The sequence below is a fragment of the Phyllostomus discolor genome, chromosome 9, assembly GCF_004126475.2.
Source record: "Phyllostomus discolor isolate MPI-MPIP mPhyDis1 chromosome 9, mPhyDis1.pri.v3, whole genome shotgun sequence".
In the NCBI taxonomy this organism is placed as follows: Eukaryota; Metazoa; Chordata; class Mammalia; order Chiroptera; family Phyllostomidae; genus Phyllostomus; species Phyllostomus discolor.
Window position 1 is genome coordinate 34,718,961 of NC_040911.2, and position 72,089 is coordinate 34,791,049.

Genomic DNA, 72,089 nt, shown 5'->3' on the forward strand with positions numbered 1-72,089 from the left:
GAAAGGTGAAGAATTTAGACTAAAAGTATGGACTATTCTTTTAAGAATTTTGGTTACATAAAAGGAAATATAAGATGATAGCTATAGGGTTTTATTTTATTTTAACATAGGAGAGACAAGCATGTGTATGCGTAAGGAGAAATAACCAGAAATGAAGGGGCTGAAGACATAGGGGGAAAAAGAATAATTAATAGAAGGAAGTCCTTGAGGAGGCAGAAGCTGAGGAGACAAAAGACAATTGGAATGATTAGCCTTCACTGACATATAAATCTTTTATAGAGTAAGGAAGGAGGAATGTTTGGATTCAGAAAAATTGTAGTGTATAAGAGGTAATCTATTTTTAGGTTACTAATTTTAAATTATTAATATCATAAATAAAGAATTATCGCTACTAACCCCCTAGACATAAAAAAAATAATAAAGGAATACTACAGACTACTCTGTGACCAAAAACTTGATAATTTAGATGAAATGGACCACTTTTTTTTTGAAAGGCACAAACTACCAAAGCTCATAGAAAAAGAAATAATCTGAATCACCCTATAACTAAATTGAATCAGTAACTAAGAATCTTTCAAAAAGAAAGCACCAGGTCCAAATGGTTTCACTGGTGAATTCTACCAAACATTTAAGGAAGAAATGATATAATTCTCTATGATCACTTCTAGAAAGTAGATGGAAAACTTCCAAATTCATTTATGAGGCAGCATTATCAAATCCAAATAAATATACCAAAAGAAAGAAGACTGACAGGCATATATTTCTCATAAATACACATGTAAAAATCTTCACAAAAATTACCATATCTAAGCAATCAAACAAGCCTCAATAAGTCTTAAAAAATTAAAACCAGAGTATATTCCCTAATGACAATGAAAATAAATCAGAAATCAATAAAAATAAGATATCGAAGGAAACTCCATGTATTTGGAATTTAATTGACACATTTCTGAATAATCCACTGGCAAAGAAGAAATTACAGGAGAAATGTGAGAATATTGAATACAGAATGCTAATAAAAGTAACATATATCCAAATTCAATGAATGCAGCTAAGGCAATGCTTAGATTCCTCTTTAAATTATTTTATCAGGATATATAAAAGGTCTAAAATCAATTATATAAAATTTCACTTAAAAAGCTAGAAATGGAAGAGCAAAGTAAATTCTTTAAAAGTTGAAAGAAAGAAATGCAAGAGCAAAAATCAATACAGTAAAAGCTAAACCATAAAGAAAATAAAGTCAAAACTTTTATTCTTTGAAAAAATCAACAAAATCGATCAATCTTTTGCTAGACTGATCAATAAAAAGAGAGGAAGCCCAAATTACCATTGTCAGCAATGAAAGACTTTATAGATACTAAAAGGATGATAGGAGGATATTATGAACAACGTTATGCCCCCAAAATTGACAACTTAGATAAAATATATAAATTCCTTGAAAAATACGACTTACCAAAACTGATACAAGATGAAACAGAAAATCTAAACAACACTTTGTTAACTGAAGAAATTGAAATTATCATTTAAAAGAGAAAACTTCCCCATAAAGGAAATTTGAGGCCCAAGTGGTTTTACTATTAGCTTCATTCAGCATTTAAAAAAATTATTTCCAATTTTACATACAATTTTTCAGAAAATAAAGGAGGAGGACCACATTTCAGTTTGTCTTATAAAACTAGCAAGCCTAAATCCAGCACTATATAAAATGGAAAATACACATTATGAAGCAAAGGTTAGCTGAGGATGTAATGTTGGTTTAACATTCCAAAATCAATCAATGTAAATCAATTAATATTAATAAAATAAAAGAGATAAACCGTATGATCATTTCAAGAGTATTTGATAAAATTCAGCAGTCCAAACTCAGACAACTGGAAAAAGAAGGTTGCTGTAGAAAACTGATGAAGACAATGTACCAAATGCCCTCCTCCAAAGATGGGGAAGGAAGTGCAGATGCTCACTCTCACAGCGAGCTGAGCAGCAGCAAGAGAAAGGCAGTTCTGAAAAACTGAGCATTTACTAGTCCAGCTCAGCCAGAAGAAACTAGTTAAACTAGCCTTGATAGGGACTTTAACCTGGAAAGGCTCAAATACTGAAACAGAAAGCAAGTATTCTTAAGATTGAAATAGAGTTCATCATTCAGCAGCGTTTCTTATCAGGATAGGATCTAATAAGGACTATAGAATATGTATAAAGAGCAGTCACTATATAAATAAGTTTATAAGACTGAAAGGAAGTATGTTCAAGGGACTTGTTTAAGAAAAAGAAGATCAAAACTATGAACATTAAAATGGCAATAAATTCACAACTATCAACAACTGAATCTAAAAAGCAAACTAAGCGAACAAGCACAGCAGAAACAGAACCGTAGATATGGAGAGCATTTCTATGGGAAGTTTCCCTTCAAGGGTGCAGGGATTGAGAAGTTCAAGGGTGCAGGGATTGAGAAGTACAAGGTGGCAGGTACAGAACAGATGGGGGGATGTTAAGAAGAGTATAGGAAATGGAGTAAATAACTCACATTCCTGACCCATGGACATAACTAAGGGCAGTAGATTGCCAGAGGGCATGGGGGGTACTGAGTAGAGGGGAGGAAAGGGGAAAAATTTGGGACAACTGTAATAGCATAATCAATAAAATATATTTGTTTTTTTTAAAGAAGTATGTTCGGTGTTACCATGGCTTATCTCTGGGTCATTGGAATTATGAATGTTTTCTCTTATCTCATCAGGCTTATCTGAATGTCTTTAATGTTTTATTATAAAGAATCATTATTTCAATAATCAGAAAATATGGGATGATGTCATATAACCTGAATGATAATGTTCACATTTCTGTGTCTGGCAGAAAAATGTCTCTCCTGCTGACTCTGCTTTACCTCCCCATCTTTTTCTCCCAGCTCTGAATCCCACCCACAAGGGACCCCATAGCCCCACAGGCCAAGCTTGCTCAGGGTTTTTAAAAGTTGTAGCAAAGTATACACAGTCCATCTTGAATGGAGAGACAGAGCCCTACAGCCAAGGGCAGGTCAAAGCCCACAAAGTGTTTGTATTACTGCTAAAACATCTCTACAGGAAAAGGGTAACACCAGTTGCTTTCAGAAGCTCTGATTAGCTAATATTTGAAATAATAAAATTACAGCATAATAAAAATAAATGTTTAGCAACTTCTTAGAGCTGTACTGTTTAATACAGTAGGCACTTAGCTACATGTTGGCTATTGAGTAACTGAAATGGGGCTAGTAAAACTAAAAAATTAACTTTTCAATTTTACTTAATTTTAATTAGTTTAAAATTAAAAACTGTCACTTAGTCCAGTTATTGAAAATTGTTAAAATGTCTGTGAATCTACTCTTTTAACCATAAGTTTTATGACATCTAAACTGCAATCAAGTTTTTCCAGTGGAAATGTGATGTCCAAATAGAGAGAGACTGTAAGTTTAAAATACTTACAGAATTCAAACACTTGATAAAAAAATTTTGTAAAGTGTTTTATTACTAATTTCTATAGGATTTCTAGTGCAGTGATAATATTTTACATACATTGGCTTAAATAAAATAAAGTATTATAATTACGTTTAACTTTGTTTTTACTTTTTAATGTAGCTAGGTTAGAAAATTTTAATTATGAGGGAGACCCCCCAAAAAGAGAGAATTATCTTCTGGATGGCAGGCCCCTTGTAGTACAGGCTTCTCCTGCTAGGTGAGTGTTCTAGGAACCCATCTGTATCAGTGTGCCAGTTGGCATTGTTGTGAGAGGCTGTGTTTGGCTTGAGTGAATATTTTTTGAAGACTCAGCAGTGTTTGCCCATTTTGTGATGGATGGGTAATTTAGGAGCACACCTGCCCACACAGCACTTAGTGTTCAGCAGTTTTTGACCAAAAAGAGCATGACCCCCTTGCCCCACCCTCCCTGTTCACCTGATCTCTCCCTGATGATCCCTGGGTAGAAAATGTCCTCAGAGGGAAACGTTTTGCCGATGTGGAAGAAATGAGACAGAAAACAGCAGAAGCACTAAAAGGCATCAAAATCAACAAATTCAAAAACTGCTTTGAGCCATGGAAAAAAAAATGTCTTGATAGGTGTATTGCACCAAATGGGGAGTACTTTGAAGGTGACTGAAGTTTAAACATGTAAGAGTAAATGCATGATTTTTTATAAATAAATTTGCACTTCTGGGGTCCCCTCTTGTATATATATGTGGCTTGCATTATATTTCTACTGGACAGTGCAACCTTTGAGCTTGAAGAAGAATGAGACCTAAAATAATTTTATGTGCCATAGCAAGCTTTTTCTCCTCTTTAAATTTTTGCTTTCAATTACAGTTGACATTCAACATTATTTTATATTCGTTTCAGGTGTGCAGCATAGTGGTTAAACAATCATATATTTTACAAAGCAATCCCCTTGATATTATAAGTACCCACCTGGCACCATCCATAGTTATTACAGAGAGGTTTTTTCTGTTTTTTTTTTGTTGTTGTTTACTTTGACTGCTACTATTGTTGTACTTAAAATCCTTTCAAATCAACTAGAAGGAGCAGTATTCTTTTTCTGGAAGATTGCCTTTCATCCGCAGTATGAACTCCATGCTTCCTAACCAATATTTGCAGTGTGTGAGAGGACTGGATACCTGTGATGAGTATGTGCTTAAAAGGGACATCGTTATGTTATTGCAATGTTTTTGTTACTGTATCTCTTTAAACCTAGAAAGTTCTGTGTTTCTTTCAGAAACACTAGCCAAAAAGCTCCAGACATTGGGTACTTTTGTATGAAAGCTAACAGTACTTTTATTTTCTATTTGCCATTATGACTTGATCCCCTTTGTCTGGGCTTTGTGACAAAGGACCAAACAATTAAAATTTCCCAGAGGTCCCTTCTCTTAACTTTTAACAAAGCCTTAGCCAGTGCTTCTGTCCCTTATTCATAGCAGTTGCTTTCGCCTTTCAGTGAAAAAGTAAAACTGGGAATAGTTTCCAGAGCTTTCAGAACTTTTTCTATTGAAATGCAAACAATCCACTGGCGCCTCTGAAAATTCTGAGAAATTGTTGGGTTTTAGTGATGTTTCCAGAAAATCTGGCATTCTTCTCCTGTTCAGGGCTGCTTTAAGCTCTTCTCTTTCCAAGTACATTCAAGTAAAGTCAGCAATTGACTGTCTCTTGCAGGGCAAAGCCCCAACTTGAACACTGACCAAAAGAGTAACTTTTTCCTTCCAGACCTGGGATTGTGACCAGTAATTCTCAGAACCTACCTTGTCACAGCTCCTCTCCAAATGCAAAATTGCTGCTGACAGACGCCCTTCTCTGTGACCCCATCTGTGAACCAGCACACCCTGTGGGCGGCATCCGCAGTGACCAGGCACAGCCGAGCAAAAGATCACTTGTGTGCTATTAAGATGATGACGGGCATTGTCTTTGGATTTGCTAAAGCAGTCATCCAAACTGGTGTAGAAAGTGTCCACAATTTTTATTATGCCACACAGCCCATGCTCTTTTTCCCAAAGTACTCAGCATGGTGTGAAGCCACCGGTCTTTCCTGTCTTCCTCAGCATGATAAGAAATCTGAGTGGGTAAATCAACAAAGCGACTGTCAAGTGTTCAACTGGCACATCACGAGATTCTGGTCTTAGATAAAACCAACTCGCAGGTGTCCCCATTCCGTGCTACCTACGCTATACAATCTGGCCCCTGTTATGGCATCATACTATAATAACTTGAAAGGTGATGCGATATTCATTTTTCACATGTATTTCTCTCATTTCATGAGTAGGAATCATGTCTTATTTTTCTTTTGTGGCACATACATTAAGCTCAGTGGATACTTATTTAATGAAGACAGCTTAAGAAAGAATTTATCTAATAGTTCCTGACATGTTGGAGGAGCAAATGGGGAAAAAAAAACTCATGCTCAGGTAGAAAAATAAAAAGCTCTCATCTGGGATGAAGCTAAAGGTGGCTAATGTATGTGGAAACCAAGTGAGAAAAACTGTTACAGAACAAACAAGGGGGGCCTGGGACGATATACTATTACTGAAAGAAACCCCCCAGGTCCATTACATCCGCCGTCTATAGGAAAGATGTCTCTCAATGCCAGAGATTCATGAAAAGGAAAGGAAATGTTTATTTAATGTTGTACAACTTAAAGTAGGGACCTAACGTCTTCACCAAAAGTCCTAAAGTCCCTAAAAGCACCCACAAACAGACACAGTCCTTCCTTCCTTCCCCCTTTGCCCAGTCTGGGGTACCGTATCTCAGGAAAGGAAATAGAAGTCCATGGCTCAGGCAGCCCCCAGTTCTTCCCAGTGATCCATCTTGACTGGGAGACCTCCCTAGGTTTCCAGCACCCTCAGTTGTGTCACCAGGGTCTCTGCTCCAGCCGCGTGGTCCTCTCTCTCTCAGGGCCATGGGACTCGCCACTCAGCCAAAACCAAGTGCTTCTCCCTTCAATTGCTGCCATGTCTGGGTTTAAATCCCCGCGCCAATCTTCCTCTGCAGCCCCATTTCCAACTCCTCCCACACTTGGCCACACTTGCCCTCAATCTGCTGCCCTTTCCAGCTTTTCTGGTCACCATCGTGGGTCAGGGCAGGTATGTCATGTCATGACATTGGCTCCATGTCATGGAGCCAATCTTCTCCGAGCTCCCACGCAGGCTCTGTAACTCGGGGGGCCTGTCCCCCAGTCACATCTTGGGGGGTCCCTTTCCATCCCCCTGGCTCAGAGCATGGCCATAGCTATTAGCATATCTAAGTGACCAGCCAAAGGCTATAGGTATGCTAAATGACCATGCCATGGATTAGCTGCAAAGCTGCCCTGCATGTTCTTGCTCTGTGTGCCCCTTCCCCCAACTCACACCTGTGGGGGAAGGGGTGGAGACATCTTAAAATCTCCTGGACACCCTGAGCTCTTGACCCCATTTCAAATGCTCATTTGGGATCCCCCTTCTTGGCTGCACCCTGTAACGAAACTAAGTAGGAATAAGCTCTTTGCTGTTAGGTGCTGTGTACCCTTTCAATCTCCATGCTCACCAAGTATCAGACACTTAAATATCATAAAGAACCCCAAATTAAAATTTTTATGAAAAATTCTGCTATAAAATATAGTTGAAAACACAATTCTTCACACTTATTTGTGAATCTCTCTGGGACTTTGTTTCATCTTCTGCAAAGCGAGGGAATCTGTATGTAAATTCTAGTGATTCCGTAAATCTGAGGCATGGACCTGTACCTACTGCAGCCCTAAATAAAGCTTTGCAAGCCTGTGACCCAAAATGAAATTTAAAAATCAGTATTAACTTTTAATCTTCACACAAGGACATTTTTCATTGTTTTTTGTTTGTTTGTTTGTTTGTTTGTTTTTTTAGAGATAGAGGCAGGGAGAAGAGAAAGAGAGAGAGAAGCATCAATGTGAGAGAAAAACATCGATCGATTGCCTCCTGCAAATGCCCGTACTGCTCCACCAACTGAGCCACACTGGCCAGGGTGTTAAAAAAAATCAATAGTAATTTTAATGACAAAATTAACATATGCAGATAATAGTGATTTTCTTGAAAATGCAAACTGTTTTTAGAAAGCAAGTGGCAGAAAGGATTGAAATGCGAAACAACTTTTAGCCATTAATCTATCACTATAGTTCACACTCAGACACTGTGAGGGCTCAGACACAGTGCCAAGCACATAGGATATGTTCAAGAAATTTTTCTCAAGGATTGTGTGAATAAATCCCCCAGCACTCTCTGACAACCAAGGCAGAAGTTCTGGAGAACAACTGGCCAGTCAGCACATCTCCTGGATATTATGTGAACAAGGAGGAAGCGGCATCACCTCCAAGCGCCCCACCGACCCTGCCTGTGGTCAGGAGAAGCCCCCCTCTAGACTCTCCTCCCAACCACCCCAGCCTCACAACTCCCTGTTCTGCTCCGTGGCTGGTCAGGAAAGATTTTTGAGCATCTTTCATACACTTTTGTAGGCTCAGGGATACAGCTTTATTGGAATTCAAACTTGAGGCTATAATGAGAGTTCTAATATTAACAACAAAGTTCCAAAATATCCATTGTAAATGGCAATAAATTTAAGGATCCAAAGTATTTTAAAACTATCACTGGCAAAGCAAAATTTGTTGTTCATAAACTAGCCATGCATCTCAGTGGATTTCCCTTCTATTTCACACACATGTGTATGCATATACACACACACAGAATATTTCCCTATTAAGCTAATATTCCAGACGAGAGGACTGGGGAAATGCGTAGAGGCTATCAATAATCAATGCTGTGTTATGAAAAATGTAGTAAACTTAGTATTGATCACTAGGTGGAAAAAACATTTTTCTTACAGTTGAGAGATTATGGATAGAGGTATAACATATTAGTTAGAGAATGATTTAAACAGGGGAATAAAATTTTAAGTAAGTGACCTACATATGTGGAAAATGCAAATTCTTTAAAAACCGTCTGCTCAAGCTTGCAACCTGCCAAGCAACCAAACAGACAAAGGAACCATCGAGTCAGGACCATTACTGGGGAAGGAATCTCTCCAGTTATATCATAGATTCTTTCCATTGTTCACTCTGCCACACATCACATGCTTAGAAAGCCAGCTCGGGGATCCACCATACAACACAGAACAGTACAGAGAACCACAGGATCCTGGGTTGAAAAGGTACAGGGATATATTCAGAGCACCAAACTGTTTGAAATCAGTTCGTCCATTACACAGCAAGCAGAATGATGTGTCAATTTTCAAAAAATAAAAATAAAAAAGAAAGAAAGAAAAATTGCTTTCAAAGGCCTCAGAATGGTCTCTGCTTTGAGGCATTGGAAAAAATTGATTTCAGTAATTGAAAGCGAGTTTTGCTGTGCATGAACAATTGGCTTCACAGAAAAGTCTGCCTATATAGCCCTCTAACTTCTGTGAAATCTGAATCATAATTGGACTCTACCCACAAACAAGCAAACAACCCAGGTGGGCTAAAATGTGTATCTCTTTTTCCAGGTGCCTCTTAACATAAGTGTTAGATATTACATTTTCTAATTAAGATCTTCTGGAAATGATTACAGATTTCTGCCCTAGTATGGCCACATTACCAAATCTTAACTGAATGGAAGACTAATCCAATCTGGATTGAATATTTTTCACTTGATAAAAGAAACATTGATTGCCACACGTAGCCAATTCTCAACTACAGCTTAAGGAGTCAAATTATTTTGTCTGAGAATCTGTCTTCTCAATTCTAAATAATGAGATTAAACCCTCATTTTTTTCTATTAGTAGAAATCAAAATCAAAACAAAATAAAAAATACCAGGCTTAATTTCACATCCCTCAATGTAGAAAGGGATTTTTAGTTGGTCTGCTTGTTTATAACCCTGCTTCTAAAAAGGCTACATCTAAAATATTTTAAAACAGTCCAAAAAATCCTTCTAATTTTTCTATAACCTTCAGAGAAGATGCTATACTCGACCTCAATTCATTCTGGAACTGTCAGGTCTTTAGATTCTTCATACTGAAATTCCATTTGCCACCAGTGTGAGTTGAAGCACCTGAACACAACTCTCTGGAACCATCAACAATCCCCGGAATGGCTCAGTCTTTCCGTCTTCCCCAACTCGCTAAACCTCTCGAGGTCACATGACTCCTGCCCAGCCCAAGGAGGATGCATTTAAGGACTTAAGGACTAGAACTGGCATATAGTAAGAGCTCATTTTAAAAAGTTAGTGATTGTATGCATGGTGTCTTGTGGGTACTAAATTTATCTGAGTGATCACTTCATAAGTCATACAAATGTCTAATCACTACACGTACACCTAACACTAATATAATATTGTATGTAAACTGTAATTTAATTTTTTTTAATTTTTAAAGCTAGTGATTATGATGATGACAGTTAGCTCAGATGGCATGGCCAGCCACTACAGAGCTGCTCTCTCTCTCTCACAAGACACTGAATTTTTTCAAGTACGTACTATGCCAAGCTGACCTAACCCCCCATTCATTTTTCCCGTTCCTTCGGACTGCAGAGCATTGCTAAAGAAAATTATAGGTTTTACTGCTCTCCCTACAAATTCATGCTAACTTCAAATGTACTCCTACCTGACCAAAACCCTATTATTTATTTCACTTGCCTCCATTCAGTAGCATGCTCCCTAAACAAATTACTCCAACTCTATCTTAAATTTTCTCAACCTAAGGCAGCTCCTCCCACCTGATCGCCTCAGAAACTGACTTCCAGGCTGTTTTGTGCACACCAGCACCTTGCATACTGTCTGAAAGATGGAGTTTGTTCAATACATGTGTATCTGACTGAAACAAACAAAAACCATTGAATGTACTTTCTATGAAAACTTTTCTTTTCCCCAAAGAATTGGGGGAAATCTTAGCCAAATGTAGGTGGAGGGCATTTCCGTGTTCATCCCACCCAGGCCTCTTCGTGTTGTTCTGTTCCACTGGTTTCACTGTTCTTCTGTGTCCAATGGGTCTGAATCAAAGTGGCCGTAGTGGTGACTTCCACGGCTCTGGTCTTTGGTCCTAATTGCACACAGAGCCCCATCTCTTGGTCTGCAGTTGTTCAGGGCTCCCATTTTAAAAAGAAGCTTCTTCTCAATATTTGCACAACTGTGGCTAATTTGATTCCTGCTAGGAACTGACAAATATGTACAAATGAGGGACTTGCTGTGCCTGTCCCCTTGGAACCATCCCTCCTGGTACCCGGGAATCTACCTTTCTCTCTCTAGTTCAGTTCTCTATGGGGTAATCAAATCCACTCCTCCGTTTTCCCCATTTCAGCTCCATGCTGGTCCACAAGGAGCCTTACATGAATGAGTATGAATGCCCCAGTCCGACTTCCATACGCACGCACCTGCTAACAGCACTTTGTTGGCCAAGGCTGGGACTGAAGTTTGCCCACATCAGCAGTGTGGTTCAGGTGGGGAAGCGAACATGGAGGGGGCCATCTGATCCCTGAAAGCAGAGAAAGAGTTCCAGTTATGGGATGTGTGGTCTAGAGGGACTGTGGTGTGTCCAAGAAGGGCAAAGCTCCAGAGGATGGGCAGAGCCTTCTAAAGCAGGGTCCTGGGCAAGGCCCCATTGCCTGGGTCCTAGGACGGTACTGCTGCCGTTTAAATCATTCTCCGATTTGCATAAGAGTTACCAATGGACATCAGAACTCAAGCCTTTCATTTGAAAAACGCAAATCCTTTATTCCAAAGTAATTTATTCTGTAATGATTTCTGTGCTGCTCTAACCAACATTCCTTGATCTGTGTAGCCTAAAGAGCTAACCATTTTTTACCACCTTCAAATGAGATACACAGAAATCCTCATTTCCCTCCCTTCTTCATTCACTCTTGACACAAGGCATTTCCTTCTGAATACCTCTCTTCCTTTCCTCCATTGCCAGAGTGCCATCCCTCACTGTGGAGGCAGATGCACAGAGACGGTGTGCACGGCGACTTCAGGCGGTGCACAGAGAGCTCTTTTCTAAAAGTTGTATACTGAATTTAATATGCATTATAAAAATCTAAATATCTAAATATGCATGATAAAATGATAAATAAAATCAAAATTTTTTCATTGCACTTGGTGGAAGTCTATCTGAAGTATAGCCTATAACATATGGGCCTTGGATAATAAAAGGACCTTCAAAAATAAAATAAAATAAAGCCCTGGCTGGTTAACTCAGTTTGTTAGGGCATCATCCTGATATGCCAAGTTGTATGAAAGTTGTGGGTTCAGTCCCCGGTCAGGGAACATACAGGAATCAAGCAATAAATGCGTAAATAATTGGAACAACAAATTGATTTCCTCTCTTCTTCTCTCTCTCTCTAAAAATCAATAAATAAAATTTTTTAAATCATAAAATCACAGCACACTTCTATCCTTCTGCCTTTTTTAGTTTTTTACAATAATCCCTCCCATAACACAATTAATAAATTATACATTAAAAATAAAAATCTAACCAGCATATCAAATTTGTGATATTGTTGCATAGATTGATGCTATAAAAAGTATGAATTGGTTTTAAATATATGATTTATAAAATAATAGGAGCAGTTGACTTAGATATAATAAAAATGGCAATGGTGGAACAGAGATGATAGAAATTTGGTGAATGCTGTGTGTGGGAGAGCTCTCTAAAAAAAGATACACATTCTTTGTCTTGGGTCTTCCACTTCTCAACTGTGCAAACCTAACTCCTGTAAAACTGGTTTTGTCATCTGCCTATGGATAGAGGCATTGAGAAGATGAAATGGAGAAATACACGGAAAATGTATGATGAGGTTCTCTCCAAGGCTGGCCTTTTCTCTGTAATCCCAGTCCTCACACTTTCTAGATTCTGGCTCCCTCAACTGTGCTGCTCTTTTCAGTAATTTCTATTTTTTTCCTATTTATTGCTATTGGTTCATTCTCTCCATCTTACTTGGTTGGATTTCCAGTGTTCTAGAAATTAAGTCCCCTACTTTATTAGTCTAGGGCTGCCATAACAAAATACCACAACTAGGTGGTTTAAACAACAGACACTTTCTCACACTTCTGGAAGGCCAAGATCAAGGTGTCAGCAAGGTTAGTTTCTGCTGAGAACTCTCTTCGGAGCTTGCAGATCGCCACCAGTCCTATGAGGACACCAGTCCTATCAAATTAGGGCCCCACTCTTATGACCTAAATTAACTATAATTACCTCTTTAAAGGCCCTATCTCTGAATATAATTACATTGGGGATTAGGACTTCAACATGTAAATTTGGGAGGGCACGATTCTGTTCATCACACTTACTATTTTCTTCTTCCTGTACAAGCCAAACTAAATGAAGTGATTGATATAAGCCAATGATTTCAATCAGAAGTTGAATCAGCTGTAGTGGTTTTTTTTTTTTGTAATCACAGAATCCCAAGCCCCATTCCAGGTCTACTGAACCAGAAAACTTGTGACCAGGGAGTTGTAACTTTTACATCTATACAGCTAAATCTGATGTCACACCTGGTTGACAACCACTGATCTATATCCCGTGCCTTCATCCTCAATGAACACTTCCTCACTAAAAACTATTACAACAGTATTATAAATTACACTGCATACATCTATAAAACTTAAACTCTTCACCCCGTGTGACAGTAGTTGTACCGACTACTCTCAGATGTCAATGGGAATCACAGTTCATGTCAGTCCATTACTGGTTCACTAAACTGTTTTTTGAAAAGACCCTCCCATTTCAGATGAAAATGTTATTTTTGAAAAAGATTATCTAGCTTGTTAGATAGAATTCTGTGTTTTTTTAAAAAGTTTATCAAATAATTCCAAAATTGGACAATTTTCCTACAAACTATTCTGTTTTCAAAAGAAAATCAAAGCACAAACTCCCTTTTAAGTTTCTTAGATAAATGGGATCATACGGGAAAAGTTACACTTGTAACCTGAAAGAATTTATGGACTTAAAAAGCAGCAACAACCCCATTGTAGACAGAAAATGTATTCATACAGTGTATATAATGTAATACAATGAATCTGGTTTGATTAACCTCTGACCTTAAACTCTCCATTAACTCAGATTGAAACCAGAGAAGCTCTTGTTCACCTCATTAACATATTGAAAAATGTTTGAAACCACTTTTGTAAAATTCTCATTCATTTATATATTCATTCAACCAACCAAAATGTATAGATCACCTTCGATTTTCCATGATTGCATAAACAACTAACACACAATCTCTGCCCTAAGGACTTTATTTATTGAGTTAGAGATAACGATGGAAACCATTCACTACCAAGCAGTATAATTATGGCTAATGCAACTGTATTTGGAAACCACACGCACAATTAATTTCTAGTATAATTGTCAAGTGCCGGTTCTAAGGCATTTGGTTTTGTTGCCTGCTTATTGGAGAAACCCATTTCTTTTGGGGAAGAAAATGGAGGGACTTTGGCATTTACATGCCAAAATTGGGGAGGTACAAATCTGTTTTAGCAGGTGCTATGACAGAAAAGAGAAACTGCATCTTAATAAAGTTAGAGGAACAGGGAAGGTTTTACAAAAGTGACACAAATTAAATTTTAAACAACAAAGTATGAGTTATCTAGGTGGGAACTTCTGGCCTGTGAGAAAATAAACTTCTGTTGTTTAAGCCACCCACTCCATGGCATTTTGTTATATCAGCCCTAGCAGAATGAAGCAGTTCCTGTGGCTAGAAAGAAGAAAGGGTGTCGGGGACGGGGATGAGGATTAAAAGAGTCCCTATGAAAGGGTTGGCGGTCTACATCATTACTGCTCGCCCACAGCAGTGCGGCCTTGGTGGCAGGAAAGTTCCCGCAGACTCTCTCCCTCTGTGGAAGCCACCCCTCTCCCTGCCATGATAGTGGACGCTCACTCCTGGGACTTCACGTTTTGAGGCAGTGATGCGAGAAGAGGAGGAATGCTCAAAACCACCCATCCAGCAGCGAGGAGTAGGTCCTGCCCCAGCTTCTGGAAGCTGCCTGGAGCGTTGCGGCTTGCAAGCTGGTTCTCCAGCCTCCCTTCAACTGTTTGAGCCTCAACACCCTCTCAGGAAAGTCTACTTTGTTTAGGAAAGCCAGAGCCATTTTCTGTTTCAGCTGAAGTCCCAGCTGCAAACAATTTTCATCTCTTTCTTGACCGGAAAATGACAAAAACAGAGGGGTCTGGACCTTTAGGATTGCTGGAGGACATTGAGGAGCAAGTGTCCCTCAGGAATGATACATTAGTAAAATTATCACTCCTCAATGGTGTTACTTTTCCCAGCAGTACTGAGTAGCCTGAGTGGAAATCTGAGAGTCATAAATGTCATTTATTATTATCTCCAAAGTGTTACCTAGCCAATGAGGAGATGACATACAAGTCTGTTTCTTATTTTTAAATAAAATTTGCCAAGACATTTTGGGTTGATCCCTAAGAGAAATTTTTGTAAAATATTACTTTTGTCTTAACCTCCAAAATGTGGCCTTGGAATTCTGTATGTTCGTTCAAGTTTACAAAATTTTAGTATTAATGTTAATAATTTGCAGCCACCCCCCTCTTCATTTCCAAATGTATACATACATGAACAACTTAATTGTTTCAAAGTTCTTACCTAAGCTAGAAAAGGTATCATTTCATTCTGTAAATGGGGAAATAAAATTAAAGCTACATGACTTTTTTGAGGTTTTCCATGGATACGTTTCTTGACTTATAATCAAATTCCCTGTTTATCATAAACATCAGCACTATCATTATTTACATTTATTAATTCTGTTTGCAAAATACTCCAGCTAATATGACCTATTTGAGCCTCACTCGTTTATTTATCCATAACATTTTTTTGTATTTAAAATGTGCCTTGGATCTATGTTAGGTACTGAGAATATGGCAATTAATTACTAAATCCAATGAATTACTACTATTAAGACTCATTAATTCCTACAATGACTGCTCTTACTTCAATTACAGACTAGCAATAGAGTTAGACAAGTAAGCAGTGGCTTCAGCATGCTGGGAACAGTTCTGCGATGAGATCTGGGGGGCTACAGTGTTATAGAAGTGCATACAATGTGGTCCAAATCCAGAATGGAGTGAGGAGGGCATCTGGACTTACTATAATTTTGAAAAAGAGGGACTTCCGGCAAGATGGAGGAATAGGTGGACGCACCGTACCTCCTCGTACAACCAAGATTAGAAAACCAATAATTTACAACAATAATTTACTATCAGAATAACACCCAGATCCGGCAGAGGATTTATCTGAATGGAAGTCGGGCAGCCAAGAAGTTGAAGTAGACGCGTTCATCCAGACAGGTAGGAGAAGACGAGCCGGGCGGGCGCGGGGCTGGCTCGGGTCGGCAGCGCGCGGAGGTCGGGGGAAGGTTTGGCGCAAAATCGGCGCAAAAGCCATCAGCGCGCAAGAACGCAGCAGTGATCCCTGAGTACGCAGGCTGCGGCTGGCAGACCCAGCGGGGTAGCAATTGTGGACCAGGGCAGAACTCGCGGCCCAGAAGCCCAGACAAGGGTCTGAGTCCAGGGGAACGGAACTACCGCCATTGTTTTCTCCCGCCCCGCTCCCGCCCCTGCCCCCACGTATAACGTCACAATCTAGCGACTGGGGTGCCCAGCCCCGGTGAGCACCTAAGGCTCCACCCCCCACCGTAACAAGAGCAACCAGACCGGAAAAAAAAAAGGAGAGACAGGGGAAAAAAAAATATGTTTTCAACAGAGCAAATCAGTGCCCCAAGACTCATCCTTTTGAGCGACCAAGAATTAGCCAATCTATCAGATGCGTGGTTCAAAACACTGGTGATCAGAAAGCTCACGGAACTGGTTGATTTTGGACGGAATTTAGATGAAAGAATGCAGATTACCATAAAACAGATGCAGGAAGACACGCGGAGGAGAGCCAATAGTGAAAGGAAGGAATATGAGTCTCAAAACAATACAGTGGACCAGAAGGAAGATAGAATCAACCAAGCAGGAAAGCATGATGAAATAAGAATTCAAAAAATTGAGGAAAAGATTAAGAGCATCCAAGACACCTTTAAACGTTCCAATATCCGAATTATAGGGGTACCAGAATCGGAAGGGGAAAAGCAACAGATTGAGCACGTATTTGAACAAATAATAAAGGAGAACTTCCCCAATCTGGCAAAGGGAACAGTCTTCCAAGAAATCCAAGAAGCTCAGAGAGCCCCAAAGAAGTTGGACCCAAGAAGAAACACACCAAGGCACATTATAATTACATTAGCCAAGGTAAAAACGAAGGAGAGAATCCTAGAAGCAGCAAGAGGTAAGGGGACAGTAACCTACAAAGGAGTTCCCATCAGACTGTCAGCTGATTTCTCAAAGGAGACCTTGCAGGCAAGAAGGGGCTGGAAAGAAATATTCCAAGTCATGAAAGACAAGGACCTACATCCCAGATTGCTCTATCCAGCAAAGCTCTCATTTAGAATGGAAGGGCAGATAAAGTGCTTCTCAGATAAGGTCAAGTTAAAGGAGTTCATCATCACCAAGCCCTTATTTTATGAAATGCTAAAGGGACTTATTTAAGAAAAGAAGATAAAGAAAAGACATGTATAGTAAAAGGACAGCAAACTCACAAATATTAACAATCACACCTAAAGCAAAACCAAAAGAAACTAAGTAAACAATTAGAACAGGAACAGAACCACAGAAATGGAGGACACATGGAGGGTTAGCAGCAGAGGGGTGGGAGGAGGAGAGAGGGGGAAAAGGTATAGAGAATAAGTAGCATAGAATGTAGGTTGAAAATAGACAGGAGGAGGGCAAGAATAGTACTGGAAATGTAGAAACTAAAGAACTCATAAGTATGACACATGGACATGAACTAAAGGGGGAAATGTGGGTAGGAGGGGAGTACAGGGTGGAGGGGAGAGAAGAGGGGAAATGGGACAACTGTAATAGCATAATCAATAAAATATATTTAAAAAAAAAATTTTGAAAAAGAGAGGACAGAGGTAACACTCCATTCGATTTCACAAAAAAGCAAACCAGGCTCAGGAAGGTCAATGGCCAACAGGCATTAACAGTTAAGTGATGCAGTCAAACTGACAGTAACCAGGGGGGAGGGGGTAGAGGGATAATGTGGGGAAATAGGGGAAGGCCCACTGAGGAACATGTATAAAGGACACATGGACAAAGCCACAGGGGGTAGGTTTGAGGGTGGGGGGCAGGGATGGGTGGGACAGGGGACCGAGGTCGGGTGAAAATGGAGACAACTGTACTTGAACAACAGTAAAAAAAAAATAAAGGAAAAATCAAATTAAATAAAAAGACTGCAATCTCTTACCTTTTCTCCTTCCACTGCAAAATGGTATTCTGTCAGTGAAATCATGACCGTCACTTTATCATCATCATCATCATCATTACTATAAGAAATGTAAAAGGACACATGTAGTCCACAACTTCAGTTAATATCTAAAAAGACAGTGAAAATTAGCATCACAACACCAGACAATGGTACAGGTACATTGCCTAGTTATAATGGCAGAGTATCTCCTGGGATCACAGTTGCTTTGGGATTTTTAAATAACTAGAGCCCAGCAAGTTGGCACCAGACAAGTTTCATGGAAAAGATGAATGTTGAGGAGTGTTTAAAAAGGAATCACGGGTTATGTGAAAAGGGGGAAGGATTAAAGATGAAAGGATCACCTTAGTTGGCTCGTTAGGGGCAGGAGCTGACAAGATATGGCCATGAGGACATTGTCCCCTGCAACAGACATACATACGGGCCCAGGTGTAGCTAGAGGTGAGGACACTGGGGCAGGGTGAAACCATCCATGAGGCTTGTGGCCTCTAAGAGGCCCTGTGAATTTTTTCAGATGTAGATTTCTTCTGACTGTATGAAAAAGAAAATGCAAATTTAGAGAAGGGTGCATGATGACTTAGGAAAGAAGCAAGAGGAAGTTTGCCTAGGGAACTTGACTATTGGGAGTCGGTCACATTTCTGGTGGTCACAGACTATGACCATTTCTGCTGTTTTTGTAGAAAGTGCTCTCATTCTAGCATAACTCTAAAAGTATTTTCCTTTTATTAACTTATTTTTCAATTATATACCTTATGAATTGATCACTCAGATAAGTCTAATACCCACCTGACACCATACACAATTATTACACTATTATTGACTATATTCCCTATGCTTACTTTATATCCCTGTGACTATTTTTACACTAAAAGCCTTTTTTAACTGCCTCATGTTTTGATAATCTCTTCCTGTTATTCCTAACAGAATTTTAAATATCTTACTCTTTCCTTAAAACTAGGAATATCTTTATTAGTCTATTAAAAACATGAGAATTCTGAACCTCTCTGTGTAATAATAGGTGGTAACAATCACCAAAATGTTGGTTTAGCTCTAAATGTGTTCTAATTTAATTTAAATTTTGTTCAAATTTTAATGAACCAATTGTTCATTACACTTAAGTGATTGACCATTTGAAACATTTTGGTCCAACGCAATAGATCCCAAAGTTCTCTGCTTCCCAGAGAACTGAATTTTGACTATGGATGTCTAAGCCTTTAAAACACCCAACCGAAGTCTGAACTGTCATAGTAGCTGGGTAAGAGATAAGAGGTAAGAAAAGTAGCCAGTCATCCAACCACATTTCTGCTTTTTTTGTACAAGCTTCAAATGAAATACAGTCACTCAATAAAGTCCTTCTGTTTCTCTTTCCCTCCCTCCCTTTCTCTTTCCCCATTTGCCTGGAGAGGGGAACCCTAAACCCTGGAACCCTGCCAGCAACACCAAAAGAATCTCTTGACTATTTTCCCAGGGAATTCCTGCCTTAAATGTCAGCAGAGTACAACTCCCAGCCAAAGCAGAGTCTGCCTGGGTCTGAATCAAGGAAAATGTGCCTGCCGTATACCAAATGGGAAAACCTGGATCCACAGGGCATGGGGGCAAGCAGGGGTTTAGTGAAAGGGTTTAGGGGACCATTAGAAAGGTTTCCTCAGATCCTCCTAACTGAAGAATGGGAAGCTAAATCAAACATTTTGGTTCCTTCCTGAGGTTTTTTATTGTTATTTTTATTTTACTCTTTTGGTGGTGAACTATACTTCTGAAAACTACTCTGAGTTATTCTAAGGCAACACTTGTTTGATAAGGAAACAGAGACACCATTAAAGCCCTTTGTTACCCTGGTGGTGGTGGTTGCCCCTGCAGCTGCTGTTCTGTTTTGGGTTTGTTGTTTTTTGTGTTTTTGCTTGTTTTTAATGAACATACTGGTATGTAAGTGCTCTGGGGGGAATTCATGATGCTGTGATTAGTGAAAAGCAAAGTAAGATTTATGAGTTACAATTGAATCTGCCCCTACCAGCCTGGAGACACTTCCCGTCTGGTTCTGAAGTACTGCTGGCACTTTTAGTGCTTTTGTTTTAGTTTCCAATCTCTGAACACATGAAAAAAAATATTAAAAGTTCTGAGGGCGAGGGTGGGAGACAGTCCACAAATCCCAAAGATACACATTAGCACCAAAGGAAAGCAGTATGGCGTAAGCAGTTTAAAAATTCAGAAGTGAAGCGGGTCAATCAGCTCATTTTTGCTGAGTACTCTTGCAATTTTCATTTACCCACTCTCATTTTCCTGATAGGCCACTGACGTACAGCTTCACAAGGCTACTCAACTAAAAGCTCCCAGGGTAGCCTAACATGAACGGCTGATCTTAAATCAGGATGCCATGCTACTGTCCTCCTCCCAAAGATCTCCCGACTAATCAGTAACAAAGTCAAGAATTAGGCCCTTCCAAATTTACCAATGGGAAAAAAAATTTTAGATTCCAAATATCATCCGGTTCTTGACCCAGGAGAGTTCAAAACAGATCTCAACTTAGAACTGTTATTTACAGTGGCCGGGGCTCCCTGCCTCACCTTCCCCCACCATCCCCACAACACATTATAGACGCTTTCTTCTGGTGTCATATTCTGCATGCAATGCCATAGACAGTCCTATTGAAAATTTGTGTCCCTAGTCCAAAGAAAAGCAAGTCAAATAGTGAGTCATATCTAATAAGAAAAACTACCTCATAGGTGAAGGGTTAATCCCTGGTCAATGTTAAGCCACTCTGCTGAGAGTACTAATAAGTGTATGACTTGGTGCCAGTGAGGGTGGCCCTTCTCTTGATGGGAACAGCCATCCCTTAGGAACTGGACTGTCAACACATTCTACCAGGGCAGTGATCAGCCAGCCAGAAGAAAGGGAAAGGGTCTGAGAAACCGTGGTAACCAAGTCTCACTGGCACTCTATAAAAGGGTGACGGGAACTGCCACAGCCACGGAAAGAATGCTAATGAGCTTAGGGCAACTTGCAAAGAGTGGATCTGGAAAAGATCCCCCCAACCACTAGCAGCCCCAGGGAGCCCTCGTTTATGGGCACCCTGAGGCTATGACCGCAGCCTTCATTCACAAGGAAGACCCTAAACACCACAGCATTTTCCCTTGTGTTCCTCAGCCTCTCAAACGCTTCTGCCTCCACGTTCTCAGAAGCAAAGCAATCACATCTAGCTTATCTGCCTGGAAAGTCAAAGTTTTCAAATGCTTTTAAAAAAACATTTGGCACCTTTAAAAAAAATCTCATTCTAAAATCTGAATGGTAAACAGCTCTAAGAATCAGCATGAAATGTTCTAAGTGTTCTTCGCGGATTCACGTAAATTCACCCTTCCACTCTCATCAGAATTTATTTTGACTTTCAGAGAACATATTTTCAGGAGGCTGGAAACCCTGATGGGCCATCATCCGTGTGCAACCACGTTCTTAACAATGGAAATTTTATCTCCGCTCTCTGAGAAGGCTGGCAACAGTGACGGTGTGCTCCTCTGGAATTCACACTCAAAGCTCTAATTCCTCTTTCTAACGAGAGCTTTTCACCCATTTCCAAGTCTCAAGTGCCCAAATGAGACAAGAAAACAAAAAATTGTAACTGTGATGTGGAAGCATAAAGGCCTTTGCCCTTTTCTCTTCTGTGTGTCTTCCTCACCACACTTCGTTCTGAAAAACACTCATCTGAAATCGGATGAAGAGGTGGGACAGGGATAGGGAGGGCCCCATAGAAAGATGGGAGCTACCCAATTGTTGGGTGGAGCAATGAGTTCATAAATGTTCATAGTATTATTAAAGAGTAACTAATTATTCTAAAATAAGAGAGCCATAAATGTGTCAGTAATGACACACTGCTATAAAACAAGGGTTATGATTATTACAACTCTGGGCACCTGAGGTCCATTTAAAGAAAAATAGTTAGGATAACAATGCTGGCAGTTAATTCTCAGACCTGACAGCGTTCACCAAACTCTTTAGTTGGGGATGTCTTCGTGGACAAGCGAGCTGTGTGATTGCACAGGGCTCCACATTTATAAGGGCCCCACGCTTTGTTTAATGTCCTGTTATTGCAGTCCTGAAATTCTTAACCGTTTTTGAAGAAGGAGTCCTGCATTCACTTTGCCCTGGGTTGCCACAAACGATGTCCTTTGGTTTCTAGATATTAAATTTACCTACAATTCCAAAAATATTGTCCCTAACTCAACCTCTATATATATTTTTTAAATTTGCTATGTCTTACTAAACAATTATTATTAATATAACAACCAGGTAAGCATCCTGGAGAAGTCTTATTTCCTATTTTTTCTTATTTTCAATTATCCAAATCAATGCTGCCCAGGCTACAAATGGACCTGTAGTTTTCTATTGTGCTTAAAATGTCATTTCTCTGATAAAAAAAAAACTCAAATAAAAGCCATTGAATTCTGCCACTCAAAAGGAATGCACTGCAGCCTCTCAGTTCATCCCAACTGCTGGACAATGTAAATCTGTGTTCCCATAGTTGCCCAGTTTCAACCACAACACACAACCAAGCCAGACAAATCCTCCGCAACTCTTTCTAGTAGGGAGAATTCAGAGAAAGATTTAAGAAATCCTCATTTTCAAAGATGCCAGCTAAAGAAGCACAGTGTAAGCATTTTGTGTTCCTGAAATGCTCTGTGTCCATAGTGATCAGGTAGAGAAAAGTTATTTCAAGTTCAAATATAACCTAGTGATTGCCACATGGGGCAGAATCTTTCCACCCCTAGACTCCAAAAACCCAATCAGACAAGTGGCCGTAATCTGACTCCCGGCACACTGGGAGCCACCGGCAGGCAATGAGAGCCGCACTCTGGCCAGGGAAGGCATGAGTGACAGACCCGCAGCAAGGCGGTGGGGGTAAGTCCTTCTTTGCCTTAAGGGAGCAATGCTCTGGGCCAAAAGATGAAACTCTCACACTTGTGTTACAGTGATTTGTGCCTTCTCCAGCAGAATCTAGGAAGAAACTATATGGCAGGTGGGTAGTTCTCTAGATAAGAGTACTGAGTATATTCCTAAGAGAAGCATAGAGAAGGTGCAAGAAAGGGAATGCTTTGTTGCAAAATCCTCCATATATGTTCAAGATGGGGGGTGGGGCAGGAAATTGGCCCTATGGAGGTAAATCTATCTGCAGTATTTTTCATCAGAGAAATGACTCACTGAGGGGCTCAGCCGTCTAGGAGTGAATCAGGCTGGGTGTCAGCTAGAAAGAAATGTGTCCCTTTCAGTACAATCTGGGCAGATCAACAAGCCCCCTTTGTTCAGGGGCAAAAGAAGTTAAACGGCTGGTGCTGGTGCGTTTCCAGTGAGTGTGAACATTGACGATAACAGCAGGGAGCTATGAGGGCTGCTGGGGTGAGCACCACAGGTAGTGCTCACACTGCTTTAAGGCCACAGGTAGGCATATGGTGCTGGGAAACTTGGGGGTCGCAGCCCACTGAGATAGTCAATCTGCTCTGGAAGGTGATCAGATTTTTTGTTTTCAAAAAAAGCTAAATGCGTTCTTAAGGAGTATAATCTGTTTCAGTTTTTATAGAGTGAGGGGGCGGCCTGTTTTGTTTTGGGGGGGTGGGGTTGGCTGATGAACATTTGAAGCTGTAAAAGCAACTGAGTTTCTTAAATTAGGTCCCTGGAGAGCTGGAGAGGTAGACAGGTAGATGAGAATGAGAGAATGAGCAGAGTGAGATCGCGGGGAACTGGGGAAAGTGAGGGAAGAAGGGGTGTAGCTGGGAGGCGGCCTTTTCCCACGGCCCGCCCCTCCCGGTGATCTCCTGTGCTGCTGAAAAGGGACCTGCGCTCCCTGCCTACTCCGTGTCCGTAGCTTTCTGCTCGGTCCGTTTCCCTTTTCCCACTCAATCTGGCCACAGACGACCAGCACCTGTGATAGCACCCAGCCCCTTGCCGTCCCAGCTACAGCCGTGGGCTGCTGGTGAGTTCGGAAGCCACCCTCAGAACTCCTTCTTTTTCAGTTTGCGAATTGTGTGAGTTTCTCTCCCTTGGAATATTTTAAGGTCTCTCTCAGGGCACCTTACCGGTCCCATTCCAAGTGCTGTTTTTGTCTCTTTCTTGTCTCTTCCTCTGGGGAATGTGATGTCACTGCTCTCCCAGCTGGGGTTTTTTGTAATTACGTGCTTCATTTAGGGACTCTTGGGACAGGCCTGGCTCTTCTCTCTCCTTCTGGATCCACCTGGGCTTGAGCAAGAAATGGATTTCTCTTTCCAACTCTGAAGGAAAGTCCCATATCAAACCAGAGGCTGAGTGGAGCCCCTAAAGGTCAAGGGAGAGTTCCCCTCGCCCTTTTTGGCACAGCACGCCCCACTGCCCATGCAGAACCAAGGCTGCTGGGGACACTGATCGATGGGTGGTGGGGGGTGGATCTCCCTCTCAGTAATATATCAAGGGGTAGGCTGCAATAACTCTAATCTGTTAAAATGCTTGTCTTTCTTGCCTAACTCTTTTTATAGTCCCCTGTGATTAGAGTCTCTGCTAATGCTCCTTCACTCTTGCTGCTATCACAGGCAAAGTCTTGAATAATAGAGAAATTGAGTAATTGCTCTCCACCCCCCAAGGGGAATCCTGGTCATTTCTTTCCAGTATGAGCAGCTGCCATTCACATCCCCAAAGCCCATCCCTTCCCATCTCCAAAGATCTGCAGACAGAAAGAGGCAAATAGGGGGTTAGAAAGTATCTTCATTCGCAAAGGCTGCCTTTCTGCTCCCATCCTCCCTCACCCCCTTTCCCCCTCCCCAACACACACAAACTCCCCCAGCTAAAGGCCCTGGAAAGCCGTCTTCCAAGGCCAAGGGGAAATAAGAAAAGGCCACTAAGAAGACACTAGAGAAAACCCGCTTTCCGCGGAGGCTTCTGCTGCAAGGACCTGTGTGTCCCTTGCCCCGCCCCCTTTACACACCCCCCTTCCCAAGCTCTGCCTCACTCGCCGTCAGCCTCGTTAGGCTGCCACTGAAAAGTGGGCAGAGCGCCTGGGGCGCTGCTTGTTGTATACACGGGCCTCCATGAACCCTTTGGGAGTGCCAGGGGTTGAGAGAGGGTCCAGCACCAGGAGGCACTGCCCCCTAACACTGCAAAAGCACCGCGGAAGCCAGGATGCAATTTTCGCAGCAGAGCTGGGACACGGAGGACTCCAGCGGATGGGGGGCGGGTCTGAGCTAATGGGCTGCTCTGTTTGTCCACTGGCCAGGGCCCGGGAGTCTGGCAACCGCCTGGGAGTGGACGTTCTCCCCACCCCCAACCCCCCACCCCTCCGCCCTTTGAGAGGCGCCTAGAGTCTGGACAGGAGTAGGTAGTGCACAGTGTCCCTCGGACTCCTCCCTCTGGTTGGGGAGAGGAAGGGGTATCCCCGTCTCTGCTAAGACCCTTTGTGATCCCGTGAAGGGACCCAGGGGTACTGCCCCTGCCTGTCACCATGAAGTCCCCACCCCGCAAGAAATTTACCCTCTGCAATGACAGACTTCCAGCAGTCCAGGCTTTCTAGCAGGGCTCCCCTTAATCCAGAATCTCTCCTTGGGAAGAGTGGAGGGAGAATCAGTGCTCCATAAATCCATTTGCAGAATGCCGTTTTGAGCAATAAACAAAACTGAAGAAGACTTCCTTGTTCTATTGCTTTATGTTCAAAATATAAATGGCACATAAAAGCACATTGAAACTTAAAACTTGTTCCGGGGACTGCAAAGTAAATATCTTTTATTCTTAATTCTTCAAGGAACTTGATTTAGACATTCTCCTTTCTAGCATCAATTCAGATAACTTTCCAGTGAAACTGGAGTATCTTTTAATATTAATTCAAAGGAGCCTAGAATAAAAATATATTGACTAGTGGTTAAGGAGACTATTACTTCATTAATTATAGAGGTTTTCCAGGAGCATTCTTTGCTAGTATGCAAATAAACTTTTGGGGGGCCACCCCCACAATAGAACAAGAGTGCATGCCTGGTGTCTACCTCACCCAAATTCACAGACCCTGGCTTGGTAACTTCTGATGCTGATTTTGTTTTCTTTTTAGTAAGTGTGGACCTTTGTGTAGACGCGAGGACATCATGGTGGCCTTCAAAGGGGTCTGGACTCAAGCGTTCTGGAAAGCAGTCACGGCAGAATTTCTGGCTATGCTCATTTTTGTTCTCCTCAGCCTGGGATCCACCATCAACTGGGGCGGAGCGGAAAAGCCCTTACCCGTGGACATGGTCCTAATCTCCCTTTGCTTTGGTCTCAGCATTGCAACCATGGTGCAGTGCTTCGGCCACATCAGCGGCGGCCACATCAACCCTGCTGTGACGGTGGCCATGGTGTGCACCAGGAAGATCAGCATCGCCAAGTCTGTATTCTACATCACAGCCCAGTGCCTGGGCGCCATCATCGGAGCCGGGATTCTGTACCTCGTCACACCTCCCAGTGTGGTGGGGGGCTTGGGTGTCACCATGGTAGCATCTTTAACTCTTATTTTCAAACTAGGACTTCAAACTTCTTGCAGACTCTTCAATGACACCCTGGTGGCCGGAGAGGCCTTGCAAATTTATTCCCGGAAATTTCTGATGATTCTTTATAAGGGTGAAAACTGATTCTGACAACTGTGCATGTGTCCTTATGAAATCATTGTTGGCTACTGAGTGACTTGAATATTACTAAGGCACAGTGGCACAACATTGTGTTGGTTTTTCCCTCTCTGTCTTCCCCCCACCCCAATAACTATTACCAACTATATATTTAGCATAAGACATTTTTATTACAATCATTTGTTGGTTCACTAGCAGAAGAAACCATTTATTTCTTGTGATGTTTGTGAAAGTTTAAATGATCAGTGTAAGGGATCACACTTTAAGAAGTAAATTGTCATTTGATCCTGGCTTGGTGCTTAGCTCATTAGGGCTATCATTTGTCAACTCAGCACCAGAGTTGATTTAAACCACACACACACACACACACACACACACACAGTTTCAATTTTAATTGAAATATGTATTAATTTAAATCTAACTAATGTAATCATTAGTTAGTAATGTAATCATTGCTTATAAAATTGCAAGACTATCAAGAAACTCTTTTATAAGTTAAGTACAATAGTGGCATATTTCCCTTCCTTTGTAGAAAAAAACATTTGACACAAACTCCTGCTTGGTCACTGTCAAAATGATTAATTGTCTATTTTGGCCCCAAATATGTAGAAATATATTCCTTCTTTTTGGGGGGGTGGGGTTAGGGTCTCAATTGGAAGTAGAAGACTCAACCATCATTTTTTATTACAATTTACATTCAATGGTATTTTGTATTAGTTTCACATGTACAGGATAGGATGGTGGTTAGACACACACGGACTTTACAGAGTGGTCCTCCTGGTATTTCAAGTACTCACCTGGCACCACACATAGTCATTACGATATTATTGACTATATTCCCTATGCTGTACTTTACATCTCTGTGACTATTCTGTAACTACCAATTCATACTTCTTAATCTCATCACCTTTTTCGCCACAGCCCCCCTGACCTTTGTCAACTGCCAGTCTGTTCTCTGTATCTATGAGTCTATTTCTATTTTGTCTGTTTGTTTGTTTGTTTTGTTCTTTAGATTCCAAATGTAAGTGAAATCACATGGCAAAGATCAGTTTTTATACTGATAAAATGTGTCTTTCACAATGATATGTTATTATAAAAATGTGTTCTTGCTTCAAGAACTCAAATGCAGTATTTTTTTTCTAGGTTCACGGAAATCTCACTGCTGGCCATGGTCTCCTGGTGGAGTTGATAATTACATTTCAGCTGGTGTTTACTATTTTTGCCAGCTGCGATTCTAAACGGACTGATGTCACTGGTTCAATAGCTTTAGCAATTGGATTTTCTGTTGCAATTGGACATTTATTTGCAGTAAGTTTCCAAGTCCATTTAAATAATTGATCCTTTTCATTTATCCTTACCCTGAAAATGGCCTGAAAATGTGGTGTTTTACAGCTGTAGTTCTTTAGAATGCAACCATGTCTGTCCACTGTAAATGATTGTTTTACTAACTTTTCAATGATCATGTTGATGGGTAGCTAATATCTTGACAGTTCTGAATTCCTTGGTTACCATTGCACATGGTAGCAAATTTCAATGAATGATACCTGTCAGTAGACCTGTCTCAGCAAAGTCTGAAGTCTTTTTCTTTTTTCCTGTAGATCAATTACACTGGTGCCAGCATGAACCCTGCCAGATCCTTCGGACCTGCAGTAATCATGGGAAACTGGGAAAACCATTGGGTAACTATCATACTGAGGACAGTTACCCATGAAGCGGTCTTCCTTTTTCTCATTATTTTGCTCACTGGTTTCTCATACTTCTTCTCAACCCTGACCCCCTACTTCATTACATCTTTCATGAACACTAGGGAGAGACTAGCACAGATCCATTTCAAAACATCTCCTCTAATATCTGTTCTGAGCCCTCAGTAATAGCCATTTTTAAGCGCTGCCCTGGGCACTGTATCTGCCAGACTACAGCCGAATACATTGTACAGAGAGGTTGCCTGTGTGGAACAAGTTAAAATCAGGATAGTGCAATGAATACAGTTTTTAAATAATTGAAAATAAAGCCTTCCTGACAATAACAGAAAATATACTTGGAAAAAAAGGTGAAGAAGAAAAAAAGAATGAAATTCTTAAAAGCACTGCCCATAGCAAAAATATTTACCTTTTTTGTTTACAAAGCATGGACCCAATGAATAGTATGCAAGTTGGAAGCATTTGAACTGCAGATGGTGAGGAATAAATGGTGCAAATGTTTATCCTATTATCACCATAATCATAGCCGGAGAAATAAATGACTTTCAGAAAAGGCATACTTTCAGTCTCACGTCCAACCTACTTATTGCTGCGGTGGCGATGCTTCTGGAGAGCAGGGGTAGACATTTTTAAATATTACAACCAGTTTCATTTTAATTGTTTCCCACAAAACTGTACTTAAATTCCTTGAATGAGTAATGTAGCAGCTTTGAAGGCCACTATCTTACAATAATCAATAAAAATATGAAACATGTAAGCAAGCCTCAGATGGGGCTAAACCTTATTGTCATTTATATGTTGTGAATGCTATTTTATAATTTTTAATTTATGAATATAAGAGAATATTACTTGTGTTTTACTCTCATGCATCCAGTGGTTATTGACCCAGTCATACCCAGTCAACCATGGTATACATTGCAAATGAGAAGAAACTGCATCACTGTGACGTACATTCAGTTCTAAGGAAAGTGTACCGAGTGGTTACAAGTAATCCACACCATTAAATAACACCCTTTGAGTCAGTGTTCAAAAGCATGATTTAGGGCCCAGACAGGCAAAGACTCAGTCAGATGAGACATACTGCTCATCAGAGTGGTCATTTTGCCACTGATCTTTCCAAATTTATGTCTCAAAATGTTAGCCACGTTAACAGGAATGGAAATTTTTTATGGATGATAAATATACAACTTTTAATTTAACTTAATAAATTCAAACTACTTTTATAATTAAAATTTAGAAAAATGATAACTATTTAATTTATGAGGACTTTAAAATGTGGATAAAATATGTTTTTATTAATTACTTGTCAGTTATGGTAAACTAGTGATAATTTAAAGAGCAGAAAAATTCTGAGCTTGTGAATCAAAGTTTCTCCTTCTTATTAGTTTACAATAAACCTAATCCTACTGAAAGTGAATGTACATTTTGTAGCAATGGTGAGTGAAATTTAGAACTAAGTTAAAGTATATCTGCAGGTAGATAGACAGACTAGAAATAACATCAAAATATTAGTGACATTATTTTAGTTTTCTTTTTATACCTGCCTATATTTTCTATATTTGTAAGAATAAAAATTCTTTACCTTTACAGATTTTGAAAGTTACTTTAAAGTACATTGTGACTTTGTTTTGAAATAGCAACTTGAAATTCAGATTTGTCTATTTCTGACAACACGCACCTGGAGGTTTCATTTGAAGGTGTTTCGGAGAAATGTAGTGACTGTTTAGCCGTCCCTCGTCTCCCTTGTGGGACTTGTAGCTTGTGGAATAGAACATATCTAAGGAGATCTTACCAAAGGAACAAAGAGGAAAAACATTTGGAGGAGGGCTGCTTTGAAAGAGCGTGGAGAAGATAAACTCCCACATGGTTTCTTTCATGTTCAAGATAAGAAACTTGGTTCTTGTAACCACTCTACCAACAGTTTCCCTGTTAAGTATATGTGTTCGGCTTCAGCTTGAAGTTTGAAATTTCTTTAGATTTTGCAATGAGGCTTCTGATATTAACTTCCAGAAAGTGTTTTAAGCCAGAATCACTCATCACATTTTTTTTCAAATGAGAGAAGTCTAGTGTAGTGGAAGGCGGTATAATAGCTCAAAAGAGTGGTTTGAACACAGACAAACCTGAAATCTCAGCTCAACCAGTTGGTAAGCATAAAATCTTAAGCAAGTCTCTTACCTTCTTAGAATGCCAGATTTCTTACCTGTAATATGGAAATAATAACAATATCTAGCTCAAAGGCTATTGTTAGAATTAAATGTTATGAGAAAAGTACTAAGTACTGCTGGCTCAGAGCCAGTGCTCAGTAAACAGGGTTGCTGTTGCCCGTGTGAATCTGCTGAATGTATGTCTAATATTCTACAGCATACATGTGCTCTAAAGCAGATGTTGAAGTTTATCCAAAACTCAAAACTTAATTCATTCCAGACACATAAGTAATATGATAAAAAGCTTCCATTTATTGAGTTAAAAATCCTATGGAATTGCTTGGTCATCCTCAGCTAACCATCATTCATAAACTCAGTCCAGGGTTTTTCACCAAGTCACCATCGTAAGAAACACAAGGATGAAATCACTCTGCAAGAACAGTGATGAACAAACCACGAGGTTTTCAATGAAATCAATTCACCAGACTTTAAAGAGGAAAAGCATGTAACACAAATGATGATGACTTAAAGCCAGCCTGGTCACATGCATTTTTAAATTGTCCAGGAAACATGGAATGGGACCGGGTACTGTGCAAATGGGACTATTAAGTATTTACTTTATAAGTACTTATTAAATTTCAATTCAGTTTCAGCTTAATCCTGACACCACAGGACGTATGTGTTATTATAATCCCCACTATGCAGATGAGGAAATTAAGGTTTAGGAAGTTAAGTAACTGATGCAAACACCAAAGCTAAGTGGTGGAGCTGGGACTCCAGCATTTATCATGCTGTATTGAATAACTAAAGCATCAAATGATAAAATCTTCACTATGATCTTGATTATGCAGAAAACTAATGTAAAATGGCAATATTAAGAAAGTAAGATAAGTATCCTCCAGAAATTCTATTTTTTTCTATTTTAGTTGAAGAATTCTCATATCTGCTTAATATGTGGTACCACCAAAGAGGAGCTATCCTTACTTTCAGGATTATCAAAAAATGGAAAGAAAGTAATTAGTGAAAGGAAGAGAAAACACCCTTTCTTGCTTTCTGTTCAAAATGCCATTTAACAATATATGGATTTCTGAGATGGATTTCATGTATTTTCTTTTTTTAATAGTTTATTTGTATTGTATTTTTACCATTACCACTTATCCCCTTTATACCCTCTTCTACCTCCACTTCTCCCCCTTCCCCCCACAATCACCACACTGTTGTTCTTGTCCATGAGTCCTTTTTCCTTCTTGCTCGATCCCTCTACCCCCAACCCCTCCCCAGAGTGTCAGCCTGCCCTTTATGAGTCTGTCTCTTCTTTTCGATTCTTCCCTTTTTTTATGTATGACTCATGATTCACGACCCTCTCTTAATTTAAGCCAGATAAGTTCTATATTCATGAGTTGTGCAAAAGAATACTTTTTCTCTACTTAAACTCTGTAACTCTTCCATTTTTCTCCCAGATATATTGGGTTGGACCAATAATAGGAGCTGTTCTTGCTGGTGGCCTTTATGAGTATGTCTTCTGTCCAGATGTTGAACTCAAACGTCGTTTTAAAGAAGCTTTCAGCAAAGCTGCTCAGCAAACAAAAGGGAGCTACATGGAGGTGGAGGACAACAGGAGTCAGGTAGAGACTGAGGACTTGATTCTAAAACCTGGAGTGGTGCACGTGATTGACATTGACCGAGGTGAGGAGAAGAAGGGGAAAGACCCTTCGGGAGAAGTGTTGTCATCGGTATGACTAGAAGAAAGCACTGAAAGCAGACAAGAACCCTTAGAACTGTCCTCAGATTTCCTTCCACCCATTAAGGAAACAGATTTGTTGTGAATTAGACACATGCAGGTTTGTTGTTTCATGCCATTTTACTCGGTCTAGATAATAAGTATTTCCTTATTTACCAAGGAGGAATGGAAGAAACCTATTGTGAATCCCAAATCTAAAAATGAAATCTTTTTAAAGTATCTCCAAAGCACATATGTACCTAGTGTTTTAGTTGCCACTCATTAATAATGAATTTAAAATGTGTACTAGGATTTGGTTAAGTCTTGCCTAACAGAAAATATAGACAAACATATCAGCTTATTCCTCCTCTACCAGGAAATTGGTATTGTCAACCCTCACTCGAGTATTTATTCCATTAAATCAAGTTTATCAATGGCAAAGTACAGTATGTCACAGAGTGGTGCACATTCAAGAAAGGAAATACAACAAGGTTTTTTATGGGCAGTCCCTTATTTATAAACTACCTCGGCATAAGAATATATTAACAAGGGTTATTGCTAATAAATGACTCCCACTTATATTTCAAATACCAAACTTTAAACCCAAACTCCAATTCATAATATTCCTTCCTCCTCTTCAACACCCAAGACAATATGAAACTAAAATCCAGAAATTGGAAGAATGTTAAGAAACCCTGTATATTCATTAGTTCCACCTAAGAAAGAATCCAAATCATAAGAGACACCCGCTGAGATTCAAGACAGATTCATAAGATCTTACGGGGTGGGAAGAAAACTCCCACCATGCAAAAGTCATAAGGAGAGAGGAAATCTGACGTCTGCTCTCAAGTCGTTGCTCTGTTTTCAGTGCCCGTCCTCAGATCCACCACAGGAGGGGAACGATCTGAGCTTTTAACCACTTAACCACTTTGCTTTTTTTTTTTAATTTATTGGCAAAACTGGGGTTTTTGTTTGTTTGTAACTTTGGTTATCTCTATTAAAACATTAGTTGAGATATATTTTTGATAACAAGAACATAACTAGGTGAGTCTGGACTTTTTGTTGATAGTTAAGTTCTGTCCACTCTAGAACGTGTGAACTGGTCCTGCCCAGCCCCAATCTGAGGCTCTCTCACGTCTCATGAAATTAGTGGATTATCTTCACTGTGCATGTAATGATATTTTAATGAAGTAAAATGCACGAGAGACAAGGAGCAGCATGGTTGTAAAATAAAAGGGTGAAGACATCAGAACATGCTGTATTCAGAGCTGACTAGGTGACCAGCCTTCCATTTGTAGGAATATTGTGCATAACCCAACACATTTTATAAGTATTTGCGTTAATGACTCATTTACTTGTCAAAATAGTATGTTTTTCCTATACTTCTTTGCCCTATGTCAGTAGAATGGTTTCTGGAAGCCCCAGTTTCTGTCATCTTAACTGTATAGTCTAGTCTTTACCTTAGATAAAGAGCTGCAAATGTCACTTTCATTGAACAAAAGCTAGTAGTAAAGCAAAACCCTCTGGCTGCAAACAATGGCTTGTAAATAGCTGATCATCAAGGCCTTTCTTCTTTCATGCTCTCCACTCTCACCCTCTGCTCTTTCTTCTCGCCACTTCTTAGTGCTAATGGCAGTTGTGTGTCTAGAGCAGTAAGATAAGGGACCACTATTAAACTGATTCTCCTCAGTGCTAGAAAAGTGATGTGTGAGATGCCCAGAAAGTGATCACACCAGTGCAGTGCCTGGGAATGCCACTGGCATTCTTTTACAGCAGGGGCCAAAAGAAATCCCAGGCCCCTTTCTCAGGGGGGTGGCCAACCACTCCCCCTGCCAGTGATGCACACTGCTTCCTGTTTGGGAACGGGAAGCATCTATAGGAACTAGATGCAATTCTAAAGATGGTTTATGCCAGCTTTTTTAAATGTTTGCATGTACCACTAAAGACTTAAAATCAATGGTGATTCTGCTCAAAGGATCACTTGTGAACATATTAGTTCAAAAATCAGTTAACAAGGAAAAGTTGAGCAGATCTTCCCAATACACTTACAATTTATTGGCTCATAATCATTCTTATTCAGCCATATGTTTTACTTCTTATAAATCACTTTTCCACTCACTTCTAGTTACAGCATTCAATAAGTTAATGCTAAAAAAAAGCATAAATGATGTGTTTGTACTTTGTCTTTCAGCGGCTAACAGAATGCCTAGCACATAGTAGGTATTCGAAGCAAGTGTTAGTTAATAAAAATATACACATTTTATTTGGGATTTAAGAATATGAATAATTTTCTCTTAATCTTTATTTTGTTCAATATTTTTAAAAAGCATGATTTCAAGGACTACTAAGGGAAGGCAATATAAATGTAAAACTGTAAAATGTATTTTTCCATCCTACAATTTTAGAAGCATGAAAGCTTTAGCCCTTTTTTTCCTGCATGTGAGACAACATATTTTGTATTTCACTCAAGGCTCTGCCAGTAAAAAGTAATGAAATTGTACCTTTCTAATGACATCCATGCAGCAGGGGTCTATTGCCTTGTGGATGGCACCAAATTATCCAAGTGTATTAGGAGACTAGGGCTTTTCCTTTAATCCCTTCTTATTAATGAAGTGCCTCGTGCTGCTCCCAGGAGAGTGCCACTGACAGATATACAGAAAGGAGATCAGAGAGAAAAAAACTGGAAGGACATAAATGAATTATACCCAGCCAGGAAACGATGCCAAGTGCCTCTTCCCTAAGGAAAAGTACAAGCGCCCCCAAATTGCAAGGTGGTCCCTACCCTGAAAATGCTTATAGTTTATCAAAGAGTTCCAAGGATAAGAGTCATTTTTTAAGTTTTCAAGGACTTCTTAATAATTGGAGCCCAGAATTTGAACAAATGTTTTCATTGTTAAGACAGCATTTTCTTCAAAAAGTCCTAAATTTTTACCCTGGAAGGAAGTATTTTCTTGTTCCTAAGGAGTGGCCTAAATTTAAGATTTCTACACTTGGTTTCTGCCATATGACGCTTTTCATGAATTCCTGTACTTTCTATAGTCAAACTATTTTCCTACTGCAGTGATAGATGCTAGCTAGAGCTGCCTCTCAGTCTTGAAGACTTTACAAGATCAGAAATATTTGAATAACGGTGATGGAATTAAGCTGTCAGGTTAATTATTAGAGGACTGATTCCAAATAGCACAAAATAGTCTTCTTAGACCGTGAAACCAGGTAACTCACTGGTTTAAACTCCCAAATAAACAGGAAAATACCGAAATAGAGTAGCAAATTCAAATGCTAAAGTTAAATCTGGTGAGGCCCTTTATTGCAACGTGTTGGCATCATCCCCACTTGTGAACATGTGACAAAGAAATTGCCTTTGTGACAACCGAAGATGACACTGGGAGCTCAACAGACCACCTTCTGAAACACTGTAAAGCCAATATAATTCTCATCATAAATGCTATAGAATTTGCAAATTCAGAATATTTTATACCTGAAAGTAATAGCAATTCTGTCTTTCATGATATGTTCATGGCATTGAAATTACTAGGAAGATGTGGTTACTACCTGGAAAGCAGGACAAAACTCACGTTCTTTGCCACAAGTGTTCTCTCTCTGCCTTGGCATTGCAGTACCACATAGATCGCCCCAGAACAGCAGGAACTCTTGAACCCCGTAATTTTTCTGAAATATGCATACATGGAAGATATTTAATTCAGGGCCCAAAACCTGTGGCTGCTCACTTTTGCAAATAACGATAGTTTATAAAACACATTATCAAATAACTATTATACAGCATGTGCGATGAACATTAAATTCAAGAGCACTTATAGTGTTACCCATGCATGTTAAAATCCAAGAGCTAAAAAGTATATTTAATTTATAGAACCCATTGGAATACATTTCTAGATTCTCTTCAGGATTAATTAAATAAAGAGGCAATTTATGAAAATACATAAACAACTGTTTATCACTTTTATGACCCAAATCACAATGAAATTGTAATTCATGATAAACTGGTGAGAATAAGCTGAACATATGGTTATATTCACAATAATTTATTAACTGAAATGTTATTCCAGTGTTAGAGCTAATGTTAAGGAGATTTAAACTGTAATGTCTAATATTTGGAACAATCTATTAAAGTATTAGCATTGTGGTTGGTTTCCATGAATTATGTTGTATCTCATAATACTAAGCTTGTGCAAATAAACTTTTTAATGTTTTAAAAGGTAAGCATTGTGCTTGGTGATATTTGAAAATTTATTCATAGTTTTTGCAAGTGAAATCTTTTTTTAAGATTTATTTATTTTTAGAGAGAGGGGAAGGGAAGGAAAAAGAGAGGGAGACAGATATCCATTAGTTGCAACCAACTGGAACCCAGCCCACAACCCAGGCATGTGTCCCAACTGGGAGTCAAACCAGCAACCTTTTGGTTTATAGCCAGCACTCTATTCACTGAACCACACCAGCCAAAGTAAAAGTTAAGTCTTAAAAGCATCCTTTAGAGTGACCAAGAAGGTATATGATTTGAGTATAATCAACACCAAATGAAATGTTGGTGAGATCCATATAATAAAATATATTTTTGAGAACCTGCAAAGGGCATATATACTGTCTTGGGCTCTGATGTAGACAGTGAAAATTAGGTTTTCATGGGCTTAATTCTAAAAGTCCACATCTAGGCAAAATAGGCCATTGAATATCAGTTATCATTATAGTGATTCTAAAAGTGAAGACAAACAACTATGACTCAAATGTGTGGTATTGTCAAATAGATGATCTGTCCTTAAGGCTTTTGGCAGATTCGGCCTATGCAGATGGATAATATAGGTACAATGAGTGCTGGTTCACTCCCTTGGGTTCTTGGTTTGAGGCGTTCCTCAATTTTGATGGGAAAGGATTGAGGACAATCACTTATGTAATATGACCCATCAGATGAGTAAAATTGATGCCTTTGGAGCCAGGTGGATATGAACTTCTCTTATAGCATTTGTCACATTATAGTAAAATTATCTGTGTAGGTTTGTCTTCCCTACTACATTCTAAACTCGTTAAGGGCTAAGATTTTGTATTATTTATTCTGTATTCCCCACCCTCAGTGTGGAGCACTGGGCTTGACATTTCACTGAATAAACACCTGTTTCATGAATGAATAAAGTAGAAGGACCATCTCACAACTTGTAGAAAATGGCACGAAGTATTATAATTCAATCTAGTTGGTTTTGCTATTATGTAGATATGTGCTGTATATTTGAAGTCTTATAATTCCAGTTAGGAACCTGAAATTAGCTCAGACACTAAAGGAAAATAAAAGGAAAATGCACAGAAAGAATGAAACACTAATTGGATTTCTAAAATTTATACCTAATATGCAGGCAACAAGACATGTTTTCATTGCTATATTTATACAATGGCCAGATGTTAGATGAAATTTAGCTCAATGAGTATTTCAGCAAGAAAAGCATTTTAACAAGCATGGGAAGCTAGAGATATAAATGTCAGCCTGATTTTACATAATTATCCTGCCTGGAAAATATCCAAAACAATATGCCATCTGAATTAATTCTTACTATTTTTTAGTTTTTCCATTTCTTCACTCCTCAGGCTTAAGGATACATTGAGGACTCTAAAAATCTGAGTTGAATTGTGCCACCTCAATATGTACAGAAGTCGCTGGCATTGATGCTTGCAACCTTCGTGCACAACATAGCAATGGTACATGGCCAGTGCTCAACAAATGTAAAGTGGATGGATGGATGGACAGATGGATGGATGAATGAAAGAAGCACTCCAATCTGGAGGTATTAAGCTAATCTCTGAACAAATGAAAATCAAAGCTTGTATTCCTTCTTCCCTTAAAGCACTGGCCAAGGATCTGAATGGTAGAGGAGGAATGAATGGACTTGAATAATTATCAGTTATATAAAATGTATGTTAGATCTTGAAGGCTTATTGTAAGGTAAGTATTACTACCATCCTTATTTCCAAACATGAGAAAACCAAGTGTCAAGGTGATTAAGTAAATTACCCAAAATTATGACTAGTGGTAAAGCAAAAACTGGAACACACATTCTAATTAATCCCAATCACCAATGTTACTCCTCAAAATCACACAAAGTTATCCCCTTTATCTATCGGCAACATTTTCCATTAGACATATTTCCTTAAGTGGCAAGAAACATATTCTAGCCATACTAGGGAAAATCCTGAGTAAAACACCAACAAGGAACAATCAATTGCACGCTACAGACCTCCTTAGGAAAGGTCACAAATAGGAGAACAGGGTGGACTGCTGCAATAACTTTACTTGAGGAAACTTTGGGTAATTTAGAAAAGTTTTCATTGGTTTAGGAAAATATAAAGGTCACTATTTAAGGTATGTTTCATTTTGTCCAGAAAAGAGAGCTGAGAATTAATTGCAAAGTTACTAATAAGTTCTTCCACATTTCAATAATGATGATGGTGATGATAATAATAATTTCCAACTATTGAACACTATACTCTATACCAGATGTATACTTTAGTATACTTTACATTGTGTACTTATTTGTCATAGAAACTTTATGAGGTAGTTATTGCTACTACCCCCATTTATAAGTGAGGAAACTGAGGTTTAAGAAGGGTACGTAACTTGTTCAAACTAAAGGAGCTACTAAGTGGTAACGTGGAAATTGATCCCACATGGTCTGTCCAGAGACTCTACTCTTAGCCACTGCCTTCCATAATTTCTTACCTGTGTTGTTCTAAGCTTCCAATGGTCCCAGCTTTCATATCTGTTTTTTCCAAGCCTTTGACTTTTCATATCCAAAAGAGATTGCAGTGTCTTTGAACCTCTCAGTTTTCCCGACTTAACCTCTTGTTATCATTTTGACCACCTCTGAAGGAAGATTTAAATATTCAAGTACAAATGCCACAAAGATAAATCAGCTAAACTTACAAAGCATTTTTGAAAGGGACTTTGAGTAGCCAAGAAAACTCTTTTGTTAGTCAGCCTGGGTATGACAGAAACCTCTTATACAATATACCTTCCACTTTTTAACTCATATTTTCTGATTGTTCTTTAATTTATCAAATTTGACAATTTCTCTTTGCCTTTCATTGAGACAAATAATATGTATTTAATTCTTCTTTATCTATTAATCACCTAATCAATATGCATACACTATTTTGTTCAAGGTTATACAAAAATTTTAATAAGTTACATTTATTTATTAAATATTTTATTAAAGTAAAATAATATTTTAATACAGGAATCAATAAAATAGTGTTTGGCAATAATCAAGCTAATTTATAATGACTTACCCTAGATGAGCCTATAAAGTGTACAGAATGTATTTTTTAAAAATCATATAAAGGTATTTTTAAGTGGTCCAAGTTATAGTATTCTTAAAATGTCAAGAGTTATGGGAAATAATTGAATAGAATGACCATTACCAGTATTTTTCCTTTCCTTCAATGATAAGAGAGAAATTTCATTTTTAAAATAGAGCTGAACACATCATGTACCTCCCCATTTCCAAACTATAGAATTCTAGACTAAGTTCCCAAATATTTTGACTCAGACCCTCAGAAGATTAGAAAAAAAATATTTAAAAATATAGAGATGTACAGCCAATGACTGTGAAAAACATTTGTTTACATTTTGGGCCCCCAAAGGAGAAAGAAAGGGAAAGTGGAGAAGAGGGAAAGAAAGCAGGTGGGAGGGAGGCAGGTGGGCAGGAACCCCTTAGTAACAGCAAAGTGAGTGGAAATGGGCTCCCCATGCTCCTGCTCCCACCCAGGGAGTTGCTAAGACAGCACTTACCCTGATTCAGAAAGGTCCCTGTGCTAAGTCTGAGTGTTCTTGTCAACTGTAATCAGTGCCCCCAGTAAAACTGGGCTATGCATTGTATTCAACAAACATTTGTCCGCATCTCAATTTTAATTGTCAAAACATCAGGCTAAAGGCAAATAAACTCATTTCATGGAATAAAAGGACACTAAATCTTGATTTTCAGTAGCAAATACAGGATGCAAACAAGACCTTCCCATATCTTTCAAGAAGTCTAGCTTCTAAAATTTATTTCCTTAAGAAAGAAAAATTATGAGTCTAAATTTTCAGCACATGGCTCCTAGAAATGATTTGCCATATTAAACTACTCCAGGATTTCAATGTCAAAACTTATCACAAAAGACATAAGTTTTATCTTGTTGTTTCAAAAGCCGATCTTATGGAAACAGTCACAGAACTAAAGAATGAGAGGGGCTGAGATTTCTCTAGTGGCCTGCAGTAAGGAAGGGTTGAGAAAAACTCAACCTTTCTCAGCTGAAAAAATTCAGCCCTGTGGTGTTGGTACATTGTGGTTAAATCATTCATACTCTTTGAACTCTAATAAAAAATTCTCATCAAACAATGATGACACTTTCATTTCATCAAAGTTTAATCACAAGAGTATTGTAATTCTGATTTTCTTCACCTCAGTTCAAATTGAAAGTAATTGTCAGACATCATTTTAACTCTAACCATTACATCCCTTCTTACATGTTCCCTCTCACATTATTATGCCCATTTTGTTCTCTAAGAGGCATACCTTTTTTTCTATTATTCAAACAGTTTTAAAAGAACAAGGTCTCCTACTTACAAATAGTACACTTAAGGCCTATTTTAAAAAGCATTTGAGATCACTAATTAACATGAATGGAAGATGTTTCTTTGAAACACAAAGAGACACCAGGGATAGTAAATTCTGACTATAGAATTGTTTGATGTTGTAAAAACACTTAATTGCCTGAATTCTTGGTGGTTTCCAAAAAATTTTTCTTAGCAACCCCCAGACTGATGAACTTAAAATGCTCGAAAGCAGAGAGGTAAATATAAGTTTGTTTTATTTTCTTCCATTAACATTTTGGAAAAATAACTCTGCCTTAGTCATGAAGCATTCTGAGATCTGGGCTGAGTTGTGGGAGCAAGTTTACCCCAATTAAGACAGAGAGAGGTGGATCCTTCCTGAAGACAGCAGGTGAGTCCTAACAACCACTTTCGTGGATACATGAAGAACTACCAACAAAATTTAAGAGGACTGTGGGATTGGAAATAGTGTGTGTGTTTTATTTTCTGTGTCTTCCACAACAGGCGTATCAGAATCAGAAGGAGAAAAATGAATGATATATTTAAAAGAGACCTAAGAGGTCTGACAGACATATGGGTCCGGGAGGGGGGGACATGTTTCTCAGATTCTCTATTTACCTCTCTGTTTCTTTGTGTGTTAATAAACAATTGATTATAGTTGGAAAATAGGAAATTTTGTTGCCAGGTAGTGAGTAACCTTTTTGGACCAGGAACTCAGATCCTTCGGTTCTGGCATATGTACTGGAATTGTTCCTTACATCCTGCTTTCTTTCCATTTTGTCTGGTCTCTCTCCTAGAGCTCCTTTTATTCAGATATTGCACTTCTTGTACTATATCAGGTTCTTTATTTAAGTGTCAGGTTATCCTTGACTATCTCCTCGCATTTAAGTGTGGGAAACAAGTTTTCCAAACACAAGCGTGGGACTTCTCAACTGCGACCTTCACTGTAGCGTGGTCTGACTGGGCAATTTAGGTGAGGAAGCCTTGATATCACACTCTCCAGGCCTTTGTTCTTAGACTGGTCAGATTCCCCAAAGAGAGCTCTTCAGCCCCTGTGTGGAAGGGGAAGGGCTGGCTGTTCAGGGTGGGGAAGCTGAATGTGAGAAGGCTGGGGAAATGATCTCAACATCCAGTATTGTATACATTCCCTGAATGCCCTGTTTTCAGTGCAGAAAATGAATATTCTCCATCCTCAACTGAGAGCAATTTCTCTCTCTAGAAAAAATAAATACCCCTTCTCTTCCTTGCCTGGGTTGTTGGTAGCTGAGTTGACAATCTAGGTATCTGACTACTTGAAAAACTAACTTTCAATCAATTCTCCTCATTTTACTCTAACTTCTACAAGTTCCAGGTGGTACCCATTTCTGAGCTGTGGATTCTGAGTAAATTGGGTTGGGTTTCCCCTTTCTTTACTTTAGCTTAACCTTCAATTCTTTACCACTTACCCATCTGCTTTCTAGATTTCAAAATGCTGTAGTTACTGCCTCCTTTTATAGTCTTACTGTCCTTTGAGGCTTAAGACTTTAAAAAATCATTTTAGAATTGTTTTGTCAGGACCTTGAGAAGGAGTTAAAGTGTTTAAGCTGCTATCTTTGCACAGAAATTCTCTGATTTCTTCTGTCCTCTATTCAATCTTCCTCCCTTGAGCCCCCTGGAGCCGACATTAGGTGCCTCTGCCACATCTCTTCTCTCACACTCTGCTCCTCCCATCAGATCTGTGGATGTGGGTGTAGATGGGACCCAAACACAAGTCTATCTTTGTCTCTTTCTGTCCCTTTAAACTTTTATTCAGTGGCAATAATCCTCCCCATCCCTGGGAGGAAAGGTGGCAGATCTCCATGGTTTTCTGCTTACATGAAAACACAGTCCTATTATCATTTTAATTCACAAAGCCAGATTCACTAACTGGGATGTTTCTTGACCAAAATATGAAGCAATTCCTCAGCCTTCAAAGTGAAGAATGCCCTCTCTCCCCCTTGCTGAAGCCTTCGAGGGGGCCAGCTGCCAGGCTTGCAGGAAGGAGGTGTGACCAGCTCCTGCTCCGTCTCTCCCTGCTCCCCTCCTCCCCCTTTTGGACAGCAGCTCGTTCAGCTGTGGTCAGAGGGGAAATAAAACAGTTACCAGATTAACAAATAGAAGTACTGGTTGGGTAGTTTTGATCTCACTGGTCTGGCCAACGATATTGCTGGCTCCTTCCCTGATAGATTGTATTTGTTCTGTTTTGTTTTTTAATTCTTTGGGCTTCCCATCCCTAGGGACCCCTCACCTGTGAGACTCAGGATGAGCTGAAGGGGTTGTTTCCACCCGCCCCCCCATACACACTGGCCTGCTGTTGCCTCTGCCCCTGGCTCACAGCAGGGATTAAGATGATTCCAGCCTGGCCCCTTCTCACGTGTTCCAACAGACTCAGAACGTAGAGGCTGCTCTCCATGCAGCAACAAAGCAACTCGTCACCCTTGATGTCGCCCTGTAGGTTTCCCAAGTGAGAATTAGACCACAGTCCAGGGTGACCCCCTCCCCATTCCTAAAACACACAGCAACTCTCCAAGTGATCATATTAAAGGTTTGAGGTGAAGAGTGTGCTATTCCTTTCCCCTCTTATCCCTCAAGGTTAAAAAATTGGGGGTCCATGACCCCATTTCCTCCCAGGAAATCCTTCTTATATCCTTCTTTCTGCTCTACGGACTCATACAGCCTTCATCTGGAAGAGGTTTTCAAAAGCTAAGGAACTAGTTCTACTGTATTATTTTATAAGTATGTGTCAGGCAGAACCTGTTCCACACTAGCTTTGATATTTCCTGTCCACTATAGCACTTCTTAGTAGAAGCAGAGGCAGGAAGTATTCACTTTCAAAATTCTTTTTCACTTGGTTGTCTCCACCCACCGCCTAGTTCACCAAACGCATTGAGGAAGGGGGGTCATTGGAGCGTCTTCAGAACCCGGCATACACGTTGCACATGGGCTGCCATCTGTAATCATTTATTGACTGATGACTACATGACTGAATGAATAAATAGTCAATACTGGTTTTCTACAACAGGCTGTTACACGACAAATGGCCTTCAATGACTTCTCTCTCTACCAGTAGAGGTACAAGTTTTAGTTTGAATTTGTAGGTGTAAATTAAGCAGAAAGAAGTGAAAAGTCTTAAAAGAAATTACCAGAGAAGATCTTTAACTTTTCTTTTTCAAAAGATTTTAAAGTGGCATCAATATCCTATTTCAAGTGGTTCGGTGGTTCTCTTTCATAAGGAGTCAAATGAAATAACCAATTAGAGAGATGCTATAACCATAATTCTTTGAAAATACAATAGTTTTTTATCATTTCTATGAAGAAATTGAAACTAGATTAACAAAAAATTAAGTTGGTCAGGCCTCTTATTGTTCAAGCCAAGTAAAACATGAAGAGTAGACAAATTATATCCTATTCTCAAATTGTATGATTCTATCATATGAATAGTAGAAAATAATTTGGACTTTCCAAATACTTCCAGCAATAATTTTGCAATTTCTAGTTTTAAGCGTTTGGAACATATTATATTAGAATTTTAATACTGCATCATTCCCACATTAATACTGCATTTTATTTTAGTTATTCAAAAAACAAAGTGGAGAAGTTTATACAGGATTATAGAGAAAATTTCAGATCATATGAAATTTATCTGATACATCACCTAAAGTGTTGTCTTTAGAAAAGTATTTTCTTTCTAACCTATTATTATGGAATTCATGAATTTTTAATATGTAACCCCATGTGCTTCCCATAGGGATTTGAGGTAGATTTCAATTTTTTAATTGAGGGGCTTACATTGGTTAATAACATTATATAAATTTCAAGTGTAAAACATCACAAATATTCAATAATGGATAAAGGGGGTCAAATATACGATAATGGATGGAAACTACACTTCTGGTGAAGAGCATGTAATATATTTCAATTAAAAAAAAAACACATTCAGGCCCTGGCTGGTGTGGCTCAGTGGATGGAGTGGCGGCCTGCAAACTGAAGGCTGCCGGTTTGGTATGTGGTCTGGGCACTGCCTGGGTTTCAGTTCCCCAGTTGGGGGTGTGAGAGAGGCAACCAGATCCATGTTTCGCTTGCACATTAATGTTTCTCTCCCTCTCTTTTTCCCTTCCTTCCCCCTCTCTCTAAAAAGTAAATTTAAAAAATATTTTTAAAAACATATTCAGCTACACAGGATAAATATAAGAAATAACAAAGGGTTTTGACAGAATATTACTTATGTATGTCAAGTTAGAGGTGAGGTATTTGCTGCCCTTAAGCACTAAAATTAGCTCTAAAATTTCTGATATCAAGTCAAAAGAGGAAATGTTCTGCCCTATGTTAAATCTGTCATGACTTAAAAGGAAAATTACCGACTCTCCAACAATTACTACTTTAGTTTTTGTACTGAATTCTAGGAAGAATTTATTATATGAGTTCTTATAAAACAATAGTTAATATATACTGAATGTCTATTATGAGCTAAGCACTGTTTAAAACTCTTTATATGCATCAATAATTTAATCACTGTAACAGTGCTGCAAGATAGTTTATTATCCCTGCTTCACAGGTGAGAAAATAAAGGCACAGAGTGAGAAGTCGCCCATGGTTACAGCTAGAAAGAAGCAGCCATAATCGGAACACCCAAAGTTCTTGCCCCTGACTGCTGGACTGCGTAAAACCTTCATCCATGGCTCCACAGATGACCTCGGAGGTCTCCACTTCTTAAATCAACACTCAATCAAGGCCAGGGGCATAACATTGACCTTAGTAAAAGCATTTGCACTATAAAAACTTAGATAATAGAACTATTGAAACTTAGCTAAAGACACACACGTTACTCATTACTTAGTATATTATGGAAGTAGAGAGCAGCAAACCTACCAAAAGAATTATTATAATTTTATTAATAATCACTAATTATACACCAGCCACTGTGCCAAATAGATTAGGTGCATTATGTAACATAGTCCGCAATCAGTCTGACAAGGGAGGTGTTTATTTACCTATTCACTCAAAAACGTTGATCTTGTAGTGCAGATACCAAGCTAAACAATGGACCACATTGGTGCACAAAAGAGTATAGTGCTGGCTGCTTATATGAATTAAATCATCGGAAATAGTGGATTGAGTGCGGGCTGCGAACCAGAGTCATAGGTTCGATTCCCAGTCAGGGTACATGCCTGGGTTGCAGGCCATGGCCCCCAGCAACTGCACATTGATGTTTCTCTCTCTCTCTCTTTCTCCCTCCCTTCCCTCTCTAAAAATAAATAAATAAAATCTTTTAAAAATCATCGGAAATAAACACATAACTACAAACAGAAATGTGGTGAAAAGATGCCTTGTGTTATGTAAAACAACTTGTACAAGGAGATTGGACATAATCTGGGAGGGCTTCCTTGTGGAAGTGGCTTATGAAATGAAATCTGAAAGTTGTGCCAGAGTTAATTAGGGGAGGAGGGAAAGGCTGTGGAACATGAAGAAGCATGGAAAACCCAGTGAGAGCAAGAGAACAAAAGACAGAGACAGAGATTAAATTACCCAAGGTCAAGAACTCCTGAGGGAGAGAGCCTGGGTTTAAGTCCAGGTGTGTGTCACATCTGTGTTCATTCTGTTAGCCCCTACATTATAATGCTTTCAACACCCGAGGGTATCTCTCTTAGATATTTTTAAGAGCTAAAATAGCAGTCAGCTCAAAACTGGGTTCTTCAAGAACACCTGAAGTGCAAAATGTAGGGGTTCTGTAGGTATTTGAAAAAGATCTCTCTATTGGAGTTGCATTATTTCTTCACAAATTTAACTATATGCATTGGCACTGAAATAAGAAAGCAATATAATTATATATACATAATACATGTATGCAGTTGTTTAATATGTACTTACATTAAACAGTTGCAACCAGCATTTCCCACTATGAATACTGGCCCCACAGTGAGGTGACGTCCTCTCATCCTCTCGGCTTTCCTCCATGAGCTTCTCCAGTGAGAACTTCTCTGGGTGGGAGCCTGGGCTCTGGAGTCTCCAGACACCTATTTGGCAATGTCGCCCCTAATTACAAGCCTTCTTTCCTAAACACGCATGGTCCTTCCCACCTCTGTGCCCAAATGCAGGCCTTTGTGGCCTCTTTCTTGGCTGCCCCTCCCCCACCCTTTGGCCAAGCAGATCCCTTGAGGTTCCTTCTACTTTGCAAGCTGCTTCTCCTCAGCACATCCACCCTGCACCCCCATCAGGCTGCAGAAAGTCGCTGGCTGCACCTTTGTCTCCTCACTAGACCTTGAGCTCCACCGGGCACTAACAATGCTTTAGTTACAAGTGTGTGTCTTCCTAATGTTCAGCAGATGGTAGGTCTTCCACACATTTATGTGAATTGGTGAATGAAAGTGTTCGTAACGATAGACTGTGTATCCAGGGGTTCCTCATCTTCACATGGGCCTGGGCCAGGGAGAGAGTCTTTGCCAGCACCAGGCACATTACAGTGAGCTTCCTTTTTCCATCCAGAAAAGATTCCAGTGTGTAGGGGAATTGTCTGTCTGTTAACAAGCCTCCAGTCAGAAGACTCAACAGCCAAACCCCAGATTCTGATGAGAGTCTGACAGACCACACCAACGAATGGGCTCCGCATGTTGGGTCTGCACACACCCAAGACCCTGCCCCCCACCCTCCTCATCCCAGTGTATGAGGGGCAGGCACCAGAAATGGCAAAGAACTGCCTGGGACCCAGGCACAGAAATTTTGGAGCTTGTTATAAGAATGTTCACTTTGTGATCAATTTTACACTTGAGGAGACCCCTGTCCCGATCCTCCAGTAATAAAGATTTAAAAAAAAAAAAGGACCAAGGGTTTAGCAATCTAGTTGCCAACACAGAAAAAAAAAGGGGAAGGGGAATAACCTCAATAAGCACCTTAATTCTTTCCCCTCCCTGTTGGCCAAGCCCTGGAAGGAAGGATCCCATCTTTCTTAGCAATTGGAAGACAGGGATGGTGAAGGCTGGATCCTAAAGGTACAGAAAGTGTTGCAGAAAATCCAGCTAGGAATGATATTTGCTTTCAATTTACCAGCAAACCCAGATGCCACTGAGTTAGAATCAAAGAGCTAAAAGACAAGTCCCTGAATCCCAAGATGCTTTGAAATTTATCCTCATGCAGAGGATCCCTACCTGGTTAGGCTCCAAAAGGGACAACCTTACAGAGGGGAGGGGAAAGATTGAGCTGGCACACGGGGTTCCCTGTCCAACACCTGAGATAGAAGAAACAACCAGAGGTCTACAGCCTAGGTCTGTCCCTCCTACATGGTATGTTGACCAACAGAATACTGTCTTGCACAGTTTATTTTTTACTAGCTGTCAACCTTGAAATTTGGGGAAATTTCATAAATTTCTCCTTAAAAATTGGAAGATGAGACAACAGCACCCCCATCCTCACAAGCAACCATGGATTGGAGCTAAGTAGCTTATGCTCCCTTTGTATGAATTGTGTGTCTCTGGACAGGCAGGCTCTCCCCACTTCATAATGTTTCTGCCACCAGATCCCCTTGACTCCTATAGGGCATCTCCCAGATTCCTGGAGGCACGGGAGATTGCCTTCCCCAGGACCAGGAAGCAGTGAGGCAAGACTGTGAGCATTGAGTTAGAGCAAGCCCTCGTGCCACCAAAAAACTAAATACATGTTGTGTTTTGTCTTTATGCCTTATGTGGGAAAGAGCTTCTGTAATTAATTGATTTTCAGGTGCTGCAAATATATCTCAGGGCAAAATAAAACCAAGTGGAGAAAACTGAATTCCTTTCAAGAGGACTGCCCTAAGTGAGACAAGCAGGAGAAATTCCTAAACGCTCCAGGAGGAGACATAACCGGCAGAGAAGGAGGGGTGGACCTGGCAGCTGCATGGTGGAAAGTTGTTCCTCTGGGATAATGATTCCTAGTGACCAACCAAATCCTCCAGTTTCCCTGCAAAAGAGAAAGGAAGTGGGGGAATGAAGGAGGGAAAAAGACGGAAGGAAGAGTGAAGGATGGGGGAAGGCAGGGAAAAAAGGAGGGAAAGAGGACAGGAGGGCAAGAAGGCAAGCTAGCTTGAAGTGAGTTTCTTCTAGAAACTGGTGAAGAAGCAGAATTCTACATCCAGAGATTCACCAGCAGAAGCAGCCAGAATCAACACAGGGATCCAAAGGTAGAAAGGCACAAAAAAGGCAGCTATGGGGACATACAGGAATTAAATGAGTATCCTGGATTCTCATGATGTAGAAGGTAGGGGGTTCAAGCAAAGTTTAAACAGATCTCAAGGACACAGGGCATCCCAGCCAATGCTGGAGTCACACTGACTTACACATCCCCCTCAAGGAAGTCTATCCTGCCTCAGCCTCGAGGAGGGTCACAGAATTGGCTACAGATATGATAAAATCAGTAGGTAATTTTCTATTAAAATCTGCTCCTAAACAACTAGTTTTGGACATTTCATGAAAATTTCCTTTAGTAACATTAGAAAGCTTTAAGCGTATAGATCCTCCCTCCTTCACCAGTGTGTGCACGTGCACACATCTACAGAGACACACACATTCTCTCTCTAAAAACAAATCAATAGCAGTAACAACTGCATCCATCTTCGTGTTGTGACAAACTTATTCACATATATTCTGGAAGGATTACAATAGCTTGGTGGGGAAATGAAAGGAAAAAATAAACCTGATGTAGGATAATTGCACTACCGGTAATCTCTGGGGATTTACATTCTAATATTTTTTCACTTTTCAACTGTTTGAGAAGACATTCTCCAGAGGCCAGGTGTTAAGGATCAGGATGTGACTACCGACAGTCAAAATTATGTTGATGACAAAAAGCCACAATAGTAATCGGAAGAAATAACTGTAATGATAGTAATAATCCTGAAGGTGCCATCAGAACAAAATGTTGCCATGGAAACTACAAAATTGAGGGGGGGTGTCATAGAAAATCTTTTACAATGGAATGCCGTTTCCCTGCAACTTCTGAGAATGAGCTTAAGTATTGTATCCTAAAGAAGATTCAGATAAATAGCAGTCTTTTGTGATTATACACAACAGAGTTAAGAATAAAATGGCTCACCAAGATCAGGAAGGATGCACTGGGGTGATGGGTTGGGATGTTTGCCTTCAGGTGCTGCCTCAGAGAAACAGCTGCAGAGCATCTTTACAGAGAGAACTGAGACCAGCTGCACAATGAGGACTGTAGATACACAATAAAATGAAAATGTTCCAAGAATGGTATTTCTTTTCCATCTTCACAGCTGTCCAGACAGTTCAAGTGTAATAGTGGTACACATTACTCTATAAGGCACAAGAGAGAAACTTTCTAAGTCCCAGCATTGAAATGTGAATGGATATAAAAATCTACCTAGCTATTTCTAAGAACATAAAGGAAATGTTTGTGCTGAAATAGATCAGAAAAACCACCTGGATTACTTTTGAGCTTGGCAGTTCTATCTACAAGGTATTTTTTGTTTGGAAACTTTCATCACAATATCATATAATTGTATATGAAATCATTTCCTTTGTTAGGCCACACCCTGGCAAATGCTTGCAAATAAAATTGTCCTTATTGTTTGGGATAGCCAGCCTGTGCAAATGTGAGCTGTGAGACTGAGAGAAGTTTGGCCACAGAAGGACTGTCAGCCCCTGCCAGCCTCCAAGCCCACTTGTAGGAGGACCAAAGCAAACCTCGCTGGGTGTAGTGGCTTTATCATGCATGGCTCGATGGAAGCACCCAGGGATGGAAAGCTGCAATGACCAGTGAGCTGGCAGTCATTTCACAAGTAAGAACTGTCTTCCCTTCTCATGAGTCTATACTTTATATTACTACAGAATATTCTCCATTCTCTTTCCTACCTATGAAACAATGGCTGCTAATTTCTCTTCCTTTTTCTTATGTTGACTAAACATGCTATGAGAATAGAGGTAGGATATCTATTCATCAGTAGGGAACATATTGATCAAGTAAGAATACAATAATTTAAAATATTTTAAAGATTAGGCAAAAAGTAAAAACAAAAACAACAAAACTAATCCCTCTCATAGACAGACAACAGTATGGTAATTACCAGAGGGAAAGATGGGTGTGGGGAGGGAAAAGGACGCAAGGAGGGATAAATAGTGATGAAAGGAGACTTGACTTGGGGTGGTGAACACACAATACAATATACAGATGATGTATTATATAATGGTACTCCTGAAACCTATATAATTTTATTAACCACAATTTATGTCACCCCAATAGATTCAATAAAAAAATAAATAAAATATTCGCCTTTTCACGTTGCTCCCTTTTCCAGAAATTGAAGAGGTTAGGTGAGTATTATGTGCTTACATTTCTCTAAAATCTTCTCAATGATACCCCGAGGTAGCCATAAATGTCTCCTAGTTAATCCATCGTTTTTGAAGGCAGACAGAGCTGTATTTAAGTCCCACCTTCACCACTTACCAGCTGTGGGACCTTTACCTTTCTAAACTTCATTTTGTCCTTCATGGAATAAGGATGATGAAATCACTAAGATATTGGGACAATTAATAGAAACATAAATGAGTCGTGACTAGTCCATAGTGAGTGCTCGGTGTTCTCGCTGGAGGTGACCAGAGGACATCTGGTAAGTTTTGCTACTGTAAGTCATTGGAAGACATCTGTTCACTCTACTGAAAAGAGTGGTAAGTCAGCATCATTTTCAGTGTGTGCTGAAGATTCTTTTTCTAACCAAGAGGAGGCATATCCATTACAGCCGGACCAGCTCCAGGGCCGGCAGGCGGGGAAAGCAGGTTGCATTCCTGGTGCCAGCCCAGAGAGGAGGAGAGGGGTCTACTACCCCTCCTACAGTAACCCCCAGAAATTCCCCCAACGTCACCAGCACCTCAAAAGATGCCCCAAAAGTAAATAAGGAAGAAAACCTCTAAGGATAAGAAGCTACTATTGTGGCTACTGTCCTGAGGCATCTGGCAACAAAGAATATCCATCACTCCAATCTGAAAATATTCTTGACTCACACACCTGGCACCAGGTGGCTTCTGGAGTCTCACAAAATGACCTCCTCTGAGGGCCTTCCCAGTGCTAATTTAGAATTCTGCAAACAACCTGGAAAACAGGCCTCAGCCCTCCTTAGCCCACCAAGGTGCAAGAGGGACCCCTGAAGTAGTGTAAAACACATATTCGGCTATCAAAGTTTTTATATCTCAAGTCACTTTGATTTCATTAAATGAAATCATTCAAAGGATATCTTGTAAGCTGGTATCTCAAACAAACAGACTACCATGAAGCAGGAGTCATTTGAATTCTATGAGGTTTCCCTTGAAATAAGCTTTGTAGTAAAGGTTGTGATGCCGAGAAAAGATAAAAGGGAGCAGAGCTGCAGATGGATCTCAGAATGACTTAAAAATCAAATATAATCATCAGATGTTAGGAGTTTAGCCAGATGAGCACACAGCAACATCTCAGTCCTCCCTTCTCTCATTAAGATTTCTGTTTCGTATACTCTGAAGGCTGATGTCAAGGGGTGAACAAGCACCAGGGGGCCCCCGGGGAAGGTTCAGAGGGCTCCCAGTCAAGGTTAGCACTATCATTAGGCAGAACAGGCAGTAGCCTAGAGCTGTGAAATATTAGGAGCAATGAAAATACGTAGTGACTGGGTATTCTGTGACTGACTGCCGGCTCCCAGGCACCAACCTTTTCCAGTCCACCTGGGGCAATAAAAGTCTTCATCTCCACCACTCAATTCAATCAGAGACATACAGTATTGATTTCCAACATTAAATTACACAGAGGGTTTTTTACTTTTGTTGTTGAATACAGATATTTCTCATTGTTTATAATGCATATGTCTTTTAGGAAAGAAAGAAAAAACCTAGAAGAAATTTGATATACCTTGTTTGAGAAACCTTGAACCCAGGAGTATTTTTAATACATAGATTTTATTAATTTAGCCTGAATAAAGACTTGCTGATTCCCTGAGACAAGACCAGATTTTAAAGGACTCTCTGTTGCAATTATTTAAAGACAAGAGGCATTGTCTAAGGACTACCATTCTGTGTGCTGATGCAATAAACTAGGGAAGAGTTGCTCACTGATATACAAGGACCTACATAATTGATGACAATAATTCAAAACCCTTTCTAAACCAGCCTCCACCCAACCAGGACATAAATGTACTGTTTGGTGCCCAGGGAATGCCAATTCTTACAACTAGTAAACCATACATTAGTGCACCCATACAATTCCATCCAGGCCCCTGAGCTGGATTATTAGCAAAAGCCAGAGGTTCCTGTTTCTAATCTAGTGATGCTAGTTGTGATTTTAATTATTAAAATTAATTAATATGAATACAAAGAGAAAAATATCTTTCTCTACAAAAACCACATTAAGTGTGTTGAAAAGAGACAATAAAAACATGCTTTCATATTAAGTGCGAGCAGGGCAGCTGTAAAGGATTGAGCAGGATATCATAAGAATTTAGAAAAACACTGATCTCAGGTTGCCTTGTAAGTTTCTATAATTCTCCCTTCAATTAAGAAAAGGAAGATAAAAAACATGTATAGTAAAATGACAGCAAACTCACAATTATTAACAACCACACCTAAAACAAAAACAAAAACAAACTAAGCAAACAACTAGAACAGGAGCAGAACCACAGAAATGGAGATCACATGGAGGGTTAGCAACAGGGGAGTGGGACGGGGAGAGGGGGGAAAAGGTACAGGGGGAGCATAGATGGTAGGTACAAAATAGACAGGGGGAGGGCAAGAATAGTATGGGAAATGTAGAAGCTAAAGAACTTACGACACATGGACATGAACTAAAGGGAGGGGGATGTGGGTGAGAGAGGGTGTGCAGGCTGGAGGGGAATGAAGGGGGAAAATGGGACAACTGTAATAGCATAATCAATAAAAAAATTAAAAAAGAAAGAAAGAAAGAAAGAAAGAAAGAAAGAAAGAAAGAAAGAAAGAAGCTGAACAATGTAAAGATGCTGTATGGATGTCACTTGTGCCCAAAACCTGTGAACAACATTAATCAACAGGTCCAAACTCAAGGACAATGTCTTTTTCTTTTTTTTCTTTTAATCCTCCCCTGAGGATATATTTATTGGCTTTTAAAGAGAGAGGAAGTGGGGAGAGACAGAGAGAAACATCAGTGTAAGAGAAACATTGCCTCTAATCAGCTGCCTCCTATACGCATCCCCACCAAGGATGGAACCCAAAATCTAGGTACATGCCCTGACCAGAAATGAAACCTGAAACCCTTTGGTGTATAAGACAACTGAGCCACCTGGTCAGGGCAATGATGAAATCTTGACTACTTCACAAGGCTGGTGAATTAGTGCATAATTAAGAGTTTCAAGTTTAAATAAAGCCTATCAGATGTGTGTAAGCTATCTTTATGATCCCCTTTTTAACTGACTTTTTGATTGAGCAATCGACTAAGGGATCAACTTTGGTCAAAGAAGAGGAATGCTATTATACTACATATGAAGATGGTACTTTGGGAGTATATTGAAGTAAGTTACCCTTCCCTTTAATGTCCAGGGCAGCCTCACTTTGAAAGACACAGGGTACTGTGCATATGCTTACTAGTGATCTTGCCAATAAGATGGCATTAGCATCTGTTTCCAGCTCAGACAGCATACAATTCCCTTCTCTGCTAAGAGTTACTGTTTTTGTGCCTCTCCCAAAAGACACTATAAAAGTAAGATGGAATATTGTCTTTTAATCTTGGAGTCATAAAAGAAATATTGAGGGACAGGGACTTGAACCACTCCCAGATGAGACATCACAAGTTGAGGAGTAATAGAGCATATGATTTTTCACTGTGAGGCTTCATCTTGCACAACAACAAAGGGAAATCTCAGCAGGATCGAGAATACTGATTGTTGCTTTGATTTAATCTATTGTATCTTAGATGCTGGGAAATAAAACATGGCAACAAGCTCCACTCTTTATCTTCATCCAGACAAGCTATGACTATTTCTCTGTAGACAATCAGAGGCTGTTAGCATATGGTTCTGAGGAGGTCTGGCTGTCACAATGAAAAATGTCCCAGCTGCAAGTTGATTTCCAAATAGCCAGTCCTAATGGGCCACCTTTAATGATCAAACAGCTGAACCAAATCTTGTTATGCTGTAGTCCAGGTGACTGGAACATGTCAGTCATATGTGACCTGATCTGTTTATTCACCAAAGAAAAAGTTAATTGTTTAGCTTAACATTTGGCCTGTGTCTTATATAGATTAGTAACACATCAGGAAAAAATTGTTAAATAACATCATTTTATACCTATTCCTGATAAATAGAATAAAATTCAATTATGGTGCAGTTTGATGTATTCAAATTTGAAAATAACCAGAAAATATCCGTCTTCCTGCAAACACCTGCTAAACTGTGAATTCTAAAACAAAGTCTTATTTTTCATGAAATTCTACCACCAACTTACACCATACACAAATAAACTCATGATGGATAAAAGACTTAAATATAAGTCATGACACCATAAAAGTCCTAGAGGAGAACATGGGCAGGAAAATCTCAGATATTCCATGCAGCAATATTTTCACTGATATGTCCGTTAGAGCAAGGAACATAAAGGAAAGAATAAACAAATGGGACTTCATCAAAATAAAAAGCTTCTGCATGGTTTAGGAAAACATTAGCAAAATGAAAAGGGAACCAACCATATAGAAAGATATATTTGCCAATGATACCTCAGACAAGGGTTTGATCTCCAAAATATATAAAGAACCCACATGACTCCACTCCAGGAAGACAAACAGCACAATTAAAAAGTGAGCAACAAGTGCTGGTGAGGCTGTGGAGAAAAGGGAACCCTGGTGCACTGTTGGTGGGAATCCAGACTGGTACAGCCACTGTGAAAAACAGTATGGAATTTCCTCAGAAAACTGAAAATGGAAATGCCTTTTGACCTGGCAATTCCACTGCTGGGATTATATCCTAAGAATCCTGAAACATCAATTCAAAAGAACTTATGCACCCCAATGTTCAAGCAGCACAATTTACAATAGTCAAGTGTTGGAAGCAACCTAAGTTCCCATCAGTAAATGAGTGGATCAAAAAACTATGGTACATTTACATAATGCAGCAGAAAGAAAGAAGGAGCTCCTACCCTCCACAACAGCATGTATGGATCTGGAGAGCATTATTCTAAGTGAAATAAGCCAGGTGGTGAAAGACAAATACCATATGATCTCACCTATAAGTGGAACCTAATCAACAAAGCAAACAAGCAAGCAAAATATAACCAGAGACATTGAAATTAAGAACAAACCGACAATAACCAGAGGGGAAGAGGGAGGAGATAATGGGGGAAAAGGGGGAAGGGCCATCAAGGAATATGTATAAAGGACACAGGGACAAAACCAAAGGGGGATAGGATCAAGGGTGGGAGGTGGGGGTGGGTGGGATGGGGGGAGTGGTGGAAAGAAAATAAAAACAACTATACTTGAACAACAATAAAAAAATTAAATAAATAAAAATGAAAGTCTTATTTTTCTTTGCCTCCTCTCAAGATGCATCCTCTCTTCTATCCCTATCATTCCCCTTATTATATTTAATCAGCAATAAATACTGCAACCATTTTTCCTAACTTTACAGTCCTGGCCAAACTATACTCTCCCTATAAATTCTAAGAAAGATCCACCCTGAAAGGTGAACCATGTTGGAACCACACATGGTCTTTCGCAGGATCCTGCCACCAGACACAGTCATCTTTGTGTTTGCAGAATTCTAAGAGGAAATCTTTAAAAACATGCTTGTACTACAGCTCACTGCTGAGAGCTAGTAACCCCCTGGCCCCATCAATCCTTACTTACCAAAAAGGAGGTAAAGAAATAGCATATTGGCCACCTGTTCATTTTTGTGTTAAACTCAGAATTTTCCAGGAAAAAAAATGTAATTCCAGTGGGAGCATTCCAAAGCGAAATCTGAAAGATAAAGTTGTGCTTTCAAAGTGGAGGAAAGAGAAAGGAGGAAGGACAGGGAAGAGGACAAAAGAAAGGGAGGAAGAAAGGGAGAGATGGAGAGAGGGAGAGAGGGGCCTGTGTTCTATAAAGAAATTAAGCACTATAAAAAAAACAAAAAAATATGAAGAAAAAAGGAGGGGCCAGTAAGTAACTATAGCTTTCTTGAGGTGATGAGTTATAACACTCTCAGAGAAAACTCTTCAGAGTGCAGGAGAATGTAAAATAGTGGGAGTTACAGACTATCTCCCCCGCACCACCCCACTTCATTGACAGGAGGTTTTTAAATATGTATTCAATTAAAGCCAAGACCAGGGGCACCTCCAAAGTGCTGGAAGCTCCAGTCATCCTCTGATCCCTGCACGAATCCCCAGAAGGTGATCTACAATGCAATATTGATAAAGGCTTAAATGTTAGGTACCATGGCATGCAATGTTCCTCAGGTGCAGCATCACCAACTTAAAACAGTTCATACATGCAAATATATCTGCATTTGAATGCTAAATGAAGAAGTACTTATGATAGCAAAAAAGGAAATACTACGAAAATTATTATAAATAAAAAACAGTGAAAGAAATGGTGACACAGCTGTGTGATGGAATACTACACGGCCAGTTTTGGTTTAAAAAAAGAAAGAAAAGAGAATTGTGGTGTGTGTTCCAAATGCAGAAAAATAAGACAACAGCATTTATAGAACTACAGGCAATGTAATAATACAAGAAAGAAATGAAGAGGTACACACACACCATATTTAACAATAAATACTACTGCCAGAGAATGTAATCAAAAGCGACAAGGGATACTTTTTAATTCTCATTTATATAATTCAAAGTGTGTACAATTGTAAAAGTTGTTTTTTGTGATACACAGGTATTTTTTCTCAAATATAAATATGTAGATAGTTTGTGACAATAGTCCTGGGCACACTCTGTGTAGCAACTACAACTTTCAGCATCTCGAAGGTTTTTAGAATGGCACTTGAAGAACCCTAGACACAATAGGGGTTCCCTTCATAGAGTTAGTAAGCCCGAGCAGAGGGCGACACAAGAATTTGTGACCACACCTAATCTCCCAGGGTCTCCAAGAGGAGAAGCTGCCTAAGATGATTCCTGGAGCCTGTGGCCATGTCAGGCTATGCTAGCCTGTGAATATCAGAACCGAGAGCTAGAATATCAAAGACTGCATTTCCTACCTAAGAATATACTACATGGAGGAGTTTTTAGAGGCTAGCCTGAAAATATCTTGGAAAGATGCATTGCTTATTTAAATTAAAATTTGTGGATTTTGTAGGTAATAGAATATTCTCCAAAATAGTAAGAGAAACTGTACATACTATGTTTAATAACTTTTTATCTTGCTTGTTCCCAAAATCATTTAAGATGATTGAAAGTAGTATGGTATATGTAGCAACACATAATGGAGAACAAAACCTTCAGTGCTGAATTAAAAAGTCATTTGGAAAGGTGAGTTTGAGAACATATTCTTAGTATAAATGGCTGTTGTTGCTGTTGTTCCAATCTTCTGTTAACAAGGTAACTTCCGTAATTACCCCTGAAATATAGTATGATTATGTGTCATATTTATCAATGGTCATGTATATTGTCTCACAAAAACATCTACCTCTTTTCATAAATTGATTCTGAGGTAATTTCTATGTTATCAAACCTCTACTACATTAGTTAATTTCTTCTGCATACAGTACTACATTTATTCATTCGACAATTTTTTTTGAGGACTTAACCACTGTCTTCCAGGAGCTGGAATATGTGAAAATTCTTTGTTAATGTGGGAAGTGCTGTTAAACTACCAATGGCTGTTTTCAGTCTGAGCAGCCACTTCCCTGTCTGCTGCCTCCTTCGAGCAGCTACTGGCTACTTTGAGGCAGAAAAAAAGAAAACCTGATAAATTTCACTGAGATGATAGAGAAATCTCAGCCACTTCACCGTTTTTCAGATTATCATGTAAGATTGTACCCACAGTAAAGGCCAAGGACTCACTAGGTGGCCTAACAGAGTGAGGAATGTTGGTGAGGCAGCACCACCTAATGGCTGCAGGACAGAACCTGTGTCCTCTACCTTGGGAACGTGGCCAGCTCTCTATCCCTTTTTACTGGGTGGGTTTTAGATATAGGCAGCATAGGCAGTGACCCTGTTACTTAGCCAAGGGCAAAGAGGCCTATTACCTGAACCACTCCCTGAAATGCTGATAGAAATGTGGGCGGACACTGTCAGGCTCATTTAGAATCAGTGCTAACCACTCAGCTTGCCCCCAGTAAGCCCATGAATTCAAGGCATCACAACTAATACAGCTGCATGTGTTCTGTTTAAAGGCACCCCTTTTTTCTTTATTTTTGTTGTTGACACTATTACAGATGTCCCCCTTCTGTTCCCCGGACTCTGCCTGCCTTCCCCCAGCTCCCACCCCCTTTACCCTCTGGCCATCACCACACTGTGGTCTGTATTCGTGAGTTATGCATACATGTTCTTCGGCTAACGTCTTCACTTTCTTTCATCCGGCAAAGGAGAGAGGAAATAGAAACTTCTTAGACTAACCTCTGCTATAATTTAGCATTTGTCTGAAAGAAGAACTTCAAGGAAAGTTCAGGCTGAGGTTCTATTTCCAAACATTCACTTCAAAGAACCATAACGGCTGAGTTGAGGGATAATGTTTCCTCCATCAACATTACACATTGATCCAGAAGAAATGCCTTCTTCAACTCTTTCTACTGTACCATGAGCTATTATCAACAGTAATGTATATTCATGTACCAAAAATACAAAGGAGTGTTTTTATTGGGTAAACCCATGAAAACTTCCAATTTTGTTACTTCCACATTTGTTTTCTGGAAGAAAATAAAGAATGACTAAATCTGATGAACACACCAAACTCCACCTCTCCCGTCCTCTTCACTGCTGCCAAATCTGGTCTTTGTCTTCCAGACTTCCAAATTCTTGATCTTTACCTCCTCGCTCAAGCCCCCGCTACTCTTGCTCCATTTTGTCAGACATGCTTTCAAGATGCCGGTTTTCTGGGACCCATTCATCCACCTCCACCCTTCCCTTCCAATTTCTAGTCTCACATTATTCCAGTCAGCCATTTTGTTTTCATCCCCATTCTCAACACTACGTGTGGTTGCGGGCAGAAGGGAGCCACACAACTGAGTAGACTGGATTACAATGTGTGTGTGTTATCTAATTCCACCTCACCTCGCAGCACTGAGCAATTCTGTCAAATGTCTCCCCTGGCCCATATCGAACTTCCCCACCCTTCCCAAACACGCACAAACCCACAACATGTTACCTAGTTACCTGCTTCACTGAGATGATACATGACCTCCACCTGAACTTACTCAGTTCTTCTCTCTGAAGCCTCAAATTTCCCTACTTGCTGTTTTTCCTGTCATGCAACCAGAAGTGTCCTCTAAGGCTAATATTTCCTGTAGGGCTTTATTCCATTTCTTCCCTCCTCAGGTATTTAATCCATGGATCTTGTCTGTCTTCACATCTTCCATCTATTCCTCGGGCATTGTCTGTCCTTGATTTAAAAATACAACTTTTCCCTTGAATCTTTTTGCTCTCCAGATAAATTCCCATCCTGCTCCTCTTCTTTGCCAAACTTCTAGAAACAATAGTTGTAATTTGTCACCACATCCTTCCATCTCTTTAGCTCTCTACTCAATGACTATCAGGTTTTTCTGCCACTATCCAATGGCATTCAAGCTCTCTAAGGTACTAATAACCTAACTACCAAATCCAATGACTTTCCTTTGGGTCTCACCTTTTTCTGTCATTTCTTAGAATTCAGCCTTGTTTACCATTCCCTGTGTGAAACTCCTTCCTACCTTGACTTCCAGAATGATAAGCCCACCTTATTCTTCTTCTTCCCCAATCATTCGTATCCACTGTTTCTGTTTTATTTTTCTTAGGGTTATCTCCAAAGTAACCATGTGCCCAGCACATGGGATACACCAGGGAACAGTACAAATAAAAAACTCAGACTCCATGAAGCTAACATTTTAGGATTGTACATAAAATAACATAGTAATTAGGCCAATTATTTTATGTTCTAGAAGACAGAGCAGGTATGATTATTATCCCTGTCATAAATATGAGGAAATAGAAGTCCAAAGAGAGTAGATAATTTGCACAAGAACATATAATCTGCATCGGGATTACTTCCATACTGAGCTCTGACTCCCAAACTCACACTCGTATCACTGTGCTTTACAAAATCTCTGGTGCCTAATGAAAGGCCTTTGGAAAAGAAACCCCCAGATAGAAAAGGATTCTGTACAGGAGACCCTGAATTTTCCCCCAAGCTTTGTCTTTCCACACCAGACCCTGTGTCTGGAACAGAATGGGCATTTAATCAACATGGGTTGAATGAATGAATGAATGAATGAATGAGTGAATGAACGAATAAATGAATAAATGAGCAAATCAATAAATAAATGATTTGCTGTGTGCTGAAGCTACACAGATAAATGAGATATATCCCAGTCCTCAGCATACAAGTTTAACCTACTTGCTAAATATGAACACAGACAAAATTCAACATATTAAAAAATAAGTTCTTCATCTTATTTTTTAAATTTTTGTCTGCCTTCTTACCTCCTTTAGGTTCCCCCAGAGTCACTTGCACCTCCCTCTCCCCCATACCTCCTGAGTCCAAGGCCTCCTTTCCCTTCCCACTATCACATTCTGAGACCATGACCTCACCAACTCTCCTCTGAATGACTGCAGTGGTGTCCAGACTGGATGTTACAGCTCTAGTGTGTCCTGCCCCACCCCCAATTCCTACACGAGTTACTTATTCTCCATCTGCCCCCAAAATTATCTTTCTAAAATCTACATAACCACATCAACTTCTTTTCAAAAACATTGATTGCTTCCCACCTTCCTCTAACCTGGCAGTCAAAGCCATCCACTCTCAAGGCTCAGCTTCCATCTCTGATCTTCCCTAAACCACACCCTCTAGCCTTAACCTGACCTCCACACACACCTGGCTCAATCTCTTAGGTCTATTCTCTGTTCTGGAGAAGACACTGCATTCTCTAGCCCCTGTGCCTATGTCTAGGCTGTTCTCTCCTCCTGAAATGCCCTTTCCCCAGTCTGTGTCTATACTATATCTCCTCCAAGGCCTGACTCAAATCTCTTTTTCTCCAAATGTCTCCCAAGTTAGAAACAACACCCCTCTCCTTTATTTCTCTTACTTAAATTCGCCCATAGCATTTATTAAAGCTTATTGGGTAGTCTTTCTCATGTTAAAATAAGTCATCTATCACCCTTGTGGGATTTTGAGATTGTAGACTCTGTCTAACTCATCTTTATAAACCCCATAATACTCAGCCTCATGGTGGCTGAAAAGCTTGGGAGTAAAATATTTTGTCTATAAGTAAAATGAGCATAGCATGGTGCTAATGACGAATGACTGAAGTAAACCCAGATTTCAAAAAGAAGAAATGAAACAGCTTTGCATGAAGAAATGCTAGACCTCTAATTATCACTGTGTCTCCATCTCATCCGTCTTCCAGCAATTACATTTTCTTCCAGGAAACCCCTGTAACTTCTCCACAAATGAAAAGCCATGTTCACAGGGAAGACTGGTGAAAGGAATTTACCACTCAAGCGTAATTCATCATCACTACTATAAATACAACTCAATGTACATGCCCTGCAGAGAGTAGGTCAATAACATCAACACTCACATGAAGGATGATGCTAACAAAGAACAGACTAAGCTGGAAAAACTACAAACACAAACTTTCAACTTGTCCAAAGCCAGTTTTTGAGCCATCCCAGAATATGGTGCCTTGATGACTAGAAGACACTGGGACAGCGGATAGAAAAAGGGGAATTGCAACTTCAAGGGGATTGAGAGAAAGGTGAGGACCCACTACCATCAGCTGGTCACCAGCCAGGGATTTTTCATATTCTTCAACCTGATATGTGCAGCCTAGGTGCTGATGAGATGCCTTCGTGCCTTCCTGACTTAATCTGTAATTTCTTCATCCCATCCCTGGCCATGCTCTGATGATCAGTCTGCTCCTTTCCTGATCAATTTGTGTGTTAGTTTTCTAGGGCTGACATAACAAAGACTGGGTGGCCTAAATGATAGAAATTTATTTTCTATTAGTATGGGGGTAGAAGTCCAACATCAATGTGTCCAAAGGTTGTTTCTTCTGAGGCCCCTCTCTTTGGCTTGTAGATAGCTTCCTTATTGCTTTGTCTTCATGTCATCTTTCCTCTGTCTCATCTGTGTGTTAATCTCTTCTTCTCAGAAGGATAGAAGTCATATTGGAAAAGGATTCAACCTAATGACCTCATTTTCACATAATTACAACTTTAAAAATACAGTCAAATTCTGAGGTCCTGGGGATTAGAACTTTAACATATGAATTTGGGGGGGGACACAAGTCAGCCCATAACAGTGTATGAAATGGTGTGCCCCCCTCTGATCTCTGATTCTGTCTATTATTCATCTCTCTGATAGGAATAGAGGAATTAATAGCCTTGATCCCAATTCCTGAAACCTATAGTTTATCAGCCTAGCAGTGAAAAGAAACTAGGAAAGATGATCCCAGAGAACAGACTTCCAAGACAGTATGTATGTGCCTGATGTGCTCTCTCTATGTCAGCCTCTCTATGTGACCAACTGGGGTTGGCTGTAGCCACAGGATATTGGAAAATGTGGAAATGCTGGGCCATCACTCTACAAAGGACACATAACGAGAATGAATCACAGCTCCTGCTTGCTGGATGCCCTGGCACTGGCGTCAGCACATTCCGTGAACTCACAGTCACCAACCAGTCATCATGGATCATTTCTGAGGCTTTATACAATCAAACCTAGCCCCCAGAAGAACCCCATCATAGAGCTTCTAATGCCAAAGTCAGGTCCCTTCTATCCCATATTTTGCCTAATGTCCAGCTCCAACCTTACCCCAAACTAATAATTTTACTGCACAATTACTGATGCCAGGTTAAAATGGTTTATCAAAAAGGTTAACAAAACCTTCCTGAACAAGAATCCAGCTAATCAAAATTGGGATCAAATTTTTGTACAAATTAGTTTTTACAGAAAAATTCAAAGGACAATAAAAACTCGGAGACATTGAAGTTTTTTAAAAATAAACTTCTAGAGACTATCCCAAGATCAATCCACATTTAGCCCAATTTCCTTCAGCTTCTCCATGTAAAATATTATACAGTGAGAATTTATATCTGATAACCCTGAGGCACTGTAAAATTCTTAATCACCAAAAATGCAATTATGCTCAGTATACTGTAATTACTAAGAAAAGAAAGTGTACTCATACATTTTATAAAAATTTTTCTAAAGCAAGGAAATGGTAGGGTATGTGTGTTGGAGAGGAGAGTTTCTAATTAACATTCAATTAATCAGAAATTCAAGTAACCAGAAAACTCCATTTCTTAAACATTCCATGAGCACTTGCTATGTGCCAAGCATTGAATTACTTTCCTTTAGAAAACTGCAAGAAAGGCCATTTCCTAATTGATAGAAGGAGCACTTTTCTGGAAATATAATTTAACAAATGACTTCACTCTGGGTTTGCATATCAAGGGAGGTCATGTGTAAATATACAAAGCTTTGAAAAATTTTAGATATTTTAAGCATCTAAATATGAATGAAATAGCAATAATAATTTTCAGATCTGATCTTATGAAATTATTAAGTGTTTTTTCCTGCCATAGGATGTTTTAACTAAAATGTAGAAACTCTATAGGAACAGATATTTTGTGGTGCAAGTGACCAAAAATTCAACTCAGAATGATTTAATAAAGGAACATCATTGAGTTGTAGCTGAAAAACCCAGATGAAGCTATGGTGAAATTGGATCCAGTGGCTGGAAAGAGATTGTCAAGAGCCAAGTTTTCTCTGTCTCTTCCTGGTACTGACTTCCTCCTAAAGTTGCCAAATTCCGTATCTCACATCTTCATGTCTTAATGTCCAGAGAAAGAAAGTTCTCCTCCTACAGCATTTGAGAAGTGTTGCACTTTTCTTTCCCAGAAACTCTAGCAAATGTTTCCTCAGGTCTCTTGGGTCTTGACTGGTTTAAAGGTACTTCACTGAACGAATCACAGTGGCCAGACGAGATGGGAGAAATCTGAGAGCACAGGCCAATCAGGGGCTACCCTGGAGAGAGGGGTAAATTTAATCCTACCCATAAAAATGAGGGAAAATGGTTTCCAGAGAAAATCCTGGGTATTCTTAGGAAGGGGAAAGGGAGAGTGGTGACTAAAACACAAACACGTAAATGTCTAATCAGACCCATGAATACAAAACAAGCTGAGGGTTTTGCTTTTATTTCCCAGTGTTGGACCAGGTCAACAGCAATTTTCCTACTGGTAGTTTTTTGACATGTTTATTTAAAGGAACTTTCATGAGTGCAAACTGGGAGGATAGAGAGAGCAACTTGAAGCTGCCCACATTCCACTGAAACTTTGGCATACTGTGTCAAAACATCAGACATCCTGAGCATAACCCTCAGCTGGCTCTTTGGAAAAATAGGAACTAGTGGACAGTCTCTGAATATAAAGATTAAGCCTTTCTAGTAAAAATAGAATAACGGTAGCTGACATTGGGTGTATGCTTATTATACTCCAAGGATGATTCAAAGCTCACCACGTGCACTGAATCATTTAATCCTCGCTACAACTCTAGGAAGTTGATCCTGTGATTAACCCCATATTACATATGAGGCAGAGAGAGGCTAAGTAACTTACCCAATATTACACTACTAACAGGTGGAGAGGGCCTTATTTGAACTCAGAGGAAGAAGAGGTCATGACTCAAGAGGCTAGGGCTTTATTCTAGAGTATGGTTTCCCTGCTGGTGGCAGAAACACTGTGGGGTTTGATAATCTGTGCTGTCACTTAAATCTACTCCAATCCAGCTTCAGGGAATGTATTCCAGGTTCCCAGGGTGAGGGCACTATAGAAATCCTGAAAGTCCAGGTCAGCCTCCTGGAGTCCAGCAAGAGCACCATCAGCGACAGGAGTGACAGGTCACAAAGCCGGGATGGGAGCGGCAGGGTCAATGCGGGCAGCTGAGAAGTCTCTTCCTAGAGAAAAAAAAAAATGGAGTGAGGAATGCCAGCTGAAAGGAGACCACAGTGGCCTCCAAGGAGAAGGGCCGTGCAGCCAGAAAATGGCAGGGACAGGGCAGTCCTCTGGGGACTTGGGCCCTGCCTGATATGCTGATGGTAGAAAACCAGGAACCCTCATTATTGTTAATTGCACTTTGGAATTTGTCCCTCTAGCCAGATGACCTGGGAAAGTAAAGGTTACAAATTATAGGACATGATTAAAGGGAAAGTGTTACATTAGCAGATGCTGAGAGTCCTAGTCATCAGCATGATTTCATTTTTTAACAATTCTACTTTTGCCCAATGTTGGAAAGCAGGGATGAGATCTAGAATAGCAATTGTTACAAAGCACAGCATCCCATTTGATCACGGCTGTTGACTCACTGCAAATATAGCAAATACCCAAAAATAGAGACTTCAGTCCAAATGAAGTGTGGGTTTTGACATGCACAGCGTAGCAGCCCAGCTAAAGCCACAGGGGAGTGACAGCCAGACACCATGGGGGCAGTGGGAGTGGGGGCAGGAGGGAACAGGGTGGGGGAGAGGGGAGGGGGTAAAGAGAATCTGAAGGAGAGATTGCTACAGCTACAGACCAAATGTTAAAACTGAGAGTGTCAGGCGCTGGTAAAAACTCCTCCTACTCTATTCCACACACACCGTCTTCTGCAATCTTAAATGGTTAAAGAAAGGTCAAGAACAGGGAATTTCTGCCTTACTGGATCAGCTTACCTCCGGCCACCCTGAATGATTGGTGGCTGCAGTGTGCCACCTAATGGTGACACCAGTTGCTTCTCATTTAAGTGCATGGTTGCACTTTTTTAAAAAGTCTCTCTTCTCTCTAATTTAAGTGGAAGGATAAGCGTACGAATAGCTTTGTCACAGTTACAAACAGTAGCTTTGTTTTAATTTTCTATAGCTCTGAGTGTACTTCTAAATGTTAGAATTCAAATGACATACCAATGACATGAAATGACAGCTTAAAAAATATGTAATCATTACTATGCTGAATTAATATAAAAACCAAAACAGGCTAGCTGGGCTCAATTTACTGCTTTCCTTCAACTCCAGGAGTTTCAGGCTAAATTTCCTGGCACCTTCATTTTCTCCACCAATCTTATATTTTAACTAGTAAGTGGTGGCCTGCAGAGTTTTAAAACCAAACTTGTTAAGCGAACAGTTTTTCCCTAAGAAATGCATCCTCGTCGTTCTCTCTGGCCACTTATCTCTTCTTGACATTTTACCCCCACATCTGATCAAGACACAGTCTTTGAGGGCTGTGTCTTTGAGTGCCAGTCCTCACTCAGATCTGATGTCACAGGGGTGAGTTGTGAAGAAATATCTACCACATTTACAATCAGAGTACAATTACCAGAAGAGAAAGGGGCTAAAAACCCCAATACTAAATAAGGAAAAGTAATAGAAGGTAGGTCTGTCTAAATCTCAGATAAATGTAGCATTGGTGGGATAAAAAAAAAAAAGCTGTGTTACCAGTAGTCTGTGGTTCTGCAGCTCCACCCCTTGGCAGGTGTTGAAAGCAGATGATTTTTTTAACATTACATGTGTGTGTGAGAGAGACAGACAGACAGACAGACAGAGAGAGAGAGAGGGAGAGAATGAGCAAATCTAACTGATGGGAGGCGGAGGATGAATAAAAGGGTAGTGAAGCTGTTCAAGGGGCTTGGAAGGTTTTTTTAGCAAAGGGATCAGCATAACAAAATTGCGAAAGAGACATAACGATTTTTTTCATATGATTTTCTGACTACTACAATGACATTAAAGTTAGTGCCTCAAAATGATAAGATGATGTGGTCAAAAGATGCTAAAATCAAGATTTCACTTGACTATAAATTGGCTTTTCGTCCTCGCACTTCAGCTCTCTCTTGCCACACTGGTAAAGGCTAAATGCTCAGAAGACTACCAGTCACGTTTTAGATTCCAAATGTCTTGTAAACTAAGCAAATCATCCACCATGTGCAAGATCCACAATGACATCACACAACTGTCTTATTAACACATTTATATGCAATATCCCTAAAGGTCGGAGAGATGATATTTAAGAAAAGTAATGCCTTGGTTGAAGATAATGACGGATGTTTCCAATAAATAAGGTAACTAAGGCCAGTAGGGGCAGGGGAGTGCCGGGTGCTGTGTAATGACTTCTGCCTGCAGCTGAGTGCAGCCCCCATTGAATTTGTTACCCACCCTCCAGAGACAGCACTCTGGCTGCTACGCCTGCACTGAAACCCAGAAGCTCTATCCACAAGGAGGCGCTGTGAGGGCGGTCCCACCACTGGGTGTTTCCCCAGGTTGTAGCTTACACTCCTGTCATTCCAGATATTCAGAGTAAGCTGATGGATACAAAAATGTTTTTCCACAAGCTCAGGAAACCTTGTCCATTGTACTGGGCTTAAAGCTCATTAGGCTACAATCTGGACTTCTTTGGGACACTATTTCACAAATTTTTGAGAATGTTAAGAATTATCAATTGCTTCAAAGTTTGCTCATGAGGTCTAGATTGGAAATATTTACCTTTTCAACCCTTAATTGTTCTAAGCTTAGATTTTTAGGCCTTTTTTCTACTTGATAAACTCATTATAATTTGAGTCATAAAACACTTTTTGTGATGGAGAGTAGTAATGGCAACGCCAGGGGAAGAGTCCAGTGAAATATCAAAGCTTCCATGAGGAGTTAGCAGTTTGGGGGCCTATGTTACCTCCCCAGTCTCCTACATATCTTCAGTGGAGGTGGGGCTCACACCTTTCACTTGACATAGAAAATTGCCCTTTGTTTACAGATCTTAGATCTTTAAATTTTTAAAAATATTTAAGTTTCAAAATATTTAAAATCCATAGTCCTGGAAATAACACAGGAAAAGCCTTCCGGAGCTGCTGCCACCCATTCACCTCCCATTCGTTCACATGTTGAATTCTCCAATCCACTCACCTCCTCCCTGTAGGAAGAGGCTCACAGCGTGTAAATAAATGGGCCTCAACTCTAGCTGCGCATTTAAATCACCTGGAGCTTTCACAAACTACTGATGCTTGCTCCTATCCCAGAGGAATGTTTGTGAGATGACGTAAGTAAAAAGTCAATGTGTTAAAACAAAAACATCCCAATTTTGTTTAATATACATATGATTTAAAAAGAGTTATAGGTATAGGTATATATGCTAAAAATGCCTCTTAACTACTCTGGATGGTAGGATTATTTTTTAATTCTCTTTCTTACATTTTTTGCACTTCTAATTTTTCTATGCAAAACAGGCACCATCATTATAATCCCCAAACAAAAAATAATGTATTGTTTCTAAAAAACATAAAGAGATGTGAGATACATAACAATGGAATATTACTCATAAAAAGGAAAGAAATTTTGCTGTTTGTGACAACATGGACAGATCAGGAGGGCACTGTGCTGAGTGAAACAGACAGAGAAAGGCAAACATCGTATGATTTCACTAATATGTGGAATCTGAAAAACAAAACAAACAAACAAGAAAAAACAGAAATAGACTCACAGACACAGAGAACAAATTGGTAGTTGCCAGAGGGACAGGGGGTGAAAGGATGAGCATAAAAGGCAAAGAGGATCAAGAGGTAGGAACTTTCAGTTATAAAATAAATAAGTCATGGGGAAGCAACAAACCGCATAGAGAAAACAGCCGATTATACTCGAACAACATTGTACAGTGACAAAAGGTGACTAGACTTCCTGTGGTGATTGCTTCATAATGTACGTATATATCATGTCACTATGTCATACACCTGAAATTAATATAATGTTGTAAGTCAACTATACTTCAAAAAAACATAATAAGTGTTTAATAATGAAATAAATTGTTGTTCTCTTATTAAACATCATGGTAAGCACCACAGTTCTCATTAAACATCTTATTAAACATAATGCTCTCATTTGGAGTTTTCCCACATTATACTGTTACCAGATGATATTCACTCAGGAAAGTTTAAAGAGATTCTTTTGTGTTTAAATGTCTTTATAAAATTATCATTTCTTTGTGTATATTTAAGCTCTTAGAACTATCTTTTAAGTTGGAGTACAGTCACTCCAGCTGAGGTCCCTGGTTGTTATGACAATGTATTTCTTATCTCTGTTACCCTGTGATCTCATCACTTCAGCATTTGGCAGCATCTTACTTGAATTGTTTGAGTAGTGATGCAGAGAAGCTTTGAACATTCTTGCCTTTATATAATATTCCTTAGTAAAGAGCTACTGCTTTGCAATATGCCATTTGAAGAAAGTTCAGAGGAGGGAAGATAAATAATTCATAAAAATAACAAGAGAACCAAGTTGCCTAGGTAGATCTGAGCATAAACACATATTCCACAGCCGAGTGGTAAATAAGATTTGAGTAACATAGTTGGTGTGTGTTGTAGCTTAGAAGCAAGCCTAGGTTGATCCTTTGAAATATAGAGAAAAATATTGTTACCAACCCATCATTCATGTATTTATTCATTCGTGAAACATTTAAAGAACCCCTCTTCTGCACAAATAAGGATACCAAAAAATGTACGATAGTCACTTCCCTAAAAGAGGTAACATTTGGGGGAGGGGTAGAGGGTTAATGGGGTTGTCACCAGGAAGTGGCTGCCTAGCCAAAGACAACATTGTTCAGCCACCCCTTGAATCCAGAGGTGGCCACGTGATAGTTGCCACTGAAATGAGAATGAGTATGGTGTGTGTCCCTTTCAGATAAGTGTTTTTAGTCAGTATGTCTTCTACATGCTGTCCTCTTTCACCTGCTGGAAGCCAAATTGCCTAGGCCCTAGATGAGGGTCGAGCCCCACAAAACAAAAGGAACGTGGGTCGCATGCCATGGTGGTTTTAAAATAAATCCACAGATTCTTTGATACTCTCCCTTTGAAAGTTGTAGCTTAATCCCTACCCCCACGAGTGTAGTTAGAATTGATGACTCGCTTTTAATACATAAAATGCAGAAATAATGACAGAGTGTGACTTCTGAGGGTAGGTCAGAAAAGACAGTCTCTATCTTGCTCTCACTTGGGTCTCACACTCAGAGGAAGCCACTGCTCTGCCATGAGGATACTCAATGGACGGGTCCAGGTGGCAAGGTGTTGTAAGTTGTATTGGAAGTGGATCTACCAGCCCCAGTAGAGACTTCAGGTGATTATAGCCTGATCCAACAGCTTAACTGCAACCTCCTGAGAAACCTTAAAGACAGAACCACCCAGATAAACTTCTCCGGAATGGTGACAAAACAAGTGTTTTTTAAGCAAGTTTGGGGCTAATTTGTTATGCAGCAGTAGATAAAGAATAGATAAAATAGATAGATAAAGCAAAAGTAAATTGATAAAACTAACAATGTCCTTGAATCAGCATGTAGAGAATAGCCTCTAACCAAACAGGAATACCACACTGGGCTGTCATGTTAAGTCACTAAAACTCAGAGGTTGGTCTGCTGGACAAACTAGCATATCCTTAGCTAATACAAGAAGGTTACGTATGTTTGTACTCTATCTCCCATGTACCACCATGTTTAGTACTTTTAGGTATTCGATTAACATTTATTAAAGTAATAAATGATTATATGAAAAAATGCATGCCCTGAAGAGGTTCAAATCACAAGAGACACTGCGGATAGAGAGTTTTTTGTATTTATTTGTGAGAACCAGGAAATTTTTCTTGAAACTGATAATATGCGAACAGTGCCTTGAAATGAAAGAATGTTGAGAGACAGAATTGGGGGAAAGGGTCCCAGCTTGGAGTAACATCGGAAGCACAGACGCAGAGAAGAGAAAAGCTGGAGACAAGTTGAGGGCTAATGGATTATACAATTCACTGCAACATTGAGCAATAAGGAGGTTTGGGAGTTAAAATTAGAAAAGAAGCCTCGAATGAAACTCAGATAACTTTCAATGCAAAGGAACTGGATTTTAATTTCTAGGGCCATTGGTGAAAGTGGCACGAGCAGAGCTGCACCTGACCCTGGTGTGTAAGATGAAGAGGGTGAGAAGAAAGTAAAAACACTGAAGATATGAGAAGACCGCTGAAGTAAGCTGTGGTGGGTCATGAGAGCCATTCCTCCCAGAGTGGAAAGAAGGAGCCAGTGTAAGAAACACAGGACTGGCTCAGGCCCTGTCCTTGGCTTCTCAGGCTGATGACAGCTTTGTCTTGGGCAGTCTATACCATTTCTCTATGTGACTAAATTCTGTGAGCATGGAAGAGATTTTCTTCTACGTAAAGTTAAACCATAAGATATAAAAGCATTTACTTTGGTCTCATTAGCATCACATTCTAACAAACTGAACTAAGTAGTATTTGAGAGACACCAAACCTACATCTTACACCAGCCAAACAAAAGGAAATCAAATCTGGATTAGCCAGCACTGCTCATTGCCAAGCCCCAAAGCATCAGCTGTTGTCTGAAGCAAACCAATGGACCTCAGGGAGTAGGAACTTGATAGAATACACCATATTGTT

At 39.7% G+C, this 72,089-nt stretch overlaps 1 protein-coding gene across 4 annotated transcripts; it reads left to right on the forward strand.

The window, feature by feature from the left end:
• Positions 1–22,336: 22,336 nt before the first annotated feature.
• AQP4 (aquaporin 4) lies at positions 22,337–36,171 on the forward strand. Of its 4 annotated transcripts, none has more exons than XM_028524910.2 (5): positions 22,337–22,679; positions 25,840–26,254; positions 27,530–27,694; positions 27,985–28,065; positions 31,691–36,171. In XM_028524910.2, the coding sequence occupies exons 1-5, from the start codon at positions 22,648–22,650 to the stop codon at positions 31,967–31,969; spliced, it is 972 nt and encodes a 323-aa protein (XP_028380711.1). In that variant the 5' UTR covers positions 22,337–22,647; the 3' UTR covers positions 31,970–36,171. The 4 variants fall into 4 exon arrangements, with proteins under 4 accessions (XP_028380711.1, XP_028380713.1, XP_028380714.1 ...); XM_028524912.2 differs by having other exon boundaries at positions 22,630–22,797; positions 31,691–35,651; XM_028524913.2 differs by lacking the exon at positions 22,337–22,679 and adding an exon at positions 23,405–23,800 and having other exon boundaries at positions 31,691–35,651.
• Positions 36,172–72,089: the final 35,918 nt, after the last annotated feature.

Excerpts from the sequence above, each read along its gene's own strand:
- AQP4 (XM_028524910.2), top strand. The coding sequence starts at position 22,648 with ATGAGTGACAGACCCGCAGCAAGGCGGTGGGG. Across the intron at positions 22,680-25,839 it reads CCCGCAGCAAGGCGGTGGGG|TAAGTGTGGACCTTTGTGTA; the intron begins GTAAGTCCTTCT and ends TTTTCTTTTTAG. Across the intron at positions 27,695-27,984 it reads CAATTGGACATTTATTTGCA|ATCAATTACACTGGTGCCAG; the intron begins GTAAGTTTCCAA and ends TTTTTCCTGTAG.